The 68,800-nt window shown below is 48.5% G+C and overlaps 4 protein-coding genes and 1 long non-coding RNA gene across 12 annotated transcripts; 3 read left to right on the top strand and 2 right to left on the bottom strand.

Annotated features, from left to right (window-relative positions):
• Positions 1-3,263: 3,263 nt before the first annotated feature.
• Positions 3,264-8,895, bottom strand: LOC131519625 (uncharacterized). The gene is made up of 2 exons (XR_009265723.1): positions 8,570-8,895; positions 3,264-5,040 (listed from the first exon to the last, which is right to left on the bottom strand). It is a non-coding gene; the product is annotated as an uncharacterized LOC131519625 (long non-coding RNA).
• Positions 4,184-9,075, top strand: AQP2 (aquaporin 2). 2 transcript variants are annotated; one of them, XM_058742844.1, is made up of 4 exons: positions 4,184-4,543; positions 7,332-7,496; positions 7,902-7,962; positions 8,690-9,075. In XM_058742844.1, exons 1-4 carry the CDS (start codon positions 4,184-4,186, stop codon positions 9,058-9,060), a joined length of 957 nt encoding a protein of 318 aa, XP_058598827.1. In that variant the 3' UTR covers positions 9,061-9,075. The 2 variants fall into 2 exon arrangements, with proteins under 2 accessions (XP_058598827.1, XP_058598828.1); XM_058742845.1 differs by having other exon boundaries at positions 7,902-7,982; positions 8,690-8,932.
• A 7,081-nt stretch (positions 9,076-16,156) lies between these two features.
• On the top strand, positions 16,157-19,524 carry AQP5 (aquaporin 5). The gene is made up of 4 exons (XM_058742843.1): positions 16,157-16,773; positions 17,842-18,006; positions 18,401-18,484; positions 19,269-19,524. The coding sequence occupies exons 1-4, from the start codon at positions 16,411-16,413 to the stop codon at positions 19,452-19,454; spliced, it is 798 nt and encodes a 265-aa protein (XP_058598826.1). The 5' UTR covers positions 16,157-16,410; the 3' UTR covers positions 19,455-19,524.
• Positions 19,525-22,934: 3,410 nt separating this feature from the next.
• On the top strand, positions 22,935-30,314 carry AQP6 (aquaporin 6). Of its 2 annotated transcripts, XM_058742847.1 has the most exons (6): positions 22,935-24,319; positions 26,039-26,316; positions 26,422-26,960; positions 27,774-27,932; positions 28,191-28,271; positions 28,929-30,314. In XM_058742847.1, the coding sequence occupies exons 3-6, from the start codon at positions 26,598-26,600 to the stop codon at positions 29,139-29,141; spliced, it is 816 nt and encodes a 271-aa protein (XP_058598830.1). In that variant the 5' UTR covers positions 22,935-24,319; positions 26,039-26,316; positions 26,422-26,597; the 3' UTR covers positions 29,142-30,314. The 2 variants fall into 2 exon arrangements, with proteins under 2 accessions (XP_058598830.1, XP_058598829.1); XM_058742846.1 differs by having other exon boundaries at positions 22,935-26,316.
• Positions 30,315-39,831: 9,517 nt separating this feature from the next.
• Positions 39,832-68,421, bottom strand: RACGAP1 (Rac GTPase activating protein 1). 6 transcript variants are annotated; one of them, XM_058742838.1, is made up of 18 exons: positions 64,137-64,153; positions 62,964-63,028; positions 61,350-61,438; positions 53,730-53,932; positions 52,582-52,718; positions 51,562-51,631; positions 49,620-49,673; positions 48,865-48,945; positions 47,885-48,002; positions 47,437-47,567; positions 46,360-46,524; positions 45,013-45,108; positions 44,728-44,926; positions 43,315-43,420; positions 43,006-43,138; positions 42,644-42,779; positions 41,305-41,413; positions 39,832-40,983 (listed from the first exon to the last, which is right to left on the bottom strand). In XM_058742838.1, the coding sequence occupies exons 2-18, from the start codon at positions 62,990-62,992 to the stop codon at positions 40,908-40,910; spliced, it is 1,932 nt and encodes a 643-aa protein (XP_058598821.1). In that variant the 5' UTR covers positions 62,993-63,028; positions 64,137-64,153; the 3' UTR covers positions 39,832-40,907. The 6 variants fall into 6 exon arrangements, with proteins under 6 accessions (XP_058598821.1, XP_058598822.1, XP_058598824.1 ...); XM_058742839.1 differs by lacking the exons at positions 62,964-63,028; positions 64,137-64,153 and adding an exon at positions 68,293-68,421; XM_058742841.1 differs by lacking the exons at positions 62,964-63,028; positions 64,137-64,153 and adding an exon at positions 68,293-68,393 and having other exon boundaries at positions 61,350-61,434.
• Between the last annotated feature and the right edge of the window lie 379 nt (positions 68,422-68,800).

Below are 68,800 nucleotides of genomic sequence, written 5' to 3'. Positions count from 1 at the left end.
CAATGGAATATTATTCAGCTGTAAAAATGAGGAAATCCTGCCATTCGCAACAATATGGATCTCAGTTGAAGACATTATGTTAAGTGAAATAAGTCAGAGAAAGGCAAATATTGTATGATCTCACTTATATGCGGAATCTAAAACAAAAACACAAAACTCATAGAAAAAGAGATCAGAGTTGTGGTTCCCAGTGTGGAGGAGCAGGGGGGAGGAGGAGCAGGAGGGAGGTGGTCAAAGACACAAACTCCCAGTTATAAGATAAGTAAGGGCTAGGGACGGAAGGCACAACGTGATGACTACGGCCGGCACTGACGCACGGTACATAGGAGAGTTGTTGAGTGTAAATCCTGTGAGTTCTCCTTACAAGGAAATACTTTTCCTTCTTCTGTTTCTTTTTACTGTACCTATATGAGAAGTTGGATATTGGCTGAACCTATTGTGGTAATCATTTCACAATATGCATCAATCAAACCATCAAGCTGTGCACCTTAAAACTTCTACAGTGACGTGGGTCAATTAATTCTCAGTAAAACTGGGGAAAGCAAGGTTACACTGTGGTTTAGCAGTTAAACAGAGTTATTGTGTATACAGTCAGACATGGAAACAGAAGAGCACAGCAAGAATTCGACATAAGTGAGGCAAGTGGTTATTACTCAAAGATGACCACCATTCCATATTTTCTTGCAAAACAACAGCCAGGTGTCTTAGGGGGCTCGGGAAAGGAAGAGTCCCAGGGGTAGATGTAACTGTGTTATGTTTGATCACTGAGACTAGGGCCAAGTGATTGCCAGTCACCTGTGAAGCAAGAAAAGGCCTGGACAAAGCTGCCGGAAGGAGTGTCTGAAGCTTGGGAAGAAATTCTGGACACAGTAGTGGACAGTCTTATAAGAAATGGTCCTCCTGATAGCACAGAGGGTGCTGTGTAGGAAAACATCAAGGACTCTGAATCAAAAAAGAAATTTAGGGGAACACCTGGGTGGCTCAGGAGGTTAAGTGTCCGACTCTTGATCTCAGTTCAGGTCTTTATTTTTTTAATAAAATTTTTTTAATGTTTATCTTATTTATTTTTCACACACACACACACACACACACACAGAGTGTGAGTGGGGGAGGGGCAAAGAGAGGGAGACACAGAAGCAGACTCCAGGCTCTGAGCTGTCAGCACAGAGCTGGACATGGGGCTTGAACTCATAAACTGCAAGAGCATGACCTGAGCCAAAGTCGGATGCCTAGCCAACTAAGCCACCCAGGTGCCCCTCAGCTCAGGTCTTGATCTCAGTGTCATGAGTTCAAGCCCCACATTGGGCTCCATGCTGGGCATGAAGCCTACTTTAAAAAAAATCAAAAAGAAATTTAGGAAAGTTGGACTCTGAATGTGAAGACATTTGGGGACTGTTTTAGCCAACTTGTTTTACCTCTCATTTCCTTTTTGATACATGCATAAGAGTGATTTTGACTTTTAAAAAAACTGATATCTAAATAAATCTGAAAGACTTCCTTCATTACGTACAAAACAAAAATTGGTAAGAAAGCATTTGGGGGGGGCAGTTTCCCTCACTGCTTTTTTTGAAAAATATTTTTTAAAGTTTATTTATCTTTTTGATAGACAGCGCAAGAAGGGGAGGGGTGGGGGGGGACAGAGGATAGGAGGTGAGCTCTGAGCTGACAGCAATGAGCCCAACACTGGGCTCGAACTCACAAACCGCAAGATCATAATCTGAGCCGAAGTCAGGTGCTCAATCGACTGAGCCAGCCCGGGACCCCTTCCTTCACTGCTTTTGAAAATTATTTTTAACTGTGGCAAAACACACATAACATAAACCTTCCCATTCCAACCATCTATAAGTGCCAGATAAGTGGTGTTAATACAGACACATTATTGGGCAAAGCATCACCACAATTCATTTCCAAGAAAGCATTTCTCTAATACTCATTAGTGGTGCATCAGACAGCTGATGGCACCTTGGAGCTCATAAGACACGGAATGGTGGTCACTGTAGACAAAATGCAGCCCTCCCCTGGGGGAGGTCCGCTGCCCACCAGGAACCACAGCTTGAACCCCTCCCCCCCCCCCCCCCGGCTTTGACAGGAACACCGTCCCCCTCCCCAGCTCACAAGGAATGCACTGCACAAGTAGCCTAGTCGTGGTTGGCGCCCAGTCTTGGGCCCAGACCAGAACGGGAGCAAGTCTCAGTCTCTCTGGACTTCAGGTTCTAATGTGTAAAGTGAGATCCATAGGCTAGATGACCTCCACGATCCCATTGGTTTCCAAATTTATGACTGTGACTGAATGGCCACACATGCACACACACACACACACACACACACACACAATACCTACATACATGTACACACACGTACATGCATACACACATGCACACATAAATACATACACACACCTACACACGTGTACATATATACACGGATATGCACATGGATATGCATACACACACATATAAACACACACACATGTATACCCACACATACACAAATTTGGTTGGGAATTAATGGGTTTACAGAGAGAAATGCACCTCTTCTGAATTTCTGGGGAGGGAAGAGATTATCACTTGATTAAATGAGGGGAGGTCCTGCCCAGAATCAAGGGTCATCAGGCCACTCCTTCTCTCTGTCCCTCAAGATCATAAACACCTCGACCAAAGAGGAGAGACCAGAAGGGGTGCATGGTCCATCTAAGGGGCTCCAGCCTGCATCTCCAATCCCTCCCAGACTTCTGTTCCTGGGACTGTGACCTGCCTGGGGACCCTCTGGACGGGAAGTAGAGCAGGGTCCGGAGCCAGTCTTCCTAACAGCACTCTGAGCCTGACCCTGCCTTTGGGTCCCCAGCAGAGGGAGCAGGGCCAGAGGGATTAGGGAAGAGCAGGGGAGTGGGCCCTAGGGACGCCCAGACCTAAAAGTCTCCTAGATCCCAGGCCAGAGCAGCAGTGACGGTGGGAGGTGGCATTGCCCAGATGCTGGGTTGAGTGGGCACCGAAGCCGAAGAGTCGCTTATCGATCATTGCAGCCTCCCTGAGCCTGCACAGCTCACTGCCCACAGAAACGTCCTGCCCGTGTGGCTTGGGTGGCTCTGAGCTCCAGGGGGTGCCTACAACCTGTCACAGCTTCTGGGACCCTGCCATGTGAGTTTTGGGAGACCTGTTCTCCTCCTCAGAGTCTAAATAATGCTCTGAATAATAGCTGATATTCACTAACAGCTTACCGTGGGCCAGGGCAGCTCTGAGCACTTCACATTATTTCACTTAATCCAAACCCCAACCCCGTGTAAGTTTATTACCCCTTGTTCACAGAGATGGACAAGAAAGGGTAAATCACAGAGATGGGGCAGGGTGATGCTGGAACGGAAGCCCAAAGCTTCCTCGGTCAACCCCAGGTTGACCCCAGTCCCCAGGGCCAGGGTCCCAATGACACTGAAACCACTCCCTTCCTCTAGGCTATGGGAGCTGCTCTTTGGCTGGGGTTCCGGGGAGCAGGTAAAGCTTAATGACTTACGGGTAATTGACTGCAAGAAAGCGAGCACAGAAGAGACAAAACCTTTATGCCTTGGAAGGTTCATGTCACAAGCCAACCAGTTGTTTTCCATCCCCTTCAAGAGGGAATAATTGGAGGTTAACGACAGGAAGGACTTCCCAATCACGAGAAGGGGTAGCACTGACATCCTCTCTCATGGTCAGTTTTGGGAGAGGCGTTGTCCCTGCCTTGACCAACAGTTTGGGTTAGAGGGAGGGGGTTTGGCACAAGCCCCTGAGAGAATCCCCATTCACAGACCCAGTGGGGGTAGGGGAGGCCCTGGGGCAGGAGCCCTGGGGTAACCAGGGAACAAACACGGAAAAACCAGGGGACGTCAGGCCTTATCTAGAGCTCATTAATGGGGAACATTATTCAGCTGTGAAGGCCAAGATGGGGTGATAGGCATGCGGGTGGGCAGGGGTGGGGAGTGGGGGCAGGAGGCAGCCACAGCAGAGACAAGGTAATGGCCCAAACTCCACCTCTACCTCACGTGTCCGAATCCAGGATGGAAGAACCCTATAAATGCCCACAGCCCAGCCTCCCCAGAGACCCTGAGGGAGCAAGAGAGTGAGCAAGAGAGGGAAAGCACGCGAGAGAGCACTCCACAAGCTTCCTTCCACTCCGACTGCTGGGCCAGCCCCCCGGAAGGCCTCACAGCATGTGGGAACTCCGGTCCATAGCCTTCTCCAGGGCGGTGTTTGCAGAGTTCCTGGCCACACTCCTCTTCGTCTTCTTTGGCCTCGGCTCAGCCCTCAACTGGCCAAAGGCTCTGCCCTCTGTGCTGCAGATCGCCATGGCCTTCGGCCTGGGTATCGGCACCCTGGTGCAGGCTCTGGGCCACGTCAGTGGGGCTCACATCAATCCTGCCGTGACTGTGGCCTGCCTAGTAGGCTGCCACGTCTCCTTTCTCCGAGCTGCCTTCTACGTGGCCGCCCAGCTGCTGGGGGCTGTGGCAGGGGCTGCTCTGCTCCATGAGATTACGCCACCAGACATCCGAGGGGACCTGGCTGTTAATGCAGTGAGTAGCCAGAACTTCACCCCTTCTGTAAGGGGCAGACCCTGGGGAGTCCCTCGTACAGGGTGAGATGGGAGGGACCAGATCTGGGTGAAGGTCTGGGTGGGGATGAGAGAGAGATGGAGGGAGGGAGGGAGAGATGCTGGAGCCAGGAACACTGGTGTCATAAGGGAGTCAGGGTGGAAGGAGCAGTAAGTTCAGAGCAGAGGCAGGATACAGGCAGGGTCTGCCGGCACCTTCTGCCCCGAGCCTCACCGAGGAAGAGAGCATCAGGGTTTCTGTTGACTCGATGCCTGCAATACAGTGAGGGCTGGGCTAGAACTCAGCAGAAGACGAGGTCCCAAAGCGGCTCTGCTTTCTGAACCGGGAGGAACCTCGGAGCGCTAGTCCCAAGGGTCTTCTTGAGGGAAGAAGGACCCAATGTTTCTTCGGCATCTACCGTGCGTGAACTTCACGGCAGGTACTCCTCACAGGCTACATGGTGACACCTCACAACAGCCCTGCAAGGTAGGGATGCGTACATCTGTGGCTTAAAGATGTGGAAACCGAGGTTCAGAAAGGGGGGAGTGCCAGAGCCAGCCTTCAAACCCAGACTGAGCCATCAGCTAAGACTTGTTTAGCAAACAGGGAAACTGAGGCTCAGAGAAGGAAAAGGTGGGCCAAAAGTTTGTCAGTACCAGGGAAAGTACAGAAGTCAAGGGAAGGCTGAAGGGGCAAGGTCTCTCCAGACCCTGGAGGAGGTCCCCAGAGCCCGTGACTAACTGCTGATTACACGAACAGTGGTTATTTGGACACCTTAGGCACTTGGGGAGCTCAGAGGGAAGCCACAATCCCTCCCCCTCCACGTTCCCGCCCTCCACCTCTCCTAGGTCTGTTCAGCGCCCCGGCACCTGAGGCCACAGGTGGGGGGGACATAGTCTATGTCCCCTCAATACACTTGTTGCTCCACGCACCCCCCCCATCCCCAGCCAGGGCAGCAAGTGCCTCTTTCGTGCCTCAATCTCTTGCCTTTCTTGGCCTGCTCTATCCCTGGGCCACTGGATAAAAGCTCTGATGTCTCCGAAGGGTCCTCCACAGTCTCCGTGGCCACCGCCTCCTTTGCACAGGTGGCCCCTTCTCATGCAAGGGGAAGAGGTGTCCCAGTTGGGGAATTTCTTTCTTTTTCAAAATGGAAAATATGATGAGGCTGGGGTCTCAGGGATGAGAAAAGGTCTGGGGAGGATCCCCCAAGTCACCGCTCAGCATTAACATCTTGAGGAACTAGGGCGAACCCTGCCTGGCTGGAATGGGGCAGCAGTGGGGCTGGGTCGGCCTCAGGCTAGAGAGCTAGGTGACCCCCAAGGCTGTTCCAGGTGTCCTCGGAGGTCACTGGAAAGGCCAGCTAGCCACCAGGAAGACATCACTGATGTGAACCTCTCCTGTGCCAGGCCGGATATCACCTACCTCTTGGTACAACGCTGTAAAATGAATTCTGTGATACCTCTACCCCAATTAGTAAGCTGAGGCTCAGCATTCAGTGACTCAAATCACAGAACTAGCTAGTGTCAGCACCTGCAAGTGGACACAGAGCCGTCTGACACCAAATCCACGTCCACACCTCTCCCTCAGAAAAGCCATTTAACAGCGAGAATGGGGCTGGGGCTCTGCCCTTGTCATTTCCAGTCCTCGCACAGTCTTCCAGCATCTGTTTTGTTATCCCATTTGACAGAAGGATGAACTGAGGCTGAAGGAAGTAGAGTCCTATGGCAAGTTACAGGCATCCAAAGTATCTGCCTTTGAAGCTCTTTTCGCTGGCCCCCACTAGAGGCTCTAACATTGGACGACACAGGGGGGACTGAGGTTAGACCCTAGAGACCCAAGGGGGCCGGCCCAATGGCTAGGGCCCAGGGGTGGAGGTTCAGGGCCTGGAGAGGGAGCGTGGGAGCTAAGAGCTGTCACAGTGCCAACAGGTGCAGTGCCCAGTGCTCTAAGGCAGGGTGTAGGACAGGATGACGAAACCAAGGGAGAAATCCAGTGCTGGGTGCGGCCCGGTTATGAAATTGCCTCTTTGCTCAGCCCCAAGTTCTCTCATTACCCAAGGCAGGGTCTACTGGGACCGTGGGCTCCCCACATGGGTGTGGAGGCATCATAGTATAGGGCACCAGCGCCCCCACCCCACCCTCCACAGAATGTGCAGGAAACAAATCCACGGGGCAAAACTGAGGTCTGAAACGCAGTATGAAGCAGGCAAGATCAAGGGGAACAGGCAAGGTTAAAGGAAAGGGTTGTACCCTGGGCTCACGGGGTGAGGGGATGCCCTAGGACCATCCCCAGACCCAAGTCCCAAGACCCTTGCTGGGGGCCCTGTGCAGGAAGAAAGACGACAGGCCTCTTGTTACACCAGTATCTTAATGGCCTAGAGAGCAAGGAAGGCCCTTCTGTTACCTGCCCTAAAGCTTCCCACTGCAGTCAAAACCTCTTCCCTGTTGTTCAGGAAACAAATTCTAGACCTCAGCATCCCTTTCCTCTCACATCAGGCACACGACCACAGCCCCTAAGTCCAATGGGTATGGAGTCAGTTTTCTACCTCTGGCCTGGGGACCACAAGCCTTCCTGGGATCCATCCCCCTGCCTTTGGGCCACAGTCCAGGAAAAAGCCATCATTCATTTGGGCTAAGGTGGCTGATAAGCCCAGGTGTTCCAGCCCCAGCCCAGAAGCCTCTCTGGAGCCTCAACTGCAGATGGGCAGGAGGAGGGGGGAGCCAGAGTGGGGAGCCTGCTCAGCACTCCCTTCCCCCCTCTCTTTCCCCAGCTCAACAACAACACGACAGCTGGCCAGGCCGTTACCGTGGAGCTTTTCCTGACCCTGCAGTTGGTGCTCTGCATCTTTGCTTCCACAGACGAGCGTCGCGGAGACAACCTGGGCACGCCTGCCCTCTCCATCGGTTTCTCTGTGACCCTGGGCCACCTCCTTGGGGTAGGTCATGGCCACTGCTTCCAGCCTCCCTGGAGGGACAGACATATAGACCTTCCCCCAAAGAAGCAGACACACAGACCACTCTGGAGATAGACACACAGAACCCCCCCAAAGTGACAGACACAAAGACCCCCCAGAGGGACTGATACACAGAACTCCCCAGAGGGACGGGCACGTGGCCACATCTCAGAAGCTTTGACTCCCAGACACCCCAAAGGAACAGGTCTCACTCTGGTCTCCAATGAATACGGAGCTCTGTAAATACATGGACTAATTGCCCATCCCGAGGGGGGGGGGGTCCCTTTCGACGGAGGCCAAGTACTGCAGAGGGGCGCAAGGACTCCCCGCACCACCCCCATCCTCTCCCTTTCCTTTCTTCTCTGACCCCCCCCCCTCCCATTCTAGATCTACTATACTGGCTGCTCCATGAATCCTGCCCGCTCCCTGGCTCCTGCTGTTGTCACCGGCAAGTTTGATGACCACTGGGTAATGGCCGAAACCTCCCTCCCTGCCTTCCCTTTCCCGAAGAACCCCATCTCAGCGAGGGCTGGAATAGAGTGGGCTCACAGCTCAGTAAACCCTTGGCACGCCTCCCCTCCTCCCCGGGGAGCAGTGGGTTCCTCCCTCCGGTGTGATGCCCAAGACTTAGTTTCCACATCTGCAGGTGAGGATAGCAGCAGTTGTTAACCTCATAGGCTTTTGGGAAGAGTTAAGCGAAGTTACTTAAGTGAGGTGTGAAACAGCTCCGCACAGGGCACCGCAAGCTCCACAAGTGGTCATACTGATACCAGCTACACATGTGTATTTTTATTATTTAGGCTTACCTAGGGCTATTATGTGCCAGGCCTCGTTCTAGGTGCTTTGCAAATACTAACTGCTCTAGTTTTCACGGCCACCCTAGGAGGTAGGCATTCTTACCATGCATGGAAACTGAGGCACACACAGTCCGCTTGGAATTCGCACCTCGAACCTCCCCCTGAGCCGTCCTCCCCAACAGCTGCAGCTGTCATTACCAAGCCAATCCGCCGATGACTGCATTAATCGCGCGGGAGACACCCCCCCAACACACACACCTTTCAACACGAAGTTAGGGTGGGGAGCGCGTCTCGAGGCTGAAGGGCGCGGCGGAGTCGGGGCTCGGCCCCACCGTGCCCACTGTCCCCCGCGCCGACCGTCCTCTCTGCCCGCCCCAGGTCTTCTGGATCGGACCCCTGGTGGGCGCCATCCTGGGCTCCCTGCTCTACAACTACGTCCTGTTCCCGCCGGCCAAGAGCCTGGCGGAGCGCCTGGCCGTGCTCAAGGGGCTGGAGCCCGACGCCGACTGGGAGGAGCGCGAGGTGCGGCGGCGGCAGTCGGTGGAGCTGCACTCGCCGCAGAGCCTCCCGCGGGGCAGCAAGGCCTGAGCGCGCCGCCCGCCCGGCCCCGAGGCACCCCCGCCCCCGGCTCGGGGGAGCGCCGAATGACTGCCTGCGGACCGCCCGCCCCGCCCCGCCCCTCCTCTCCCCAGGTCCGCAGCCGGCCCCGGTACCGAGCAGCCGCTGCCGGGGCTGCGGGGTGGCGGTGAGCCCGGCAGCCCTTCCTCCCCCTCCCCCCCCCCCCACCCCCCCCCCCCCACCCCCCGCCCGACGCCTGTCCCCAGGCTGCAGGCAGCGAGTAGTCGACCTCTGGCCCCTTGCAGGGAGCTGGACGCTTGGGGACGGAAGGCCGGCAGGCAAAGGGAGGCTGTGGAAGGGCCGACACGGGTACTGCTGGGGAGGCGGGTCTGGGAATGGCGCGTCAGGTCTTGCTAGTGGGCAAGTGTGAGTGCCTCTCTGTCCCCAAGTGCACGGTTGTGCACGCTCCTGAGTGTGAGCGGCTGTGCCTGTGTTGGTGCAAGTGTACTGGGTGGCAACCTCTCACTCCCCTCTGGACCCCTTCCTCCCCCACCCACAATAAATCCACTTCTTCTGCAGTCTGATCACCTGCAGGAGCTCTAAGAGAGTGCTCCCCAGGAGAGGGGAAGGGGAAGGTCCAGAGGCCACTGTAAGAGGGCTGAAGGGAGGGGAGGGCCCTGGTTGCCAACCCCTACCCTGCCTCTCGTGGAAAATTCCCCTGGGCTGCAGCGCTGGGCCCCAAGATTTGCCAACATCCACTGCTAGAGACAGAGAAATATCAACCAGAGAATGGCTCCCCTAGAAGTGGCCTCTGGAAAAAGGCAGGGTTGGGTGGCCAAGGATGGCCCGAGGGAAGACCTCTTCGGAGAAGGAAGCGGGCGTATGTGTGCGCATGCCTGTATGTGTGTGTACATCCCCCACATGCGTGCATGAGACCCCCGTCTCCAGGGGTCTCCAGCCCCGGAGATTAGCCTGTGGCAGAGAAAACAAAAGCCCTCTGTGGGCCCCTGGCCTTTGTCTTGGGGAGAGGAGATTTGCAACCAGACACTTGGTGAAAGGAGACACTGTTTCGCAAGTGAGCCCTCTCTCCCAGCATGCTCTCACTCCTCGATGGCTGGCTGGGCAAGGCATTCAGGCCCCAGATCACAGGCGCCCTCCCCAGGCACTGCTCTTCCTCCCCAGGAACCTCTCTTCTCTTCCCCCGCTTAAGTTTCCACCATAGGACAGTTACTGGGAGGAGAGCAGCCTAGCACTGACAGGACCACGGAAGGGAAATGACCTGTCCAGGCAGAGGTGGGTCTGTGTCTAGAGCCTGGGCTTCTAAATTTCCAGGCCAGTGCAATGGTTCTCAAATGAGATTAACTGGGATTAAGTGAGATGATGCATGTAAAGATGCTGTGTGAACTGTAATTCCTCATACCATTAGCACGCATTATTGAGATTATTTCATTATTTCCGCTTCCTGCGGGGAGAATACGGAAGGGGCCCGATCCTTGGCCTCTTTTACCTTCTTTAGTTGGCGGTCAGTGCCAAGGAAAGCCCTGGGAGCCCAGGCAGAAGGAGGTGGGCTTGGGGCTGGCCCCCTCCCCGTCCAGCCTCTTAACCTCTCCTGACCCTGAGCACCCCCTGCCTGTTCTCCCATTTTCTTCCTTCCACCACTCAGTCCATCCATTCTCTCCCTCCCTCTCCAGCCTGCTGCAAAGCTAAACTAAGAGTCGCATCTTCAGCCCCCTTTTCCATGCACTGTTGCCTCCATGCTTTCAAGGCTTTTATCTGTGTCTGTCCCACAGGGCACCAAGCACCCACTGTGCACCAGAGTCTCCAGCCCCTTCCTGACCTCCACTCCCTTCTGAGATGGACTGGGTATGAGGAACATCTGTGTGACTGTGACCACATCCTCATCTATGCTTTTCTTTCTCTTTTCCTCGACCAAAGCTCCCTTTGGGGTCACAAAAAGGCTGCCCTGGGCCACAGGTGCTATGAAGATGATTGTTCCAAACCCCAGATAGCTGGTGACAGCCACCTGGCTCACTACTCACTACCAGGGGAGGGGTTATATCAGAGACTAAAGAGCTAACCTCCAGGGCTGTACTCGTGGTAGCTGAGTGTCCTTGCTCTGGACATTCAAAGGCAGTAAGGCACTGAGCTGTGAGCCAAGCCTGAACGTGTCTCGGGCACCTCATCCCCACTCTACCTCACCCCAGCAGATCCCCCCGGAAGTTGCCAAGAATTTCTATGTCTATTCCACTTCCTGGATTGCACCTCCCCTAGAGCCAGATGTGACATCCCCACAAATTCCTGTCCTGATTGCTCAGATCGGGGTCACTAAGGTCAGAGGTCAAAGCAGGACTCAAAGTGATGAGGATGGAGGGGACCCGATGCCAACTGACCATCTCCTGTGTCCCAACCAGTTTGTTGGGTGTTTTATATGCACTGGCTCATCTATTCCTCTTAAAACTTCAGGTGGGTTAGAGAAGGACAATGACTTCCAGCTACACGGGCTTTTAACATTTCCGGCACAATCCCTATCATCTCCTGTGATTATCTCCCAACCCTGTGAGACAGGCGGAACAAATATCGTTCTTCCCATTCTATAGATTAAGGAACCGCATTTCAGAGACTGGTCTAAAGTCACACAGCTGAATGTAGTGGAGCCAAGGCTTGAGCTCAGGCCTTCTTATTCAAAAGCCCATGGTCTGTCCCTGCAGAACTCACAGGAGACCAGGTCTGGTCTGAGGCAAGTCCTGGTTCCCTCTTGGGAGCCCCTGAGCCTGTCCAAGCCCAGCCCTCTGTCTTGTGATGGACACGATCTCTTGGGGACGGCCACAGCAGGGTAGGGAGTAAAGGACAAAGAACACCAGGCTGGTTTCTGCCCTTGAAAAGCTCCCAGGCCGGAGGAGGATGGAGGTCAGACACACTCAGAACCAGACAGAGGCAGGGCACCATGGAGGCAGGTGGCTAGGCTTCCAGGTCCTTGAGCTGGGGACAGAGAGGGCTTTGAGCTAAAGGGAAAAGGTGGCTGACCACCAGGTCCCAGAAGCACCCATTCCCACCTCCTCACTTTGTGCCTGCAAAATGTTGCCTTGACGTTGTCTTGTATCTTTAAGCTGTGATTCTGTATATATGCAGTGCCTCCCAGGCAAGACTGTAAGCCCTTTGGGGGCAGGGCTCCTTCCGGCTCTTGGATGGTATTCTCCTATCTATCTTCCTTCCTCTGTCTTGTCTGGCACAGTGCGCTGTAAATAGTAAGCACTCAATAAATGCTCATTTGCCAATAAGTGCTATTTCTTCCACAACTTAGAAATGGTCAATATCGTCCAAAGTGCCAGAAGACAGACTGGCGTCTCTCACGTGTCATGAGCTCCCCAGAGCTGCTGTTAGGCATGGTCCAGAAGGAATTTCAATGCTGAATAAGCAACTCAACTAAGGTAGCCTGTGGTGGCAAATTCCCACAGCCAACCTGGCCAAAATGGGCACCCTGGGCTTTGTGACCCAGGTGGCACCATGGAAAGAGCACCGAGATATGGGCAAACTGTGTATCCTTCAGAGAGAGCAAAGAACGGTCCCCTTTGGTCCCCTCGTGCTGGCTGTAGCACCGTGTCAGAAAGTCAGGACAGGGAGCTCCATGGTCTGGGACAACACCTAATACTCAACATGTCCGAAACTGACCTGCTCTGCTCCCCAGACCTGCTCCTCTCACCATCCTCCCCATCTCAACGGATACATCTCTGTCTTTGAGCTGCACAGGCCAAAAAGCTCCAGTCACCTTGACTCCTTGTTCTCATATGCCACACAGGCTCCATCAGGGGTTCCAGTCAGTGCTGCCTTTTTGAGGGATCCAGAATCCCATCACTTGCCTTCAGTACCTCCACTCAGATCCAGGGCACTGTCACCTCTCCCTGGATAGGAGCCTACCTGCTTTTATTCCTGTCCCTCTGGTCTCTTCTCAACACAACAGCAAAGGAGTTGCTGTTAAAAAAAAAAAAAAAAAAAAAAGTTAAAAAACTTTGTCAGACCACCTGGGTGGCTCAGTCAGCTAGGCGTCCGACTTCAGCTCAGGTCATGATCTCACAGTTCGTGAGTTCGAGCCCCACACGGGACTCTGCACTGACGATGCAAAGCCTGCTTCAGGTCCTTTGTCTCCCTCCCTCTCTCTCTGCCCCTCCCCTGCTCCCTCTCTCTCTCTTAGAAATAAACATTAAAAAAAAAAAAAAAAAAAAAAAACCCACTTTGTCAGACCATACCAGTCCTCAGCTCAGTGACTTCTTCCTTCTCTCCAGTGAAGCCTGCAGGCCTTTTGGTGGTGCACGGGTCTGCCCCCCCTCCGCCATCTCTGTCTTCACCTCCTTATGCTCTTCCGGTGTTCTCTCTGCTCCAGTAACCCTGGCTGTTCCCTCTGCTTGGAATGTTCTTCTCCCAGATATATGCCTGGATCTCCCCCTCTCCTCTTTCAAGTGCTTGCTCAGATGTCAGCCTCTCAATAAGACCTACACTGACACCCCACTGAAAATTTCAAGAAACCTTCACTCCCATCCCAGCCTGCCCAGCCCCCTTACCATATTCTGTGCTTCCATAGCACTTACCAGATTCTATCACACTATCTAATTTACATGTGTCCATTGTTTATCCTCTGTCTCCTTTCACTAGAATGTTCGCTCCCCCAGGCAGTCAGGTAGTCTGCTAGCTCTTGGCTATATCCCCAGTGCTTAGAGCAGTGCCTGGTAAACAGCGACTGCTCAGTAAGCCCTTGTGGAATGAATGAATGATTCTTCTCAACGCTGGGGAGTGGGTGGGGCCCCAGGGGCATATCTGCTGCCAGTTACCTTACCATTTCTACCTGTTCCAGGGAATACAGGGGTCCCTATATAGGGAGAGGAGGGAAGGGGGCTCTCCCTGAGAGATTCTAACTCTCCCTGCCGCACACGGGGAGATCTACTTCCCAGCCCAGAGAGGTCGCGGAAAGCATTCCTCTGGGGCTGGCAAGGCAGGGCCCAAGTTCTCAGGGCAAAGACAATTCCAGGACCTAGTAGCTAGAGTAGTTTCTCGTGACAACCTTGGAACAGAGCAACCCTGATGTTTGGAGAGAGACGGACGGACCTCAGGCACAGGCCTTGGAAACGTGACCAGCTGTGCCCTCTGAGGCCTGGGGTGGGGGTGGGGGGTGGGGGGTCATCAGGGTCATTTTTCCAGTCTGGGACAGGCCTGCCCTCAGCCCCAAACCCAGGTGAAAATCCAGGGCACAGCTGCTATGCTCTTCCAGGGGCAGGGCTCCAGGACCCATGGCAGAAAGGACAGACAGACCTCTGCCTTCAGAGGAGAGAAGTGGAGGAGGAGCTGCTCTGGGAGGAAACACGGAACTGAGGAGGAACAATAGCGGGGTTTCTTTGGTCCCTGTTTTCTTTGGCCTCTTAGCTGCCACGGAGCCCAGAGCCCGCTCCTCCAGGTCTTTGGCTTTCCTCCGGGCCCCTCCCCCTCGTCCCCTCTGGACAGACTACCAGAAGGGTACCTGTTTTCTCCTTCTGCTGCACCCTCTGCATAGCTCCACATGGAGCCCTCGGGGGACTTGGAAGATTATAGTCACATACACACACAACATGAGGAAACTCTACTGAGCCTTACTCAGTACCGGGCACTGGGCTGAGTACTTCCCAAGGACGCCTGGTAGTAGCAGATGGTGGAGTCTTTAGTGGAACTCCTCTCCAGGGATCCTGGGGGTGGGCCCTTGCCCCTCCTCCAAACCCTGGAGGGCCCTCCAGCCTCATTCCCTACGTGCCTAACCCGAGACTGGGAAGAGGGAGGGGCGAGAGGGCCGGTGGAGAGCAGCTGGGAGCTCAGGGAGAAGGGAGAAGGACAGGAGGAGGGGGGTGGGAGCTGGAAGAAAGTGTCACCCAGTCCAGGGATGAGAGGGCTGGAAAAGACCACATGTAACAGAGATGGACATGGAAATTGAGGTAGAGACAGAAACAAAGAAAGTCACAAATTAAAAGGCAAAGGAAAATGAAACAGAAGAGATAGAAACAGAGGTGAAGAGAGACTGAGCCAGAGCCTAAGGCTAAGACTGTAAAAGGAAAGAAGAAGGGGGAAAGAAGGAAAACTGGAAGGAGAAAGACAGAGAGAGAGCCTAAGAGGCAGAGACTCAAACGAGACACAGGGACAAAGAGATCATGAGGCAGACTGAGACACAGACGGAGAGAGGAAGACACTGCCAGAGGGAGAAGGGCAGGTGGAGAGACTGAAGAGACAGACAAGAAGTCTGAAAGAGAGAGACAGGTTTTGGAGGGAGAGACCGAAGGAGAAAAAGAGTGGAGCAGAGATTGCAAGAGGGAGAGGAATCAAGACTGAGTGAGGGTTTGAAGGAAGAGAAGACCAAGAAGACAGAAAGGAGGAGGTGAGCAGCAGAGGAGGAGAGGGAAAACCTGGGATCCAGAGTAGGGGACTCCAGGAGGAAGGCAGGAGAGGCCAAGACCAGGTGCAGGAGGTCGGTGGTGCGCCAGCACCCCCCACCCCTAGTTCCAGGGGCTCGTCTCTGACCCAAAACAAAACCGAAGCCGGTCATGCTCCCTCCCGTCCCGTGGACAAAGTGAACTCCCAGCCGCCACCCTCTTCGGGACTCACTGGAATCCCGAGTTCTGCACCCCCGGAGGGGCTGGCAGGGCTGCCCAGGAGAGGGCGCCTCCTGGGGCTACCGGGCGTCGAGGACTGCCGAGCGCAGGACAGGCTGGCACTGTGCCCGCTTTTCCCAAATCGCCCCAGCTCCAACCCGGGAAGCCAGCCTGGCCTGGCCTGGCCTGGCCAGGGAGAGGCCCACGACGGCCGGACCGCCCCGCACGGCCCAGCCCGGCCACCCGCCCCCGCCATCGCCGGGCAGGGAGCTGAGTGGAGCTGCCCTCTGGGGAATCGCATCATTCCAGCCCTGCCGGGAGTGAGGCCGGGTCAGGATGCCCGGGTCGCAGGAGGAAAAGGAGGAGCTGGACCCAGGACCCGAGGAGAAGAAAAGGGGAAGACCAAGGACGGAGATAGAAGGCCAGCGGAGGTAGACGGCCCGAGAACAGTCGGCCCGGCGAGGCCGGAACCGGAGAAGTCTCACAGGGAGCCGGCACAAGCAGCGCGGAGGAGAGCGCAGGAGCCGCCCGGGGCGCACCATGCGCGGGTCCCCCGCCACCCGGCCGGTCTACACGGCCGCCTGGGTCACGTGGCCCGGGCGGGTCCGCTGCGGCCCCGGCGTGGGGGCGGGCGCCGGGCCGGGGGCTCGCCGGGCCCGGGGCAGCGGCGAGCCGGCGGTGGCCGCCAGGTTCCCTCCTTGCGCGCCGCGCTGCGCCCCGGGCGTGGGAGCCGCCCACTGCTCCCCCGCGCGCGCCCCCCCGCCGCGGGGCGCCCGCCCTCTATATAGCGCGCCCCTGCCGGGTCCGTGCCAGGCCGCTAGCCACGCAGTGGGCGCCGCAGAGCGCGCCGCGTCCGGGAGCCAGCCCCCCGCCCCCTGCGCCGCAGCCCCGACGGGCGTCTCCCGCCGCGGCCGCCGCCGCCAGGCCCCCGCAGCCACCATGAAGAAAGAGGTGTGTTCTGTGGCCTTCCTCAAGGCTGTGTTCGCGGAGTTCCTGGCCACCCTCATCTTCGTCTTCTTCGGCCTTGGCTCGGCCCTCAAGTGGCCGTCGGCGCTGCCCAGCATCCTGCAGATCTCGCTGGCCTTCGGCCTGGCCATAGGCACCCTGGCCCAGGCCCTGGGACCCGTGAGCGGAGGCCACATCAACCCCGCCATCACCCTGGCCCTCCTAGTGGGCAACCAGATCTCCCTGCTCCGGGCTGTCTTCTATGTGGTGGCCCAGCTGGTGGGTGCCATTGCCGGGGCCGGCATCCTCTATGGGCTGGCACCAATCAATGCCCGTGGCAATCTGGCCATCAACGCGGTGAGTGACCACGGGGCTAGGGTGGGGCAGGGACCCCGGGGTGGGCTCCTGACCAGGGCCTTAGAGCCCATCTTGAGGGTGGGTGCCACAGAATGAGCCACTTACACCCTTGCCAGGAAGGGCAGAAAGATGAGTCTCCAGGCTGGTGTGTTTCCCTGTTCAGCCTCCCTGGTTCATGCCCCCCTCCCCTGCCCACTCCCCTCCTGCAGCTCTTCCCGGGAAGCCTCTCCTGTTGCCTGTTGTCCCTCCTTTCTTGCCGGAAACTTCCGGCTTTCTCGTGTCTCAAACCGGAGTTTTGCCTTCCCCTTGGGACCTTCCCTGCTCCTGTCCCGCTCCTTATTGTAGTGGTTTCGTGGAACCATCAGAAAGAGATGGGTTGTAATCCTGGCTTTGGGTGCCCCTGGCTCCTCTGGGTCTCATTTTTCTCAGCCATTACATGGGGGTGGTCATAACCCACCACAGCAGGTGCCAAGGGGATTACATTTAGAATCCATGCTTGGGAAGCCCCTAATGTGGTGTCACTGCGTAGGGTCTGTTGAATATGGGCTCCTGCTCCCGGTCCCTGCCTCCACCCCCTCCCATAGTCCCAGATTCAGTCCCCATGTCCCATGCAAACTGGGTTCATTAATCAAACACAGAGGAGGATTTTCTCGACCATTGTCAAACTGTGAGTCAGCCCCACCGGAGAGACGGGTTTGAGGCTGGCACTGGCAGCGGGTCAGACACGGGCGGGAGGCAGGCAGGGGGTGCAGTCGGCAAACTGGGTAGCTGCCCACAGGAGGGAGGGTAAATGCCAGCTTGTGGGGGTTGGGACTGGGCAGAACCGTTGGCAGGACCTTGTCCAAGAAAGGCTCCCCTCACACTCTGCTCCTCGGCCACAGGCCTGTGCCCTAAGCTTTGCACACCCCGCGAAGTATATAATCTCTTCAGCAAATGACCTCCCCGTGTGCAAGACTTGGCTTCCAGGTGCCCTGGCTGTCCGTGTCCGTGGAGGCGAAAAGTGCCATCCCCCAAGCCGCTGGCCATAGAGCTAGAAGGCAGATGTTCTAACCCACCCTCCCCTTTCAGCTCAACAACAACACAACACAGGGTCAAGCTATGGTGGTGGAGCTGATTCTGACTTTCCAGCTGGCGCTCTGCGTCTTCTCCTCCACGGACTCCCGCCGCACCAGTCCTGTGGGCTCTCCAGCCCTGTCCATCGGCCTGTCTGTCACACTGGGCCACCTCGTGGGGGTGAGCAATGCTGCCACTTGGCTGGAGTTGTGCGGAGCCCCTCAGGCAAATAATAGGGCCCTCGCGCCACATCCCAGCAGTTAAGGCCTAGAGTGGGGCGGCCGTACCCTGTCCCAGGCTGGACGCCCCCAAATCTTCTCTAGCCTGAGGAAAGATGGGAGTAAGTGGGAGTTGGGGTGGAGGCAGGAAATCAAGTCCAAGCACAGGACTTGAGAAGAAAGAGTGGCGCATAGGGAGGGACCTGTGGAGGGAGAGGTCACCAGCCTAGGAACCAGGAGACTTGAGTCAGAGACCTGGTTGAGCCCCTGAACTTCTGGGTGACCCTGGGAGAGACCAGGCCTTTAAGAGTGGACAAGCATGTTGCCCTCCTCACCACCTGCCTCTCTCTGTCCAGATCTACTTCACTGGCTGCTCCATGAACCCAGCCCGCTCTTTCGGCCCTGCAGTGGTCATGAAGCGCTTCAGCCCCGCTCACTGGGTGAGTCTGGGCCCTCCCCTGGCTCCCTGGCAATGAGAGCCTGAAAACCTGGCCAGGAGCTCCCAGGACTGTCTGGATGCTGTGGGCCCAGAGCTTGGGGGTGGCCCTGGGAGGTGTGGCTGGAGAAAGGACAGGATACAGAGGAGGATGGGATGCAGCCAGCACAAGGACCGGGGTACCTTGGGGACTATGTGTGTCTGTCCCTCTAGGGAAGGGAAGTTCTGTTCCTCTGTGTTGATCTCTGAGGATTTTGTGTTTGTCCTTCTGGGGTGGGGCATGGAAGGTGGCATACCTGTGTGTCTGTCCTCTCTGATGTTTTATTTATCTGCTCCTGTTGAGGGGTTGGGAGGGTCTTCCCTCCTGTGGGCCTGTCCCTCTGGACAATCTATCTGAGAATTCACGTTCCCTCTCTTCAGGGTCTCTCTCCCTATGTGGAAGTGAGAGTTCTGTTGTCTCTCCGAGGATCTATAGGTCTGTTTCCTCTGAAGGGTCATTTGTCTCTCTTTAGGGTGAGGTTGCGGGGGGGGGGGGGGCGTGCTGTCCTTCTGGGGATCTGTCTCCTTTGAGGATCTGAGTGTCTGTGGTCCATGTCCCTGTCCCTGGAGAATAGGGTATCAGTGTATCTGTTCCTGAGTCAGGAGACAGTCTCTCGCTCTGGAGGTCTGGAACTCTGTACGTCCATCTTCTCTGAGGGCCCATGGGTCTGTCCTCTGCAGGGGGAGCCGTGGGTCTCTGAGGCCTGAGACTCAGCTCCCTGATGCTGCCCTTCCCCCCCCCCCGCCAGGTTTTCTGGGTGGGGCCCATTGTGGGGGCCATCCTGGCCGCCATCCTCTACTTCTACCTGCTCTTCCCCAACTCCCTGAGCCTGAGCGAGCGCGTGGCCGTCGTCAAGGGCACGTATGAGCCTGAGGAGGACTGGGAGGAACAGCGAGAGGAGCGAAAGAAGACCATGGAGCTGACCGCCCGCTGACCAGTGTCAGGCACGGGCCAGACCCTCAGCCCCTGAACCTCAGGGGAAAAAAAAAAAAAAAAAAAAAAAAAAAATATATATATATATATATATATATATATATATATATATATGACAGCAAAGCTTCCTTCCCCCACCGCTGGGTCCTCTGGGCTGGGTTGGAGGTGCTGGCTCCCCCAGCTTCACAGTTAGGGATGGGAGCAGGAACCCATGATGGGACTCGGGCAGGGGCAGGGGCCAGGGACTGGGGACTGATGGGGAAGGGTCTCTCTGGGACAGGGCAGACTGCTGCCCTGAGGTCAGACCTCAGAGACTGTGAAAGTACCACCAAGCTTACAGGCTGCCCCGGGGCCAGGCCAGGAAGACGGGGGGGGGGGGGGGGGGGGAGGGGGGGGGGGAGGGTGGCCTGCAGTGTGCAAGCCCCCACCCTCCTCCACCCCTCCTCAAGAACCGGAGGGGTCCTAGTCCCTAGGACAGCAAAGGCCGCCCCTCCCCAGATTGCCTTAGGAGGGAGACAGACCGGTTCATTAAATGCTGCCTTATTTATTTCTGCTCAAGAATGCACGGGGCAGGGCTGCTGGTGTTTGGGGTAGGGGCTTCCCAATAAACCACTGATGTTGATGTTCTCCCTCATCTCTCCCCAGAGCCTCTCTTTGGGACACCTCTGTCCCTCTGGACAACCTGTCTCCTCTTCATCATCCCCTACACTCCCCATGATCTCCACAGTTCTCTGTGGATAGACAGGGAAGCAGAGGCCAGGGGAGGCTTAGAGAGTCATAGAGACGAGGTCAGGAAGAGAGAGGGTGAGGGAGAGAGACCAAATATGGAAATAGAGCAAGAGGTCAGGAGCGAGCCGTGAGAGCAGAGGAGGGGTCCTCACCAAGCCACCCGCCTGCTTGCCCCTCCCATCTCAGCTATGTCAAGTCTGGGCCACTTGAGGAGGGCCTGGCACTGGGACCAGGGAGTGCCAGGCCGGGGAGAGGAGAAGGGAACTAGCCAGCAGCCCCTTGAGATGCCAAGGGGGTGATCGACCAGGTCTGTCATCACGGAGGAGGCACAGCCCTGGACTCCCCTCTGTACACCTCACTGTTCCAAAAAGGTGCCATGCTGGGAGCCTGCAGTCAGAGGGAAAAAACCCCTGTCCGCCCCACACACATACCCAGAAGTCACAGCCAGTCCAGCCTTTTCCTGGGCCTCCTCTCTCCTGCCTCTGCCAGCCACTGTTCCCACCATCTTCCCCAGTAGGCCTGTAGCTCTGCTCTTATCTGGCCTGTCCCCTTGTCACTGACACTCTTTAGGCAGCCGCCTTAAATTCACTGAGTCTCCATCTCTTCAGCTATAAAACAAGGTTTAAAAATGCTTCCCTCACAGGGTTGCTGTGGGAATGGTCTAAGATGAAGGGAGTGAGATTCCTGGGACCAGTCGGCTCTCTGTGGGAAAAAATGGTGGAAGTCGTGCAGATGAGCAGCTCGGGACACAGTCCTGCGTCATAGTTAAGGAGTCTGGCTTGGAGCTCAAATCCTGCTTTGCAACTTTGGGTAACACAGGCTGAGTTTTAATTACCTCATCTGTAACATGGGCATACTTGTACCCACCTCATAGATTGTTCTGAGCACTAAATGAGACAGTAGATGGAAGGAAAACGCTGGTGCAAACAGGACCAAGCACCTCAGAGTCAGTGCTCAATAAACTAATGCAAAAAGAAACCAGCGCATACACATCTGGGACCCCAGCCACACTCTGGTTCTGGGCCTCTGCTCTCCTGCAGGTGTTTGAACCCGAGTTCCTGGTTCTCTCTGGAATGGACACCTCTCCCCGTGGTCTTCAGTTTTGCCTCGGAAGAGGAGGGGATAGTAGGGCCAGGAGATGGACTGAGAAGGGGTGGGAGAAGCGATGGACCCTGGCTGGCCAGCGGCAGCCCCAGGGACCGTGGGTGAGGAGGAGCAGACTTCCCAGCCCTCACCTGCCTCATCCGACCCCTGGCCCCTACCATGGAGCCAGGCCGCAAATGCCCGCTCCGACCAGCAGGGGGGGACCTCGTCCACCGAATCCGCTGCTGCTAGGCTTCCTCTAACACAAGTCCTGGGTCCCGGCTCTAGCCACATGGGGGTACGGGCCTGGGTCGCCTAAGCCACCAGGAAGCAGCTGCCCCCAGTCCACTATAGAGGTGGAGGATAGGAGGTGCAGAAGGGAGAGGATCCCTTCCCCTCTAGTCCCCACATGACTCAGGTACAGGCACAGACACGACTGGGAGGCTGGTCTCTCCCTCCAGCGCAGCGACCTGCGTTCCTTTTCTGGATGGGCCCTAGGGGGAGCATAAGGAGGTGAACGGTGGGCCTATGGGAGACAGATCTTCAGGGGTGGGTGGGGCACCCACCTGGCCTGGCCAGAGGACGAGAGGGGTCCAAGGCCTTTGGGCGGACAAGTTGCAGCGGCGGGCTGTTTGGCCAGCAGAGGGCGCTGTGTTCCTTGGTGTGTGATCCGCGCGGCTGGGTCCGGAGCCCACAGAAGCCTGCGCACACATGAACACGCACACAGTAACCCCGCGCGTCTACGCTGACCTTCACTTGTACCCAAGGGGCTGTGTCTTCTCGGCATTGACTGCTCCGTGTGTGTGTGTGTGTGTGTGTGTGTGTGTGTGTGTGTGAGAGAGAGAGAGAGAGAGAGAGAGAGAGAGAAAGAGCCACATCAACCCACTTCCATTCTGTCACAGGGCTGGTGAGGACCAGATCTAGGAGCCTGGCTCCCTGTGTTCTCAGAGGGGCATATGTGTGCATCACACCCAAGCACACACATGCTCAGTCACCCCTGACCCTCTGCTCCACCTAGAAATGGAACCTGGGAAGAGCCTTGATTCCTCCCCCTCTCTGCCCAGGGGCTGCTGGTTTTCACCAGGTAGGAAGGTGGACTTGGGGACACAATGGGGAGACGGAGGAGGGCTGGGCTTAAAGGCAGAGAAAGGACGTAAGGCTGGCTGTCTAGGGGGTGGACAGGACGAGGGGTTGAGGAGAGGGTTGGCTCTCGGAGCCTCAGCTTCCTCGGTCAGGTGTGGATGAAGCCTCCACAATTCGGGAGGATTGGTGAGACGACGCGAGGGAAGCTGCCTTGAACCCTTCCCTTTCTGGAGGGCTTTCGTTCTCCCTGCTCTCCCAGTATGTCCCCTCCCTTTTGCTCCCTCTCCATTCCCCAAGCTGAAAGGACCTCGGTCAGAGCTCACACTGCCCCTTGTGCACATGCACCTATACACACCCCGCTCCCTGACAGACACAGCCACCCCAGCGGGCTGGAGCGCCCAGAGACAGGGCTCTAGGAGGCTAAAAGCACACGGCCACCTGACAGGCATCTGTAGGCAGCCAGGTGTGGGGCCTTGGCAAAAAGCCTCTGAGCATAAGGGACCTCAGAGCTTAGCAGTAGAGCCCAGGACTGGCGGGGTCCGGGGAGGAGCTGGCGTGGGAGCAAGCCCTGGACAAGGCTCACTTGGCCTCAGGGGCTGAAGGACCTTGTTCTGGGCCAGACAGGGCCACAGGAGGCTCAGCTCTAGGCCAGCTGGAGACAAGAGCTGCTCTTGTACTTGATTCTCTCAGCCTCCAGAGCCCAGAGCAGGAGCCACTAGCCTTGGAACTGCCACAGCAGCCAGGGCCCCTCCCAGCCCTGCTCAGTCCTCACACCCCTCTCACTGGAGAGGTGAGGGGAGCGGCAATCCTAACAGCCAAAATTTTCTGGCTCAGAGACACTCTTCTGGTGTCAGCACATTTGCCCCTGATGACACATGGGGAAGTGGGAATTGTCTCCATTTAAAAACGGGGAAACTGAGCTCACAGAAGTTACATATTGGTCAGGGGTGAAGTATACACGGCAGTGTGCAATTGCTTTTGCTTGTATTATCTTATCAAAGGCTCTTAACAGACAGGCATTAGTGCTGCTTGGTGGACAGGTGCAGAAAGCGAAGCTAGGTAAGGTGTCGGGAAGCCCTTTGAGGCCCTGTCTGCAGGAAGGGAGAGAGAGAGATGCCCTTGAGGTTCCCTAGGACAACCCCTAGGCAGAGAACCTACCGAACTAGGGAGGAATGTCACCTACACTACCCCTGTGGCCACATTCCTTCATTTCTCGAGCATTTATTGAAAGCCTCTTTTATACCAGGCAAGCATGGGAGTTTGCACTGGAACAGGGGAGGCACTAAGGAGGTCGAAGCCAGAAGTAGCCACTGGCTGGAGGGGAATATCAGGGCAGGCTTCAGGGTGGAACTAGACCTGAGCAAAGTCTTGAAAGGGAGACAAAGAGGAAAGGCATAAGAAGCCAATGGTCTCTCTACTACGGGATTTTCTAGGCCTGTTATCAAGAAGCATCCAGGAGAGGGAGAAGTGAAAACCCCAGAGGAGACTGGAACCAGCCCTGAAAGGGTGTCTGTCACTCAAAGGGAGCCAGGAGCACAAGGAGGAGCCCCCCGACTGGATGCAAAAGAAGGGCTGCCTCTTCTTCAGGGCCCGAGGGAAGCTGGTGAGGGCACAGGGCAGTGGCAGGTGAGTTTGTGGCTGGCAGGAAGGATGGGAAGAAGTCTTGCCTGCGAGTGTCTCTTTCCAGGTGGGACAGGAGGCAAGCTGATCCTCTGGAAGAAAGCTGGAATGGGGGCACTTGGAGAGCTTGGGCAAGGTTGGAAGTAGGCCTTAGAAGAATGGGGAGAGAACGAGCAGACTGAGGATGGCATAAGGATTGCTGAGCAGATCGGCGGCCCCTGCTGAGGCCAGAGACCATGGACTTGTCATGGCAGCAGTCTGCACGGATGGACAAGTTTCTCCAGCAGTGCTCAGCAGTGCAGATCAAGGCAAAGAGCTGTGGAGGAGAATGAAATGGGAGAGATGCAGGAGGTGGGGCAAAGAGAACAGGGAGCCAGGACGGTGGGGCGCTGACCACCTGGGGATCTGGGGGGTCGGGGGAAGGGTGAGGCCAGGAAGGCTGGAAGCACAGAGAGGGAATGAGGGAGGCATTTTACAGGGACTGAGATGGGAGAGGGTGGATGGACAGAACCTGTAATTAGAGCTGGATGTTCCCCTGGAAGATTTCAGAGGGTTCGATCCCAGGTGAGACAGGTATGAGGCCGTAAGAATAAGCTGGCTGAGATGAAGTAGATATGAAAGTCACCTGCCTCCAGGAGGTCAGGAAGCTTTTATTCGTCCATTCGTTCACTCAACAGATATTTACTGAGCACCAACTATGGCTAATCCCTGTGCACAGCACTGTATGTGGGGATGAGCGAAATTTGGCTCCTGCTCCCTGAGGGACTCACTGCCTCATTAAGGAGGCACATTAACACCATGACAGCACTCTGTGGTGACTGGAGTGTATGAAAATGCCCAGGTGTGGTGGGAGTACGCAGAGGGGTCCTCCCTCACCCAGGAAAGGAGGTGACACTGAAGTTGAGCCTTAGGGATGAGTTAGGAGTTACCCAAGCAAAGGACGTAGGAAGGGCTCTCTGAGAAGAAGACAGGGCATCCGCCAAGGAAAGACCAGCAACGGAGTGTTCCAGAACCACTGGCCCTTTGGTGAGGCCACCGGGTAAAGGACAAAGCAGGGAGCGGGGAGAGGTGAGGTAGGAAGAGCAGGATCCCAGAGGACCTTGTAGGCCAGGCATGAGGGACGCTTTGAAGGGATTTTAGCAGAGGAACAGCAGGATCAGATTTGCATTTTAGAAAGATCACTCAGGCTGCAGTGTGGATAATTGATTGGAGCTGAGTGAGGGAGCAGACGGAGAGAATGGTTAAAGGCCGCAGGGCAGCAGGGGTGGCAAAAAGAGGGCACAGTCGAGAAATATTTAAGATTCAAAATCAGCAGGATTTGATGCCACTATTGGTTGGGGGCAGGAGGGAGAGGAGGGTCAAGGATGCTTCCCAGGTGCCCCCAACAGAGCTGGAGAAAACAGGAATAGTGCATTTGGGGTGGGGGGGGGGCACAGAGAGAGATGAGGGTCTCCTTCTGAGACAGGCTGCATTTGAGGAGCCTAAGGACAACCGGGGGATATCAACTGAGCAGGGAGATTTGGCCAGGGGCAAGGTCAGGGCACACCCGTGTGGTTAAAAGATGAAAACTGTTATCTTAACAGCCACACCGATTCTTCTTAGGGAGAGAAGGAGCACCTTTGTTTGAGAAAATACCTCGACATGCTGCTGGGGTTAAAAGGGAAGAGCCTAGGGCATGGGTGACCTCAGGGCCAGCATTGCCACAAAAAGGGTTCGGCTGCCCTGTGAGAGGCTTGAGCAGAATTGTTCAGGCCCCTGAGAAGGAGGAGAGCAGATAGTGGAGGGGAAAGGGGCTGAAAGGGAGGGGGTGGGCAAGGGAGACAGAAAGGGGCACGGACAATGCAGTGAAGGACCAGTGGAAATTCCCAGCTGGCAGGGGAAATTCTCCACTGCCATGCGTGTCGTCTCATTAGCTGTGGAATAAACCCCTCCTCCCTCTGTCCCCTCTGCACCCACACAGGCCCATGTCCTTAGTAAAGTTGACTCTATTCACATCTGCTTTCTAGAGTAGGGGTTTGGGTGGGAAAGGAAGAAAGAGCTTCATTTCACATCTGGGTTTATGGGGCATAGAATAGTGTGAGCCCATCTGGAGGCAGAGCCTGCAGGCAGAGGGGACCGGGACAACAGGAGCCTCTGAAGCAGGCCTTGGACTTGGGGACCTGGCGAGCTTGCTGCCTCTGAGCTGACATCGGGATGTGACCACCCTGGAATCCCATGCCCACCATGACTCCTGTACCTGCCACCCTTGGGCCAGGCCTGTGCCTGCAGCAGAGTGAGGCCCGTCCAGCTTGGAAACCTGGAGGTTCCAGCTCAGCACCTGGAGGCCGCCCCCCTCCCCCAGCTGTCAGGTGAGCTCAGGGTGGGGCAAGCGTGTGAGCACCACTCCTTATATGAGCCCTGCACCTCCCACCCACCCAGACACACATAATCCTGTGCGCCTGCTCCCTGCACAGTCTGACCAGGTGGGGGCCAGAGGAGCCTCAACACAGTGAGACAGCCAGAGCAGGCCAGAGGCAAGAGACCCCAGGAGACAGCGAAGATCAGAGGCAAGAGGCCCCAGGAGTAGAGGCGGCAGCCAAAGCAGCAGGACCAGGACACCGTGTGGCCTGGAGGGTGAGGCTTGGCCAGGATGCTGCTGGGCCAGCTCTGGAGAGCTATCAGCAAGGAGCTGTTTGCTGAGTTCCTGGCCACAGGGCTGTACGTGTTCTTTGGTGTGGGCTCCAGTCTGCCCTGGCCCTCGGCGCGTCCCACCATGCTACAGACCGCCATCACCTTCAACCTGGTCACGGCCGTGGCTGTGCAGGTCACCTGGAAGGCCAGCGGGGCCCACATCAACCCTGCTGTGACGCTGGCCTTCCTCGTGAGCTCCCAAATCTCCCTGCCCCGTGCCGTGGCCTATGTGGCTGCTCAGCTGACGGGGGCCATTGTGGGGGCCTCAGTGCTTTATGCGGTCATACCAGGAGACATCCAAGACACCCTTGGGATTAACATGGTAGGTGCAGGGAGGGTCACCCGGCAGGGCCAGAAAAGGGATGCCCACACAGGTGGTAAGGGTGGAGGACCAGGCCTGAGGAGAGGGGACAGGGAGGTGATAACTTGACCACGTGCTCCTTACCTGCTCTGGGCTGGGCCCTGGGACCCAGGGGAACCAGACTGTGGCCTTAGTGCAGGCAGAGCAGGAGTGGGGTTATGGTATGAGGAACAGGTAGAACAGAGAGAAGCTGCAACTAAGAAGTAAGAGTCAGGGAAGGACCAGGCATTTAAGAGGCAGGGTAGCGGGGGTTGGGGGGGGGGGGGAGGGCTGTGGGTAATGCAGGAGACCTGGCATGCCCTTCTTCTCTCCAGGTCCGCCCCATGTGCCCTGCTCCTCTGTGTTCCCATGTTCCTCCTTCCTCAGCACCCTGAGGCCTCACTCCTCCAGATTCCCCTAATCATCTATCCTTCCACCTACTTCCCCAAGTCTCCTCCTTCCACTCCTACCCACGGTCTCCTCCCAGGCTGCTTGAAAACATGCACCCCAGCTGCTCTGAGCCTTCCCTTCCCCACCAGTCCTGAGCCTGTCGCCAGCTACTGGCCTCAACAAACCGGTGGGCTAGGAGGGGGTGCCACGCGTTTCTGCAGGCAGCAAATGTCCAGGGCTGACCCGAACTCTACTGCCAGCTGTCCCCGATCCTTCATCTCCTTAAGTCCTGGACTTGGCGGTGGTGAGGCATCACCTCCTCACAGTGAGGCAATGAGGTCCAATGGGGTCGCCAACCCCTGGCAGAGACCCCTTCGCCTCCAGCATAGCCTCCTCCTCACCCAGGTCCAGAGCAACATCTCAACTGGCCAGGCCGTGGCAGTGGAGCTGGTTCTGACCCTGCAGTTGGTGCTCTGTGTTTTTGCTTCCACCAACAACCGTCAAGCATCGGGCTCCCCAGCTATCGTGATTGGGATCTCTGTGGCATTGGGCCATCTCATTGGGGTAAGAGGCAAAGAGGGCACTGTGTGTATGCACACACTGATCCCTCCTTGGGGAGACTGCAGAGGCCCTGAAGGCCAGGAAGTGTCCCTCCCTGAGCCCTTAATGCGTTGGGCCGAGGCTGTGTTCCCACAGTCCGGGCCCAGGATACGGCAGTGCCCAAGGCGGGTGCCGGGGCTCTAAGCCAGGGCAGAGGAGGCTGTCCCCTCCCAGGCCTGCTTTAAGCCTCCTCACACCACAAACCTCCACTTGCCCCTCCAGATCTACTTCACCGGCTGCTCCATGAACCCAGCCCGCTCCTTCGGCCCCGCCATCGTCGTTGGGAAGTTCACGGTCCACTGGGTGAGAGCCTGTACTGGCAGCCATTAGGTGGGGAGAGCCTGAGCAGGGGAGATAGGGATTGTGGCTTTCACCAGCGGTGGGTCCACAGGGACTTGGGGAGACAAGGCCCCCTACCACAGGCCATCTTGACCCCCAAAGGAGGTTTCCCTAAGCTCAGAAGACAAAAGCGAGTATCCTGGCTTGTATTTCCTGTCTATCCAGCTTCAATAGCCCAGAGTACCCAGTGGAATGTCCATAAATGGGCCAGGACAGGAGATGCAGCCTTGGCCCAGGCCTTAAGTCCTGGCTGTTTCCTTATTCACTTTCTCCAGCTGGACCAGTTTCCAAACTTGGATAAAGAAAAAGACAAACAGAAATAGACACACACACCAGCAGAGACAGGAACAGCACTAGCCAGGGCTTCTGGTTGGAACACGGGAGGGGAGAGGAGGGAAACAGAGTGGTGAGGAGACTGGGCCCGCCCTATTGAAGGCAAGGTCACCTCACCTGCAGGGACCTGAAAGGCAGAACACCTGCTTCTCAATTTTGTCAACTTGCAGCAGCTCGAGGGGTCCCGGACGACAGAGCCAACACTAGGGAGGCAGGCAGGGATCCCAAAGCTACCCTATGATCCTCATAGCTCCTGACTGGGGCACCTACTTCTCTCTGCTTTTGCAGATCTTCTGGGTGGGACCCCTGACAGGAGCTGTCCTGGCTTCGCTGATCTATAATTTTATCCTGTTCCCTGACACCAGAACCATGGCCCAGCGACTGGTCATCCTCATGGGCACTGAAGAAGTGGAGAAAATGACAGGGGTGGAGCCCGAGAAGAAAGAATCCCAGTGCAGTTCAGGGGACACTGAAATGGGCAATGCATGTCAGGTGGTATAGAACTTGGCCCCCACCTTCCGGCTTCTGAGAGGCACCCTTTAGGTGGGTAGCATGCCTCGTAGAACTAGACTTCAGGTTTTACAAGGAAAGCGGGGTTGGGGGTGGATGAGGGCAGGAAAGACGGGGAGGCTTGGCCTCTTGTCCTAACAGGGTGGGCAGGGAATGCCACTCCCTATCCCTGGTATTATATTTCTGGATAGAAAGAATCTGGGGAGCAAATCTGTTCAGTTTCCTCCTCCTACATCTCTTAATGGGACAGAGCAGAAGGAGGCAGGGGAATTCATGACTGTCCTCCCCTTCTCTCATCCATCTGGACTCTGGTGGGCATCCTGGGCCTCCAGACCCCCTTGTCTTGAGTATTGGAGCCCAGACAGCCACTCAGCTTAGACACTAAGAGATGTAGAGACCTCGGGGAGCCCCAACTTCTCACCCCACCCTTGGCGGGGAGAGCCAGACTTCCCAGAAGAATCAGGCCCCAGGACAGTCTCTGAGCTCCTCAAAGGTATTATCTCTGCTCTTGGGTATGGTTTGGGGGCTAGGGACCTGCCCTCAGTGTGGGGGCTTCCTGAGGACAGAGACAGCCCTTCCAATAGATCTTCATTCCTCACACCTCCAAATGCTCAGGAGAGGACCCCATCCTTGGGAAGCGCTGACACAAAGAGGAGCCTTTTCTAGGGCTGGCAGAGGGGCAGCATATAGGCAAGGGAGGTTTGGGCCAAACAGGCCTTTTCCAGGTGTTTGCCCACCTTCCATCCCCCATCCCCATTCATGGGAGCAATCCAGAGAGGGAGGATGTCCCTATCCCGGCCCCCAGCCCATGACCTGGGCCACAAGCTGTCTCCAGCCTCATTCTCAGTTCTACCAAGATCCTCAAAATGCTATTAAGTCCGAGGATGGTAAGAACTCAGGAATGACCCAAGAAACCAAGATTTGCCTTCAGTGCCTCTGAAGGACTCCTAGGTCTCAATTGGTTTGCTAATATTTACAAGCTGCTGTAAACATACTCTCCCCATGACTTGGGGTCCTACCTGGATCTCGGCTTCCCCAGCTATAAAATGGGCATAGTCCTCCCCCAGGGCCTGCTGTGAAAACAAGAGATTGGAAAATGTTTTTGGAAGTTAAAATGCTTAAAAAACAAACAATAAATGATGATTATTGTAGCTGTTACTGTAATTATCGGGTTTGAATACAATTGCTTTTGGTAATGGGAGGGAGGAAGAAAGAGAGAGATGGGGGGATGATTGAGAGGGAGGGAAAAGAGAGTACATTTTTCTCCTTTCATCTGTTCCACTTACACGGGGCCCTGCCTCCTTCTCTCCTGGGTCTGCTGACCTGGGAGCTTTGTGTGTGTGTGTGGAGGGGGGGTGAGGGGGGACACCGGAACAAAGAGACAAGCCAATAAAAGTCAGTTCTTCTCATCTCTATGGTGCTCATCACCATGGTACCCTGAGATACAGCAACCAAATCCATAAAAAAGATAGGTCCTTTTCCATGATGTCTCCAAAGGCGCTGGGGATGGGAGGGGCTACCAAAGTCTTTCAAGGGCAGGGTGACAGAACAAGAGCTGAGTCCCCAAGTGCTCGTGGCCACAGCGGCCGTGTTCAGCGTTCTATAATATTGTCAAGTGCAGAATACTATTCACATCTCTCCAAGCCGGGCCCCACTCATCCATCTTCACAATCTCTCAGAGCCCAGAGGCTTCTCGTGCCCTTTCATAAGCAGGGACAGCTGGGTGTGTGTGTGTGTGTGTGTGTGTGTGTGTGCACACGCGCGTATAGAGGATGTAATTGACTTGCTAAAGGTCACCCAGCTCAGTACCACAGCCCCCTAAGGTCTCCCCAGCTCCAGCTTAGAATTCTCCAAAATAGAGCTCCGGGGGGGCTTATCTGAGCTGCAGCCAGAGGAGGGAAGGAAACAAGAACTAGAAGGTTGAAGAGGGCAGGAGGGGTGGAGCTCCTGCAGTGGACTCTGAAGCTCCTAGACAAATTGTCTCCGCGTCCCCAGAGCAGAGCACACACTGGGTGCTCAATAAAAGTTTGATGAATGAATGACTGAGGCCGGGCGACTGGGGAAGGAGGGGAGGCAGTAATTGATCAAGAGGAGAATTCAGGAGTTACAAATTCAGACGAGCCGGGATGAGAACAGCTGAGGATGCCTATGCTCCAAGGGAGGGGCAGCTGGACGAGAGTGCACACCCACACTTGAGCCCCCCACCCCCCAACCCAACTACTCCAGAGCAGACTGTGTAACCTCTGTCTCAGGAACTTCCAGGCCAAAAACGTAAGGGGATCTGCTTGGAGAGAGAGCTGGGGGCTAATTTCACAACTAGATCTTTAGAGTTGTGCTCTGTCAGAACAGACTAGAGCAAGAAGACACAAGCTTCATGAAAAGTGAGGAAATAGGTTAGAATCTGAAAAGCATCCAAAGTTAGACACAGGAATGAGTAACCAAAGGTTAGTTTCTCCTTCTCTGGAGCCCTTTAATAGGACAGCCAGCCATCTGTTTGGATGAGGGAAGGGCTGGTCCTCAGGGAGCCAAATTCAGAGGTTCCAGCCAGGGGCAATGAAGCTTCACAGTCCCGGCCCCTAGGTCTGGATGGGGGGCAGGACCATGGGGAGGACGGAGACCCAACCAGGCAGACCCTTGGTGCGCCAGCCCTTCCTCCTGTTTGTCAGGGGAAGTTTTTAATTAATGGTGTGTAATCTGATCTGGCCCTTCTCCCTGCTGAGCACTGCCTTCAATCAGTGGAGCCATCTGCAATTGCAATTCATAATTCTCCCAAAAGGGAGGGGGTGCCTTGGTGATTAATACAATTAGCCTTTTATGTTGATGATTGTCTTAGCAGGAGCAGATGATGTGAGCACAGAGCCTGGGCTGTCGCTTCCCCATTGGCTGGCAGGAAGCCCCTCTCCACTTCCCGCCCCCACTGCTACCTCAGGGCTGTAAAGAGGACACACTGGGACCACACTGTGCAAGGCTGAAGGGAGAGCCCAGGAAGGGGCCAAGCTCTGGAACACATTTAGGCTCCTCGGACTTTGGACTGAGGGGAGAGGAGGAGAAGGCTGGAGAATTATCCAGAGACTTCCACCTTCCAAACAAAATCACTTTGACTTAAAGGTTTCTGTGGACCATGGTTTAAATTAAAAAAACAAAACAAAACAAAACAAAACAAAACAAAACAAAACTACATGAAGGTATAATATGGGTTGAAAGGGTTGAAAACATTTAAATATAGGCTCAGGCAGTTATGTAGCTGTGTGAACTTGAGCAAGTTTCTTAAGGATCCTGCCTCACTTTCCTCATCTGGAGAATGGGGTCTATGTGATAAGAGGGCTGGAACCACATGGGATGTATGTGTTTAGCAAGGCACCTGACACAGATCTCAGTGGCTGGTAGGGCTGTCCCCATCTCTGCGGTAGACTGCAGTTCCCTCTGCCAATGGCTCAGCAGCCTCCCCGGCAGTTTCAAATGCAGCCCAGTCGCAGCCCAGCCGGCTAGTACTAAAGAAGGAAACACTTCCTCCCCATTCCCCAGCCTTAGTTAGCTTAAGCAAAGGAGTGTGTGTGTATGAGTCTGTTGGGGGGAGGAGGATCCCAGAGGAAAGGAGTCAAGAATCAAACCCAAAGGGCTCCTGGCTGACTCAGAAGAACATGCAACCAGATCTTGGGGTTGTGAGTTCAAGCCCCACATTGGCTTTTATTACTAAAAATAAGTAAACTTAAAAAAAAAAAAAAAAAAAAAAAAAAGAATCAAACCCAAGAAAGAAAGAAATACCTCCCCAGAACAGAGAACTGGAGCACTGGAGTGATCATGGCTGAGAGCTGGTTTGTGGAAAGACTGAGGGAATGAGAGTAAGGAGTCTGGGCAGATATAAGGGGGTAAAAAGATGCAGGGCTTTGAACATCTGGAATTTTATATGAAAGCTAAGAAAACATAAGGGGAGCAGCCGTCGTTGCTGAGGGTTTAAAAGGTAGCACAGGGGCGCCTGGGTGGCTCAGTCAGTTAAGCGTCCGACTTCGGCTCAGGTCATGATCTTGCGGTTTGTGAGTTCAAGCCCCGAGTCGGGCTCTGTGCTGACAGCTCAGAGCCTGGAGCCTGTTTCAGATTCTGTGTCTCCCTCTCTCTCTCTGACCCTCCCGCATTCATGCTCTGTCTCAAAAATAAATAAACGTTAAAAAAAACAATTAAAAAAAATAAAAATAAAAGGTAGCACATATCAAAGTCTGTGATCTCTGATCTATAATAAGGTCAAATGATCTGTAACAAGCTGATTGGGGTCTTGATGGGAGAGTGCACTGGGTCAGGAGAAGCGATGGGCTCAGTCCCTCCGGGCCCACAGCACTGCACTTCACGACCTGAAGCAGCGCGAGAAGAGAGCTCCCGATTGAGAGGGATGTTAACCCCAAGCCAGTGCCAGGCCCCAGCAATGTCAGGTGGAAGACAGGGAGTAAGGAAGGGAAGGGAGAAGTTAAGAGCTAATCAAGAAGCATCTGGCCAAATAGTGGCCGCTTGGGTAGCTGGGGCGGGGGGTCTGCACAGCCAAGATGTGCAATCACCTCTCAGGGAGGGGCAGCTACACTGAGGAGCAGTGCATAGTTAGCAAAAGCTGGAGGGGAGCTCGGTTAGTGAAGGTGGTTTATGGGAGTGTGGTGTCCGACAGCACTAATTAATAGACTGCAGTTAATGCGTAGAAAAGGAGGAAGTGAAAACTGTGTCAGAGCTCTGATTAAGTCAGCTAAAGGGGCAGTTATTGCTAGAGCTGGGTTCCTGGTGGCAGGGACCAACAACTCCACTCCAGCCCCACGGACATATGGAACGAGGCCCAGCCAGGCCAGGGCCCGGGCCGAGATCAGAGGAGAGGCCAGGACAGTCGCTGGGGATGTCCAGTTATGAGGCACCAGGCTGGAGGTGCCTCTCCGCCCAGAACGTGCTTCCCGGCCCTCTCTAGCTGCCCTGTTCATCCTGAGACGCAGCTATAATGTCATCACCTCTGAGGCTCTTATGCCTCCAGCCGCCCACTCCTGAGCTCCCACAGCACTCTGCACACACCTCCATCCTGGCACTGAACACCCCTCTGGAGTTGTTTGAACACCTCTATTGGAACATGAAGACCTTCTTAAACAAAATTATGTTTTTATTCTACTTCTTGTCTCAGGGCAACAGTTTCCTTAACTTGACTGTCTTTTTTTTTTTTTTATGGGTCCCCGAACCATGGCCTTCCAGTTTCAAGGGAGGAAAGACCTCTGATATTCTGGATTTGGTGAGCAAATTAGACAAAGGATTGCAAGAAATACTCCCAGCTCCCTGCCCAAACAGACCTCTAGTCTCTTTTACGTGTTAAAGCACCCCAACGTTTCAGTACTATGTACTGATTTCAGAACTCCACCAGGAAGTACTATTATTTTGGTCATAGCCTCACTGATTCACAATGGCTTTTCGCTACCTTTCCCCAACTCGGGGGTCACATGAAATGGCTCCAGGATGGGTCACGACTGGGACAGATTTTGATCCTATCCTACACATTGCCTGCCTGCCTCTTTGCGCTAGATGTCCCAAGGCTGAGCTCTGCTTTTCCTATCCTGCAGCCTCCTTCAGATGCAGAGAACTCCCTGTTTTAAAGTTCTTCAACCACAGCTAAGTAGCAGGTTCCCTGGTCTCCACATCTGGTCTAGCCAACAGCCTACCTCCCAGGAACAGCTAACGCTTCTAGCCCAAATAACATGGTTAATAAGATGCACCACTATTTTATGAGCTACTAAAAAAGAAAAACACTGCATTGTATTTGTAAGATGTCATTGATTATAAGATATCCCAATCCTCAGATATATTTAAAAAATATATTTTAAGTGCGTCTTATGACCAAGAAAATGGTCATTTCTCCTCTGGATCTTGGCTCTTTACATCAGATTTTATTTACTTATTTTTTTAACGTTTATTTATTTTTGAGACAGAGACAGAGCATGAACGGGGGACGGGCAGAGAGAGAGGAAACAGAATCGGAAGCAGGCTCCAGGCTCTGAGCCATCAGCCCAGAGCCCGACACGGGGCTCGAACTCACGGACCACAAGATCGTGACCCGGGCTGAAGTCGGATGCTTAACTGACTGAGCCACCCAGGCGCCCCTCTTTACGTCAGATTTTAAAGCGAAGGGGAATGGAAGGCCAAAGTGGGAACCACATGAGAGGGTCTCAAGTCTTCTTCCTCTAAGGGGGACGGGCACCATTGTCCTCATATGCTCTCAACTCTATTCCAGCTTTTAAATACCCAGGCCACCCAACATGGTAAACATCTCCTCTCCCTCAGTGCCAGGGAGGCCAGTGAAGAAAACCCCATGTTTTTTTATGGAGACAAAATAAAACACAAACCATGTCAAGCAGGGACCACCATTTTTGAGGGGATAATCGCCTAGCACTCCAACACCATTTATCCAACCACTTCCCACCCTACCGGGTTATCTTCCCCAGAGCCTCCAGGCCAGTGCCATGAGAAGATGCCGAGATTAGTCATTTCCTCCTAATCGGGCTAAACAGCTCCGTTAAGCTGCCGACTGCAGGCAGTTCCTGTTAAAGCAAAGCAGCTGGAAAGGGCTTAGCCCTTTAATGCCAGCAGCTGTATCTCCCCAGTGCGGCTGCTCTGCTGAGGGGCTGGACTCTGTCCAGAAGCATCAGGCGTTTAGCCCCAGTCAACGTATATTAACCTAAGAGGAGAAAGCAGCCAGCTCCCTGGGAGGAGGAGAGGTGGTTCATTTACACAGCCCACCTGAGGCCTTGCTTTCCAGTGAGGAAGAAAAACCCCAGCCCCTTCGTATGTCTTGCTCTCCTAAAATCTGCACAAACTGTACTATCTCACAGGCAGGAAGAGCTTTCTCTGTGGCAGGAGCAACTCCATTTTATTTTATTATTTTTTAATGCTTATTTAGTTTTTTGAGAGAGAGACAGAGTGGGAACAGGGGAGGGGCAGAGAGAGAGAGGGACACAGAATCAGAAGCAGGCTCCAGGCTCTGAGCTGTCAGCACAGAGCCACACTCGGGGCTTGAACTCATGAGCTGTGAGATCATGACCTAAGCTGAAGTCGGATGCTTAACCGACTGAGCCACCCAAGCGCCCCAGCAACTCCATTTTAAAAACTTACCTAAAGACAAATCCACTTGTTTTGACAACAAAAGACTTTAGGCCACTGACCACACAGACTCATTCTCCTTTGAGCTGATTTTGTTCCCTCTGAGGCCTGAAGTATTCTTCTGATGCCAGGTGTGCATATGTGTGGACACAACAGACTACTTCTTGGAGAGAAACGGGTCCTGGGGTTGATGAGGAAGAAAGCTGAACAGCCCTCAGAAAGCCCTGGCACAGAGCAGGCTGCTCAAGAGAGATCACTTGAAGACTTCTTACTCAAAGCCAGATGGTGAACATGAGATGGGGTGAGAGCTAATGCCACTCAGGGGGAAAGCCAATAAGCTAATCCGCTGACACGTTTCTAGAAGCAGGCTGATGACTTTGGCTCAGAGACTTGCCTATTCTTGGCTCTGAGCTTCAGAGCACACAAGATGCACATGGGTGACCCGAGAACTGACTCCCACAAGGAGGAACGGCCAACATTCACACCAACACATCCTCCTCCTTCCACACAGAAAACAGCCCTGGAGGGGTGCCTGGGTGGCTCAGTCGGTTAAGCGTCCAACTTCGGCTCAGGTCATGATCTTGTGGTTTGTGGCTTTGAGCCCCACATCAGGCTCTGTGCTGACAGCTCAGAGCCTGGAGCCTGCTTCAGATTCTGTGTCGCCCTCTCTCTCTCAGAAGAAGAAAATAGCCCTGGATCACCATGCCCAGGACTTCCACCTCTATAAGACAATAAGCCCAACCATTAAGAAAGACATTCCATTCTCCTGTCCCAAATGCTTTTCCCGGCAGTCTAGGCCACCCTGCTCCTTCTGGGTCATCTATACATAAGCACATCCACATATAGCCCTGAGTGGAATCATTTACATACCTAATAATATTCCAACAGACCCCACAATGCTGATTTAAATAGCAAGCACCACAGCTGAACTCCGGTGGGAGCTCTAATCCCCAGGTTCTTATCCTAGCTAAACTAGAGATTAGTTTGTGGAAATTTATGCCAAATCACCCCTCTGAATTTACCAATTGGGATAAGATCACCTGCCCACCCCACATGGGTGTTGTGACATCAAGTAAGATGATGAATGAAAGCACTTGATATATTGTCGATCACCGTATCGCATTTCCTAGAGGAATCAGTTCATTCCATCTTTACTGATGGCCGGAGAGGATATTAACTGGCAAGTGCTTTATTAGAAATCTAAATATCCACTTACACGTGTCTGAGCCTAGCACGCAGATGGTGTCCAACTGTGTGAGATGTGAGAGCAATCTGTATAAAAACAATGCAACTAAATGAAACTGGCAAGAGTTACAAAGGGAGAAGGTAGACAAAAGGAAAATTCCTGCTTCCAACTCTGAGTCCCTGAAAAGTGGCCTCCTTTCCCATCCCACACAACTGCGGAGGACAAGGCTCCCACACACTACAAGGTTATTCCTGGTGACGTCAAACTGCCTTCTGCCTGACTTCGTGAATAGAAACCATCAACAAATACAGACTCTGAGAACCAGAGTCTAATAAATTACACAAGGTAAGGACCCCCTGGCTCGGGGCCTTCACTTATTTACAAAATAGACCACCTACAGGGAGACTTTTTTTTTTTTTTTAATCACTAAATTCCTAGGTTAAGTGACCAGTCTCCAAATCCTGTTTACACTAAAAGCACAATGACTAACATGCCCCGACTCTGCATGCTTAACAGCTTTTCACACCAGTGGCTGAAACCGGAGTCGTGATCAAGGAAATCATCAAAGCACATGGATCAAGACACCCTACTGTATGCACTGTATCGACTTGAACCCTGAGCTCTGTGCCTCCCTTCCTTCCCAGATCGGGACTCCATAACAGCTCCTTCCCTGCTCACAGCTGAGCCTAAGAAAAGGTGACACGTGATTAAGCAAACCGCTGCTCAGTATGCCAGGCTTGCCACAGTGGGTCTCCCAGATGCTTTTCCAACGGGAAATCACATACCATATGTATATGAGGTGTGTGTCTGTCTGTCTGAAGCTTGAGGTGGGCAGGGAGGCCCTGCTGTAACAAAACAAACCCAGCAAGGCTGATAGCTTTGCTCCCTGCACTCACTCAGCATTCGTCACTTTGTGCTGCCCAGTAATTTAGGCATGAATTTAAGAATTCAAGACCCCTTTCAATGCCACAGGTGCAGTTCGTAGCCAAAACTGACCATTTTTGTCACCGTAAATCACTTGAACACTCTTGTCCTGTGATGGAAACTCAGGTGCCTTCTATTTCTGCAAGCAATGAATTTGCCTTCTTAAGGAAGGAGAAATCATTACACACCCAGTAATAAATGCAAATTGTTGCTGATGAATCAAACCATGTAATGCTTGCCCAGTTAAATAAACATCAAACTTAGCAGTCTTACCTAGACTGATGGAGAACGGATTTAAAGATTTAGATTCTGGTTATTAGCAAGTAAGAGAGGAAAGCTGCATTAACTGCATTACAGGCAGAGCAAGAGGCAGCATCAGAACGGGTGAGGAGCAGGAGCCAGTGTGACGGCTACTCCAAAGCACCAGACCCTTTCCTTAAATCTCACATCAAGGCGACACAACTGAATTAAGAAAGCCCTCGAAAGTCGAGCTGTTCCACATGAAGTACTATTAAAGAAGTTGAAGGTGGGTACATATTTCCCTTTGCTAATATCAGAATTATTTTCACGGCTGAAGTCTCTTGGCCTAGCCCAAAACTGAGCAACTGGCTGCCAACATCTGACACACAGGACCATTTCCTTTTTCGTTAATGGGCCATCAGTTCCTGCATAGGGTAGTCTTGCCTTCACTAACATTCTACAATCCATTTGCTTCCTCCACATTAGTGACTTAAAATGCACCGAGGGGAGATACTACAGAACAGCAAATATGGAACCGGGCCAACACCAGGCTTGCACAGACGTAAGAAAAGAGATGGCATCTAGGACAAAGTTAAAACAATTAAAAATAAAACTTAACAGGCGTGTGTGTGTAAAGGGGGTGGGGGGAAGAGGAGAGAGGACCCATCCTCTTTCAATTTGCTGAGGCAAAATCTCCCTGCTGTGAGAGCTGCCACCTCCCGGGAAAAGAGCCAGTAGGTTGCCTCCTCTCTCAGCGGTTACATATTAAGCCTGCAACTGTTTACGCTCAATCTCAGATACATTCTGTTCACCAGCTTCAGAGTTCCAAGTGCAGGTGCCCTCAGTTAATCATCCCAGCTCACTCCAGAGGCACTTCCAGCAGTGAAGGATGTTCCAGGCAGCCAGCCAGCGTCGGTTTTTTTTTTTTTTTTTTTTTTTAAACTGCACCATTCTGGTCCCTAAAGACTTGTTTAAGAAGTTTGGTTTTTGTTTAAAGTGGTTTCCTCAGATGAGAGGTAACAGTCAAAGGACAAATCTAGGACTTCAATTTGGACGATGAAAGACAATGAGGAATGAAGAAACAAACTCCTGGTGGTGACAGCATTGGGGAAGGGAAGGGAATGGAAATGAATAATAGACCTAAACGCTGAGGAAAAATATTTTCTTAAAAAAAGGTGTTGAAGGTTACCTTCCAAGACAAGAAAATCAACCTCAGAGTCATTTTGAAAAACTATTTACTTTTTTCCAAATATGTGTTTTACAGAAAAGGGTCGCTATGGGTCAAAAACATTCTACAGAAAAAAAGCATTTTTATAGATATTGGAAATAATTTTAATAAAAGAACAAATTCATATTTATCTAGCTGTGGCTGTGTTCCATAGGAAGAGTTTAGCAACCAAAGTGCAAAGACAAAATGAGTGTGGCATTTCTTGCCACACAAAATATTGACAATCTCCCTTATAGCCTACTCTTAATTGCAAACTGGGACGCCAAATAGATGACATATGACCTTTAGAAGTAGGGCTCCAATGGACAAGGGGACAGGAGGGTCAAGCATCAGAATGAATTCAACCGAAGTGCAAACTGGCTTTGACCCCAGCCAAACCCAAAGTCCAGCCAGAGGCCCATTAGAGATAAATACAAGTAGGAATATCACTTTTACAAGGTTGTGCCACTTAACACTATTAAACCTAATCGATCCAAATCAAAGCTAAGCACACCCCCATTACTAGTTCTGTCCTCGTCCTATCCCATTTTTATGAAAGCTCCACATGATAGCTTAGTTCATGCCGGGGGAAGATCTTCCAAGTTCTCAGAAGGAGCCCTCCCAAATCCTCTGTCCAAAGTTTTTTCACCCTGCCCTCCCACCTCCCACCCTGAGACAAGTCAGTCTTAACAAAGAGGTGGGGATTCTGTCATTGTCTCAGGGAAATTAGTTCTAAATAACACCAGAGAAGGATCACGTCCATGAGCAGCATTTGGCTTTAAGCCAAGGGGATGCACCTTCTTCCAGCCTCCCCGCAAAATCACAACGAATTCTGTATCATCCTTTCTACCACAGTAGAGATCTCCCAAGTTCCCAACAAAGACTGCACAAGGTGTTGATATTACATTACTTGAGGAGAAAGAGAGGGAGATATATATAGTTTTAATAAAACCCCCATGCACAATTAAACTTGATTAAAAGCCTGGAGAATGCTAAAAGTAGTAATGAGTCCAGGAGGCTGCAGAGCAGAGAGTACAGGTGCAGCCTTCCTGCAGTCAGGAAATGCTGGCAAGTAACAGGAGACATGACTTCACTTGAGCATTGGAGAAGCAAAAAAGTTGCCTTGTCGTCCTAAGTTGGTGGCAGATTTGCTTTTGCTCCCAAATCTAAAGGAAAAGAAAATGAACTGAAAAAGGAGTCTATAAAAAAAGGTAAACTGTAACATTATTTAATATTATCATCTAAAAATAGGAAGCCCTCCACAACTACTCTGTAAATGACTCTTTGTCACCTGAGATGAGAGAGGGGAAACAAAACCTTTAGACCCTTTTAAAAAGGGGGTTGTTATGGCTCCAGATTACCTTTTAATGCCTACTTGCTAGCTCAGGTCTCATTCAATTTTTCTTTCAATAAGCTTCGGTGTGATAGGAAAAGAGGCCTAAGGAAGCAGCCCTATTTAACTTCCAAAGCCAGCCAGTTCCACATACCTGGGCGTGTTCTTGGTGAGGGTGGAGCGGACTCTCTGCGACAGGGAACTAGATGAAGGAGTCTTGAGAAGCTGATGCTCAGGAGTGGTCACGGGCCCCAGTAAACTCACTTTAATCAAAGTTAAGACATATTTTTAAAGGAGGCACAAAAAGGAAAGCACCCTTGTCAGTGGCCAGTTTTGAGTATGCCATGAAGCACTGAAGAGCTAAGGTTAGAGGCCCAAAGTCCCAGAGATCATTTCTGTCATTGTCTTGTAACACAGCAGTATATCTTCTGAACTGTGTGGGCAACTGCTCAATGAATAGCTGACTTTCACTTCCTGATTGAGGCCATTCTCAAACTCCAGCTTTCACAAATCTAACGTCTGATCATTTGGTTCTTAACCTGTATTAGAAAAAACAGTATGCTTTCTTAAAAAGGATCTTGGGGCACCTGGGTGGCTCAGTCAGTGAAATGCCCGACTCTTGATTTAGGCTCAGGTCATGACCTCATGGTCATGGAATTGAGTCCTGCATCGGGCTCCACGCTCTGTGTGTGTGGAGCCTGCTTGAGATTCTCTCTCTGTCCCCATCTCTTTCTGCCCCACCCCTGTTCGTGCTCTCTCAAAATAAATAAATAAACGTTTAAAAAAAAAAAGGGATCTTGCAAAAATAAAGAATAGGTCTCCAATGCCAGTAAAAGTTGGAAGAAACCAGCCTCGTGCATTTTTGGTGGCAATACAAATTGGCAAAAGCCTTTAAGAAATCAAGTTGGTTATCAACAATAGCCAATGTATGGAAAGAGCCCAAATGTCCATCGATGGATGAATGGATAAAGAAGACGTGGCATATATGTTATAAATAACACCAATTCTTAACAGAACATGTAACTAAATTATAGTTTACAACCATAAAAGTGATACATAGTAACAGGAAAAGTTCTCACAATATGCTACGTGAAATAAGATCAAACTATATCTGAATTGTTATATTTTTAAAATATCTGTATGTATATAAAGAAAAGGAGAACCATGTTTCATGAATATAGAAAAAAATAAGGATAGTAGAACTGTACTAATTTTCTTTAATGTTAGAATCCTCATAATGAATTTAAAATTTTTTATTGAAGAATATGAATTCCAAATAGCTCTAGCAAAGGCAGGAAGAGAGTAAATAGAACTAGAGAAGAAGTCAGGTCCCTTAAGAAGCATAACTTGGGGGGCACCTGGGTGGCTCAGTTGGTTAAGCATCTGACTATGATCTCAGCTCAGGTCTCAAACTCAGGGTAGTGAGTTCAAGCCCTACTTTGGCCTACTATTAAAAAAAAAAAAAAAAAAAAAAGGCACAACTCAGGCCTTACCTTTAATATCTGGGGTCTGTGGTGTTGAAAAGGCATTTGAATTTTCAATGACATGCATGGGGTCAACGTTCTCTTGTTCTACCATCATGAACCGACTCCAATATTCCAGGGGCAGTGAAAGCAGGCACTCTACCACCTAAAAAGCCACCAAACATGTTAGCACACCCCCAAACCTCAGGGCTTACCTCTCAGCACTCTCTCATTTTATCATGTTATACAAGTTTTTATATATATATGAAACGTTACACAAGTTTTTGTGTATTTATGAAATACATTAAAACTCGCATAACATTAACACACATACGTGTTACACACACACACACACACACACACACACACACTCACAAAATGCACTTGTCTACCTTGGGCTGACGTTTGATGTCCTGCAACATTACCACTGGATCTGGATTAGGCACTGCATGGGCAACTATGGTAGGCCCAAAGACTTTAGCCAGATTAGCCACATCCATTTTAGTATTTGGGCTCTGAGCCACTCTAAACAAGAGAACATTCAATTAGAAGACTTTGTCCATCCACTTAAATGCAGACCAAAATACAAGATCTACCAGAAAACAATTCATCCCTCACGTTCCCTCCCTAACACCCAACCCACATTATGCTCCCAGTGGCAAATTCCCAACCTCTCAGAAACAAGTTTCTGCTGTACTCACCTCTGCAAGTGAATCATAAGGAAAGCTAATGTGTCTCTGTTGGCCTGGGGCAGGTCACCAATAGCCTGGTACATGGCAGCTTTGCTGTTGTCCTCATCTGGGATTTCTGTAAATGAAAGGAAAGCACCAAGAGGCCTAGACTTCTTTCTCTTGACAGCGGGCTTCCAAGTGATCGACCACAAAGTGTCATCTATACAGTAAGCTTCTGAAACTTCTGATTAGGTTCATGACTGAAACGAACTCCAGTTTCATTAACAAGCAGGACACTAGCCAACAGCTCAATATTAGAAATCGGAACCTTCACAAAAATCGGCCCCTGCAGTTAGGGAAAGCAGCTAGCAAGCCTTGTGCTGGGAAGGCAGGCCTACAGCTGCAGCGACTACAATTACCAAGAAGGTTTTCATCTATAAAACATGTTCAAGGGCCCACTATGTACCAGGTACTATTCTAAGTGCTCAGGTAAAGTGGAATTAAGCAAAGACTTTGCCTCATGGAACTTACATTCTATTAGAGGAGTCAGTCAAAAAGCAGGTATCTATCAGGTAGTGATACACAGGGGAAGCTAGAAAGTAATGGGAGCGGTTATTTTGGACAAGGTGGTCAGGAAAGGTGTTTTTGAGGACAAGACACCCAAGAAGAAACCCAAAAGAAAGAAAGGGAGGAAGGAAGGGCAAATCATGCAAATACATTCCAGGCTGAAATAATAACAAATGCGAGGGCCTCCAGATGGGAGTGAGCTTGTCAAGTGCTAAGAGTCGCAAGAACCCCAACAAGTGGAGAAGAAGAAAGAAGGGAAGGGCATGGAGAGAAATGATGCTAGAGACGTAAGGAGCCGGCTCATACAGGTGGGGTCTCTGGGGCCATGTTAAGGGCTGTGGATCTTATTCCGAGAGTGATGGGAAGCCACTGGAGATACTAAAGACAGAAGGGCTATCATCTAATATAAATTTTAAAAGGACCCCTCTGGATACTATATGAGGATCACACTGTCGAGGGCCAGAGTAGAAAAGGGAAAACACTAGGTTCTTCTGTCACTCCAGGATGAGAGATGTCAAGAGGGGTAGTAGTAGGAGTGGCAAATTTCAATTTTAAGATAAATTTTACAAGACCTCTGCTGACAAGATTTGCCAATGGATTAAATGTGGTGTGGGGGAAAAGAAACCAAAGATGGCTCCAAGTTCAAAATGACAATCTCAAACTCTACCAAAAATAACAACAACAACAAACCCTGTTAGCGCCCTGTATAGTTTAGACAGGAAGAGGACAGGCACCAGGAACATGGATACAGGCATTCTTCATCAAAGTATTTGAGCATCTACTATATGGCAGGCACTGTACTGGGCAGTAAACAGAAGAGTCAAAAATTCCTGCCCCTGGGGCACTCACATTCTAGAATTAAAGATCTACTCTTACCTGCTGCTTCCATGAAAGTCTTGTTTAGCCGAAAGGTCAGAAGGGGTTCTTTGAGATTTCGAAGGAAGTCCTTCAGGAGGCTACAGATAGCATGGATATCATCCACTTTGCTGAGGAGGGGTACAGTTTTCACTCTGAGGAATTTCTCTTTCAGCTCTTTTACTGTCCGGTCACAGCCAGAGATCCGATACAGGCCTGTCTATTATCAAGGTGACACTTTCAGAAAGAACCTCCTAATCATTAACACAAATAACAGATTCACACTCTCTGAAGGTTGACTCTTACCTCTGTCAGCCCTCTCTGCTCAATCTCATTTACGCAATGGACAACAATGGAGGGAATCATTGGAGAAGTCTGGGACACATAATCTGCCAGGATTCCCTGAAAAGGGAGAGTTTTAAGTTATTATTTATTACCACTTAGACCAGCAAATGAAGATGAATAGGAAAAACGTCTCCAAACTCATGCTCAGGTTGGGACGTCATGTTTACTTTTAAATTCCTGTTCCCAAAGCATACATTAGAACAGAGACTCTCCGTTTGTTGTTTTGTTTTTTTTTTCCTACCTCCACACCAGGACTGGTTTCTGGTCACGTACCACATTCTTGCATGAACAAGTAATATGACCACTATCTACAACTCTACTCCTGCTTCTCTTCTACTCAAGGGCCTCAGAAAACAAGCAATGACAAGATTAGAGGTATAGCCTTTAATATAAACTAATTTATTATTCTAAAAAAGAAAACCTTTTTACACTTTTATTACTCTTAGTAAGAAAAATTATTTAACACAAATCACAGTTGCTCGGGACACAAACATATCTGTAGGGGAGAAATCCATGGTTCTATATCAGAGTACAGAAAATTTGTAACCAATTACATGCACAAATAAGAACTCCTAAGATTAAAAAAAGTAACAGTTGATTTGCTGGGGGCTGGATAGCAGCATAATCATTTTGTTTTGAATCTTAACACTGGTCATACAATAAATAATTTATTAACAGATTGAATCAATGTTTAGAAATAAGCAATCTAATCTTAATAGCCTAGTATAGAATATCTCTAACATAAGAGAAAGTACATTCACAGATGAAATTACAGGATGGCTGGGATTTGTTTCAACACAATTCACTACACAGGGCCAGGAGGACATGGGGGTATTAATAAATCAAAATTGGACATGAAGTAGTAATCACAGAAGTTGAGTGACAGGGACCAGGGATTAGTTATTCTAATCTCTCTACTTCTGTATATGTTTGAAATTTTACAAAATAGGAATAGAGTGTGGAGGGGAAGGAAGAGAAGAGGAAAGGAAGGGAAAGGAATAAGGAAGGAAAGGAGGAAAGGGAAGGAAAGGAAAGAGTATGAGTAGGGAAGAGGGGACAGGGTGGGAGAAAGGGAGGGAGGGAGAGAAGGGAAGGAAAGAGGAGTTTGGTGTAGAAAAGTTACTAAATAGACAAACCCAAGCAGGACTCTCCTGCAAATTACATTTTATAATTTCTCTTCAACATTCATGGAAAAATATATGCTTTGTATCACTTATCTTAGGATAAAAACGGACAGTAAGCTTTGGAAAAGCTAAAGAAGCCATAACACAAGGACAGCTCCCACAGCTGTCATACATGTGGTCATACCTCTCCAATCTTGACAGGTGTTCCTATCAGGGTAGGAATGCAGGGAAGGGGACAGCGGTCCCGACATTCTGGATGAGAGACCACACGACAATCTCGACACTTCAGAGACAGCTTGCCAAACTTTATCCGCTTTCCACATGGAACACAAGATTCAGGTTTAATAACCTGAGAACAAAAGAGGGCAGAAAGAACAGAACGGTCTGAATTAGAAAATTATCATCATCAACAACCAACAACCTAATTCCTTTACAGTTATTTGTGTAATTCTTGCAATAATCCTACAATATAGGTTTTGTTTTCTTTGTTTTAAGATAAGGGAATAGAAGCAAAAACAGCCTGTGTAACTTGCATAAGGTCATCCACCTGGAAGTGGGCAGTGTAGAGTAGTGGAAAGAATCTGCTGACAAGGAGTCACAGAACCTCCGTGTTAACTCTGCCACTTACTGTCCTGTGGCTCAACAACGCAATTGATTCTTCTGAGCCTCAGTCAGTTTGCTTGGGTTTTTATGAGGAAATCCAATGGGACAAATGTAATACATGCTATTTTTAAGAATACAATGTAAATATGTATCACCAAAAAGCATAAACAATTGTTTCTGAAAAATTGGCTTTGTTTTAATTTAACATTACTCACAGAATGGAAAGATACACACCTTCTGTAACCAGCAGTTAGCCCTGATAAGTGGAAACGAAAGAAGGAGACGTGACATTTAACTTTCTAACACTAAGTTATTTAAATCTGCTCCTGGTATATATTAATTTCACAATCAAAAAACTAAGTGTGCCCTAAGGTGCCTGGGTGGCTCAGTTAAGCATCCAACTTCAGGTCAGGTCGTGATCTCATGAATTGTAAGTTTGAGCCCCACATCGGGCTCTCTGCTCAGTGCAGAGCCCGCTTTGGAAACTCTGTCCCCCTCTCTCTCTGCACCCCCCCACTCACGCATGCTCTCATGCTCCCTCTCTTTCGAAAAAAACCCAAAAACTAAATTAAAATTTTCCATTAAAAAGATAAATAAACAAACATTAAAAGAGAAAAAAAATTAAGTGTGCCCAAAAGAAGGAGAATCACGGATCTACCGTCTTAGAGACAAAGTCATGTAGGCGCATCCCTCCGTTATTCTGTGGAGTGCCGGAACTGTCTGTCTCCGTTCTTGGCTCCAGCTGCCTGCTGCTCAAGGTAGAGTCGCTGTTCCAAGGTTGTAAGGTACCTAGAAAACAACCAACTTTAAGCCTTTGTGTCTTAATATTTTGTCCCTTATGAATTTTAACCCTGATTCTAAAATAACTGGTAGACAACCAGTAATTTGTAACCATAATCAGAAGTGACTGCAACAGCTATGCAGAAAAATCAGTTCAAGAATAACAAGTTATACACAAGCGGCCTAGGCCAGGCTAGCAACCCAAAGGCAGAGTATGATACTGTGCAGAAATGTGCAAGAAACGAAGGAAGGATTCTAAAAAACCAAGTCTCCCCAAATTTTACCAGTTGCTTTACACAGGCAATTTAACCAAAAACCCAGTGGACCTGTTTTCCTTCGGCTTCTCGTCCAATATGGCACAGTCTCAATTGTAGACACAGCTTCAATGGGCCCGCCATCATTGGGAACAGTCACTGTAGTTTTTGCAACTATGGATTCATTCCCCTGAAACAAAAACAGAAATGAGCGAAGAATAAACATGTGAATCTAATTTCCCCTCCGCTAAACACCCCTCCATAGGGTGTTTTGGAGTGGTTGAAAAGTTCCTGAATCTTGGTCAGAACTTAAGGACCCAGCTCAAAACACTCTTAAGTTGAAACCTCATACTTCAGAACAAAAAAACAGGGGCACCTGGGTGGCTTCATCAGTTAAGTGCCCGACTCTTGATTTCGGTTCAGGTCATGATCTCATGGTTGTGAGATGGAGCTCCCCCTCGGGCTCTGTGCTGGGCTGGAGCCGACTTAAGATTCTCTCTCCCTCTGTCCCTCTCCTGCTCACACACACACACACACACTCTCTCTCTCAAAAACTAAAAACTAAATACACAAATAAAAAGAATATTGAAAAAAATATATACAGGGGCGCCTGGGTAGCTCAGTTGGTTGAGCCTCCGACTTTGGCTCAGGTCATGATCTCACGGTTCGTGGGGTTTGAGCCACGCGTCGGGCTCTGTGCTGACAGCTCAGAGCCTGGAGCCTGCTGCTTGGATTCTGGGTCTCGTCTCTCTGCCCTTCCCCCGCTCATGCTCTCTTTCTCTCTCAAAAGTAAAAAAACTGAAAAAATATATATATGTGTGTGTGTCACAGAGGCACACATACAAGCAATGAAGAATCAAATATAAAGCTGAGAGTTGTTTATTCAGAGTAATTCCATTCATAAGGATGATAAGGATCCTATTACATTGAAAAACTCACCAAATCTCTCTCTCAAAATAACACTGCAATGTTGACTCAGGATTTTTAATGCTTGGGGCCACTAATCTCTGATGTGTTCACAACCACAATTCTCTTGGCCTGAATCTTCTTACCTGGTCTACTGTGGAGCCAATGGAACGAGTCTTCTTTACAGGTCCAGGGGGACCATCAATGAATTGTCGGCTACTAGAACGCTAGAAAGGAAACAAAGACCAGTAAGTTCAGTGCCAAATAGAAGATCTGAAGCACAGAAGACAAAATTATTCCATGAGACAACCTGGTGCAAGTCCTAGCTACCAGGGCTATGGTAAATGACAATGTGCTCTCTCCCATTCTATTTCCATTTCTTAAAGCTTACATTGTACCAATACAAAAATGCCCTCAGTGCCCTAGAAGAAACAAGCAAGCTTTGGAAAAATCTAGATGACAGCACCAGAAAGAGTACAGCTGTAATCCTATCTAAGTACATGAAGACTCTGGAAACATATGAAGTACCCTGAACAACTGCACACAGACAGATCTCCGCATATCCCATTATACACACATTTCATCTGAAAATTTTATTAGAGTACAAAAGTACTGCGTAAAAATACATATGACAACTCAAAACAAACTTAAGTATATCCTTTTCCACCCCATGAATGAACTGAAGCAGCCAGAACAGTGAAATAGGACAAGATTCTGTCCTGAGTTCCTACCTTAAGGAACATCAATGCTGCACCCCAGCATAAATTCATTTTGTAGTCAGTGTTTAACAATGACTAGAGCAACAGGTCAGGAATGCTGTATCTAGGCAAAAATTCTAGAGAAAATCCTTTATTGCTATTTTGTAAAAACGGCAACAAAAATTAAATAAAACCATACCTACCCTCTTTTCTCTCTTCTTCAGTTTGAAAGTCTTTACCAAAGAAGAATCCCAATCCTGTTGACAATTACAGTGTATCAATTCTTTCCTGTGGTTAGGCCTCCCCTAAACCCTGTGCAAATAAACTTACAGAGAACTTTAAAGGCTTTCTGACTCAGGCTACCTAACTTACAATTTGAGGAGAGGGGGAAGGGAGGGTCTCAAGTGTAGCTACAGAGCGATAGTATGTTAACATGCTTTCTTTCCAAAATTGAAGCTATTATAATAGAATCAGGAATCAATACCTCAGAGGCAGAAAAGGTTAAAGAATCAACTTCTGTCATGATTATCTCCAGTGCCTGGTCCTTTATTTCTGATTATTTTTGTAATTAGTTTTAGAACTTACAGAATCTTAGGCACTATACTGATCGTGTTAGATGTGATTCTTGCTCTTAAGGGATTATTATTACTTAATCAGATGTTCTGCACAATATATACCCACTTTAGTTCCAGTTTAGGTTTTGTTTCTCAAACATCCCTCTTCCTTGGGCCCCAACAAAGACATTCACCACTAAAGAATTATTTTTTACTGTAGTCTAGTTTCACTTCACTTATTTTAACCATTTACATTCAGTTTTAGTAGCTACCTGTGACTTCCTTACTCCTCATAATCCCTGAAAACACAAACCCCAAAAACAGTAGTACATAGCAAATAGTAGCTTAGCTAAATAAATTTAATCTCTCCAATTCACAGTCAAGTAATTTAGCTACTGATGGTTTGATTCAGTTTCGGTTACAACAGATATACCATAAATAGGTCTAGCTCCAAAATCAGCTATGAATATGTTCTACTTTTTTTTTTTTTTAAGTTTTTACTTATTTATTTTGTGAGAAAGAAAGAGCCAGAGAGAGGGAGAGGGACAATCAAAAGTAGGCCCACACCACCAGTGCGGAGCCTTATGTGGGGCTCGAACTCAAGGAACCATAAGATCATGCATGACCTGAGCTGAAACTAAAAGTTGGACACTTAACCAACTGAGCCACCCAGGCGCCCCATTCTAGTTTTATTATATATTCCAGACCTATTCATATCATTCCTTATTTCAAAAAGGGGTACTTAGTACTTCTATCTATAAAATGGCAATGATTTCCTCAAACACTGATTTGGGACACAACGCTCCTAGCCCATGTAACAAGTAGCTGTCACTTATTTCGCTATCAGAAAACCAACCACGGATAACCTCCTGATTTATTGATTTGCTATCTTTCAGCCAGCAAAACAGGAAAGATACACAAACCAATAAACCACCAGCTTCTGAACATCAAACAAAGACTGAAATCTCAGGAGATGACCTTTTATGCAGAAATACCACCTTACGTTAAGAAAAAGGTGCTGCCCCACAAAAGCAAGGTAACAAAGAGTTTAGATACATTAACCATTGTTGAGCAAAGCATTATAGAGTGTCTGGAAACTCTGTCAGTCTTCCGGCAAAAGTTCCAGAGCATTGGTTTCTTTCTAATTGTGAAGTTAGTTTTCCTCAAGAATCAAACTAATTCTGAAATAAGGCACAAGCCTATTGTTTCCAAGAGCAGAAAATAAACCCTGACTGGGTAGAGTCTTGGTAACTTTTTTTTTTTTATTTATTATTTTTTTTTTATTGCTAGCTGGGCTTTTTAATAAGCCAAGATATAGTCAATTAGTACGAGTAGTTCACAGATCCGTTAAAGAAATTTAACCTCATGCCAAACCCTGAATTCTATATTCTCGCTTCCAGAAACTAAATGTATAAGCCAGTCTCTTACAGCTCGTGTAGACTTTTATCTTAAAACGCTAGCTCAGTATCTATAACACATCAACTATTAAAACAGTAATAAAGGAACTTCAGAGGACAGGAGATATTCCTAAGGGAGCAGGGGTTGAAAAAAAAAAAAAAGACAATTCTCAGAGATCAAATATATTCATTACCAGCGATTCGTCAGTCTTGTCAAAGCTGATATCTGATAAAATGGAACCAGATTCGTCAATAGTTGACAATCTAGATGAGGCAAACAATACAGTATTAGAGAAGACTGTGAATACAAAATCCATGAACACCCAGAACGAGTCACAGTGGTCATGTAACACCAGCAATTTCACAGCAGTACTTTCCTATGGAGACAACTACAAGCTCAAAGCCTAGTTTGTGGTGGTTGCTTGCTATGGTTTCCATGGGAGAGCGCAGCTGCACGTGCATGAGTACAAACGCAGTAGGCTGCTTTTTCAGCAAAGACTTCACAGCAGCAGTTGAAAGTTACAGTTGGGAGCATGGGTGCTACTCCCTGCGGAATAGGCTACTAAAAATTCACAGGCAGAAGAATGAAGTTTAATCTGATCCTAATTGTGGTTGCTTTCTACAAGAAAGAGTATTACCCAGCATTAGCTTTTGAAGAAATTAAGCCCATATATCTTCTCAGTTATAAAGATTCCCCATAAAACAACCAAGCAGCAAAATAAATAGCTTTAAGAGTGCTGACCTTTCCCTACGTATTGTATTGGGGGTGTTAAATTCAAAGCCTGGTTGAGACTATTTAAATAGTGATGCAGTGGAACCAAAATTATGGTCTGGTCTTGTCTCACAGAAGGCCTTCTAAACCCGAAGAGCTACAAGAGATCCCTGGAGAGTAAACACTGAAAGTATTGCTGAACTGCCACTTTCACCTTTAGGTTTCTTAGCAATGAGTAGGATTAGTTATTGATGTGCAATTTAGTGCCAACATCAAAATTTTACCCAGGGTGAAACCACATCCTAAGGAAAGATCAAAAACAAAACAAGATAAAAGAAATAGGGAGGCCCTTGTGCCTTTATTTCCCACCCACCCTTCCTCCAAAGTCTTTTTCTGCTTTATTCAGCACACATTCCAGAAGCTGTATATTTAAGAGTTCAGATAACAAGAACTTCTGACAGCTGCATTGCTTGTGATCAGATAACAGATGCAGTTTCCCCACCTTTTGTTCCCAGCATTGCCGCTGGATGGTTGGCCCCTGTTGAGAAAAGCCAGAGCTGATTTTTGCTCCTCACTTAGTTGAATGCTGCCAGATGTGTCACACATGAGCATCTCTCGAATCAGCTGAATCTGTCTTTCCTGCAGACCAAAGCAGAGTAGAACATCCTAGCTAACCAGGGGAGAAAGCTTCACCTCAAATTTATGGGACAGACAGACCAGAAGACATTAAAATACAGCATTATGCAAATGAGCCTCCAGGAAGTCTGCTACACCAACAGCATATTAATTCACATCAAGCCCAGATTGTGTTTCTGATTTCTGACTGGTAAAATCAACTCCATATAGAATAGTGGGGTTTCTGCTACTAGACTTTTGGGTCAACCTGCTAATCCAAGACAGTATTGCAAAATCAGAGTCCTAAAATAGATTTCACATAGCAAAAACAATTTAGTGTCATTTTATCAGGACAATTATTGGCCTCTTTTACGGATCAAAGCAGCCACCCACCTTTCTAAACGGTGGAACAAAATGCATTAAAATGGATACAAAGCTGTGACGCACTGGAACCAGTCAATTTGAGCTTACTGAGGCATTTAACACTGTACCAAGATGGATTAGTGCCTCCTCGTAAAGGCTTTCCTTTGTATCATGACCCACCCTGGTACATCAAAATGATAGTGTTCCCCGTTGGTCACATTGCTCAACTGGCTGAATACGCCCAGCCCCTGACCCTGAATCAGGAGCGGTAATGAAGGAAAAACCTAAGAGTTGTCTTGCCTGTATCAATAACAAAGTACCAGCTACCAACAAAAGGATGAGGACATTCTGGGTAGCAGAAGAGAGAGCCAACATCTTGTGACAGATCAAGCATACTAGGAATTCCCTAGTTTTCTCTAAATTCTCATTTGAAATGTATTAAGTCAGAGTTTCAAGTGTAAAAGAGAAAAAAAATTTCAATTTCAACCTATGAAGAACAGGATTTCCTACACTGCAATTTCAGCTCCCATCAAGGCCAAGTTGTCATTGGACAGGTTGCTTTTAGTTCTATAATGTGGAAGAAAGGGAGCATAACCGGCGGGTGGAAACGTTACCAGATGACGCTGCCCCCTCCCCCCACCGCACGGTTCTGGCATAGAGAACAATACACACCAGCTTCTCACAGTCAGCCTCAGCTCGCTGTCTCCGTTTGATCTCGACATCCACCTGATTGCGTGCGTGCTTCAGCTTAACATCCAGCGCACTACGCTCAGTCTCTGCTTTCATCAAAAGATCCTTGTACTTCCCCAGCTCATGGTCTGTTCTCTGCCACTTTTTACGGAAATCTTCAAAGTCCTTTGCCAACTGGATGAATTCTAAGGAAAGGGGGAAACTTCAGTCATTCAAGCACCAACCAGGGTACAATGCTCTAACGAATGAGTCCTCTAGTTAGTTTTCCTCCAAATTTTTAACTAAGGGATCAGCTAGACTCTGGGCAAATCTACCTGAAAATAACCAGGAGCAGGTCTGGATATATGTTCATCACCCGACATGTCAGCTTTGTGGAAAGCAATTCCTATTTCGATAGGCTACTTACTTTGGCTTAGCCAGTGGCATCTGCTATGGAATAAGGAAATCATTAGTCACCTGGCTCCAGATGTAATAACAACACTGAAAGCTCCTGAACAGAAGGCAATCAAAGGGGGATACCTTTGGGGCAGCTGTCACGCACCAGGACAGTTACAGCTATAAAACAAAAACAGCCTCCTTTAGAGTCACGCATTGTTGCGCCAGAGAGACGTTAAATAGCAAATTCAAATATAGCTGCTGTAATATGCTCCAGTAGATGTAGATTAATATTATAGATGTCTAGGCCTGCAATTCCATTCAACTATATAATTATACAAATATTGATTTGAAAGTAAAGAGCCAATTTGCTTGTGCTGTTTAACACTGCCCTGAAGGGTATGCAAACATTTATGTGGGAAAGACACAGTAAGAACAGATCATAGTAACTTAGGGTGAGTCACTGATGGCAGAATGTGGACTCTCCTCAAATGTCTGCAGAGAGAGCATCACTTCCAAGGCAGTGCCTCAAAGCAGGATAACCCTGGTGCATTCACACTTGCCACCTGCTATTTGGCAAAGACTATTCAACACTGCCTTCCTATTTTCCAGTTAGTTACCTTCAATCTATCTCTAGGCATCACTCCCCACCACAGTCATGGAGGAAGTTCCCAAGGTGTACATCTGCTGCTGGTCAAACTAACCCAGTTTACAGTCGAAACTAGGCCACAGGCACACAAAGCTAGCAGATTCTTGAGTAGTAAGGGCACTTTTCCTATTTGAATTTAACCTAAGAGCACAGAAACATGAATATAGTGCCCTTTTAAAGCAGTTTTAATAATTTGACTAAATTTCATACCTACAAACTAGGATGCCAATTCAATCTAGAAAAAGCAAGTCTTACACATAAGGACACTTCAGTTTATAACAGGTTTTAGCAGAACAGGGTATTATGACCTAGTTATCTTAGACAATGCAAATATCAAAGATACACACACACACAAATATGTATCTACATATAGCTTTAAATGGTATGCTGGTTTTGTTAACAGTTTAGAACACATCACTATGTTTTTTCCTCCTAATTTAAAGAAAAAGAGGGGCACCTAGGTGGCTCCATCAGTTAAGCACCCAACTCTTAATTTCAGCTCCGGTCATGATCTCATGGTCCTGTGAGATTGAGCTTCACGTTGGGCTCTGTACACTCTCCCTCTCTCTCTCAAAATAAATAAACATTTAAAAAAATAATAAAAGAAGGGGCACCTGGGTGGCTTAGTCAATTGAGCGTCTTACTTCAGCCTGGGTCATAATCTCACGGTTTGTGGGCTGGAGCCCCACATCGGGCTCTCTACTATCAGCTTGGAGCATCCCCCGCTTCAGATCCTATCTCCCTCTCTGCCCCTCCCCCGCTTGTGCTCTCTCTCACAAAAATGAACATTAAAAAAATAAAGAAAAAGAAAGAAAAAGAAAAACAATATTTCCTTTTGCATATTTATTTCAACAATGTAGACTCACAAAACTTTTTTAAAGAGCTCGTTCTTAGCCACATTCACTCTGGCAATTCATCAAGTGGTACACTTTACGATTTGTGTACTTTTCTGATGTAATAGCACTTCAATATCAAGAAATAAAGAACAAGAAACACACTTTTCAACTATACATCCAAAATCTTTCTAGCTCCACATTGAGGTCAATTAAATATTTCTAAATACAGTGCTGCACACACACTCAAATATTTAGTGAATTGAAAAACAATTTTGAGGAAAGATTTCCATTGGACCTAATTGTGCTGGTTTGTTTGTTCTTTTTTTTTTTTTTAATTTTTAACATTTATTTATTTTTGAGACAGAGAGAGACAGAGCATGAATGGGGGAGGGTCACAGAGAGAGGGAGACACAGAATCTGAAACAGGCTCCAGGCTCTGAGCTGTCAGCACAGAGCCCGACGCGGGGCTCAAACTCACGGACCGCGAGATCATGACCTGAGCCGAAGTCGGATGCTTAACCAACCGAGCCACCCAGGCGCCCGGTTTGTTTGTTCTTTAGGATACTCCTCCTTGGTAAGTCTTGTTAAATTTGAGTTTTAATCCCTATTCATTGTTAATTGGCATATATTATAGGTCCAACCAAATTGGACAAAGGAACTCAAACCAAATAAAGTATAAGTACATTTCAAGGGAAGACTTCCTATATTAATCGTACAAATGACTAAATCATTAGTGCAACTTGATTTATGTTAGACCAAAATCATAACATCTGTGTACCTACGATACTACTTACATACAATTCTGTTATGAATGAACTAAGTTTGCTAGAATGGGTCAAAATGGCATGTTAGGGACATGGGTGGCACTGAGCCACTGGGTGGCTCAGTCAGGTGAGCATCTGACTCTTGATTTTGGCTCAGGGTCGTGGGATCGAGCCCTACACCAGGCTCCACTCAGTGTGGAACCTATTTAAGATTCTTGCTCTTTCTCTCTCTCTCTCTCTCCCTCTGCCCCTCTCCCCTGCTCACACCGTCTTTCTAAAATTAAAAAAAAAGAGGGGGGGAGCACCTGGGTAGCTCAGTCAGTTAAGCATCCAACTGTGGCTCGGGTCAAGATCGCAGAGTTTGTGAGTTCGAGCCCTGCATCAGGCTCTGTGCTAACAGCTCAGAGCCTGGAGCCTGCTTCGGATTCTGTGTCTCCCTCTCTCTCTGTCCCTCCCCTGCTCACACTCTGTCTCTCTCTCTCTCTCTCTCTCTCTCAAAAGTAAGTAAACTTAAAAAAAAAAAAAAAAGGCACTTTACATCACAGATCAGGAAAAATTTTGATGTTGGAGATCAACAAACATGGAATTTTGGGGACGCCTGGATGGCTCAGTCGGTTAAGTGTCTGACATAGCTCAGGCCATGATCTCACGGTTTGTGAGTTCAAACACCGCATCAGGATATCTGTAGTCAGCACAGAGCCTGCCTTGGATCCTGTCCGCCCTCTCTCTCTGCCCCTCCCTGGCTCACACACGTGCAATCTCTCTCTAAATAAGTAACAAACATTTTTTTAAAATGGCATTTTTTGGTCAGTTTGTGAATCACAATGCAAATTAATGTTAGCCCCCGTCATGAACTACATGTACAAAAGATTAAACTCAAATTAGCTCCTCTAAAAAGTTATGTATATATTAAACTATGAAATGCATCTATCAGAAAGGTGGTAAGAGAAAGGAGAATTCCTTAAAACAAATTGAGGATTGGGGTGATTGGGTGGCTCAGTAGGTTAAGCATCTGATTTTGGCTCAGGTCATGATCTCACGAGTTCAAGCCCCACATTGGGCTCCATGCCTGTGATGCGGAGCCTGCTTGGGATTCTCTCTCTCTCCCTCTCTGCTCCCCTCTCTCAAAATAAACAAACTTAAAAAAAAAATTGAGGATAATCTTTGATTCATTAAACACACACACACACACACACACACACACACACACACAAACAGAATTTGGTTCATAGTTTAACAAACAGATTAAAACAGTCCCACAGATCTCGTTTTCTCAGCTGACTCCTCCTGGCGCCTTGCACAGCCTCTTCCCTTTGCTTTTCCCCCTACTCTGAGCTTCTGAAGGGCAAGGGCCCTGTGTCTCTTTTATTTCCAATGCCTTATAGTGCACAGTAGGCACTTTATTCATTGAACAGATAAATGAAGAATTGCTGCTCAGATCAAATTTATTTATTTATTTGTGAAATGTTTATTTATTTTGAGAGAGAAAGAGAGTGCAAGCAGGGAAGGGGACAGAGAGAGAGGGAGGGAGAGAGAGAGGGAGGGAGAGAGAGAATCACAAGCAGGCTCCGCACTGTCAGCACAGAGCCCAATGCGGGCTCAACCTCAAGAGTCAAACGCTTAACTGACTGAGCCACTGCTTAACTGACTGAGCCACCGAGGAGGTGACCCCAGACCAAATTTAAACTCCAGGCATCCAAGCCCACCTCACCATCTATTCAAACTTACCTCCCACCGTTACACATTACTCTTTCTTGTCCCTGCTCCCAGAACAGACCCATGCTCATTTCTGCCTTCTCTCATGATCAAGCTATGTACTCCAAACAGAATGCCCTACCTACACTCTTCTTTATGTATCCATTCTTCTAGTCCCATCTGTTCTATGAATCCTTTCCTAATCTGTTTGCTCCACATTACTTTTTTCTTTTTTTTTTTTTTTAATTTTTTTTTTTTCAACATTTTTTATTTATTTTTGGGACAGAGAGAGACAGAGCATGAACGGGGGAGGGGCAGAGAGAGAGGGAGACACAGAATCGGAAACAGGCTCCAGGCTCCGAGCCATCAGCCCAGAGCCCGACGCGGGGCTCGAACTCACGGACCGTGAGATCGTGACCTGGCTGAAGTCGGACGCTTAACCGACTGCGCCACCCAGGCGCCCCAACACATTACTTTTTTCTATACTTCCCAGAAGCATATATTTTAATACTTGTTTTATCTTCTGTTTCATAAGAAACCTGTCTCTGAAACTTAAATACCATAATCTTCTTGAAGACAGGTCATGTCATACACACTGTAATATCACCTAATATATAGCATAGCACAAACCCAGCATTGTGTTAGCACACAACAGGCACCTGATAAATATTAATTATATTTATTCCTAATTTACACACCAATGAACTCAAAAAATTTCAGGCAGCTCATGATAAAATAAAAATCATGTAGACTAGGGAAAACAAAGATAACAAAATACCTAGGCTATTAAAGTCATTTTATGTGAATATTAACCTTCACTCTGATATTTCAGGAATCTAGGACTTAGCTTTAAAAAAAAAAAACAAACCATACAAAAAGGAGAGAGAAGAATGAAGTTACTATGATGAAAGACAAGAATAAGGAGTCTGGATACTTAGTCATAGGAGGAATTCCTAGGATCAAAGAAGAGGACAGACTTAGGTGGTTGCAGAAAGGAGATTCTAAGGGAAACATGGGTAGCTCAGATGGTTAAGCATCCAACTCTTGATTTCATCTGACTCCGTATTGGGCTCTGTGCTGACAGCGCGGAGCCTGCTTGGAACTCTCTCTCTCCCCTCTCCCTGCTTGCAAATGTGTGTGTACCCTCTCTCAAAATAAATAAACATTAAAAAAAAAAAAAAAAAAAAAGAAAAAGAAAGAAAGAAAGGAGATTCTAGAGTCTAGAAAACACGAAACCACTCTATTTCCTCAAAAGCCAACGTTCTGAGTTAAGGATCTGGAGAGGGAGGAAAAACATACCTCTATTCTATAACAGTAATCAATGGGAAGATAAAAATGTGTTTATAAAACAAAGATACCTGTAAAAATAAATATCTTTTTTTTTTTTTGGCATAATTACTTCCAAAGTATTTTCACAACTGGTATCTCGTTTTATCCCCCAAATGCTCATAGCACTCCCACAAAGAAGATAAAGACATTTGAATTCCTATTTTACAGATGGAGAAACAGACACAAAAATAAGTTAAAAGCCAGCACTAGTTATTGAGATTCTAAACCTCAGATTCCTCCCTCTGCCCCCACATCCTATTAGCTACCTCCTCCTAGAGATCTTATTACCACAGTCTCTTCTACCCCTTTCCCCTTATTTCCATCTTTACGTCACAAACACCATTCCAGGGGGTCACAAACACCATTCCAGGGGCGACTGGGTGGCTTAGTCAGTTGAGCGTCCGGCTTCGGCTCAGGTCATGATCTCACGGTTTGTGAGTTCGAGCCCTGCATCGGGCTCTGTGCTGACAGCTCAGAGCCTGGAGCCTGCTTCTGATTCTGTGTCTCCCTCTCTCTCTGCTCCTCCCCCACTAGTGCTCTCTCTCTCTCAAAAATAAATAAACATTTAAAAAACAAACAAACAAACAAACACCATTCCAGTTAGGGCTTCTCCTGCCTCTTTCCTGAGCTATGGCAACTGTGCCCTCATCGGTCTCCCAGCCTCCACCTCTGCTTGGGTAATCTTCCAAAAGTTCCGCTGGGATCATCCCATTCCCCTACTCCTACTCCCCTCAAACCCTGCACCCACTTGCCTCCACATAAATACCCTCTTTCATCTGTCTGCTGGGATCTCACCCTACATCTAAGGTTCCACTCAAACCCTACTTTTGTCCATGAAGCCACTCAGCCAGTCATCCCTTTTCCTCAACTCAACATGTACTAAAAGCTGTTTTAGGTTTTCACTAAATATTTGAATGAGCCTGAATTTGAAGATCTCTTATTCAATACTCTTCCCCACTAGACTCCAAAGTAATCCATCTTCTGAGATGATATAACCTCAAAGAGAAGCCTAATTAGTATGCCATCATGGTTACTGAGCTGGTATCAGATGATAGAGCTATGGAACAGCTATTAAGAGAGAAAAAATAGAATATTGTCTTAAAAGGCCTGTAAGTGGATAAGAGCTATTAAAAACATCAAATTAAAGAAAATGCTGAATGGCATAAGCAAGACACCATACTAAGCACTGTGAAGATTAAAAAAAAAAAAAAAAAAGTTGAAGACACAGTTCTTACATTACTTTTATACCAGTGAGGCTGACTTAAGAGCAACACTTACTAAATTAGGTATTAATGAAAATCTGAAACAGGAGAGGATGGCAACCCAAAGAAAAGCTGATAAAAATAATTCCCTTAGATCACTTTAGTCAGGGCCATCAGCCCTACCTCCTTTCTCACTAATCTACTTCCCAGCCCACTATTCTATCACCACCTCCTTTTTCTCCCCAGCTCTCTACCCAATTTCAATCCTTTATTACTAAGAATCAAATACATGAAATAGGTGAAAGCAAATGAACAGTCTCATCTTCAAAAAGAAATTATGACATTTTTCTCCTCTTCAATTGAAAATGTTTTACATCACACAGGGGAAAAAAGCCCAGGATAAAAAATAAAGACAACTACTAAAAAAAAAAAAACATCCTTGGACCTTCAGATTCTGCCCAGTTCTTGGTATGAAAATGAAATTGGCAACTAATGCCAACTATTCAATGGAAAGAGAATCTTGATAATGAAAGAAGTCTGCGTGAACACATTTAAGAACAACTATCAGAAAAAAGTGACCAGTTAGAATGAGTGTCCATTAAGCTTTGACCATGGATAAGTGACCATCACTTTCTTTTTAGGAAACCCAAATGAAAAACAATTTTAAGACTGGAACACACTTCAGTTTTGCAGAAGACTCAGATTTGAAATCTGCTTTTCCTCTCCACACAGGCCAACTCAGAATGACTTACGGAGTTCATTTCCTTCACTGAGAATCTCCACCCGGCGTACAAGCTGCTCAAACAGATTCCGCAAATTCAGCATCGTCGTATCCATCTTTCTGCCAAGAAATCAAATATACATTAGGGGTCCTGCCTTCTCCCCCAGACAAAAGATTCAGTAGCAATGCAACAGTCATCAGGGACTAACATCTGGACTCTTCCATTTGTAGCGATCATTATAAGGATCTCAAGCCAACAATTGGTATTTTGTACAATCTTTATTATAAAAACAAAGCTGGAATGTTTTTAACACTCATTTGAAAATCAGAAAAGCATTTCAGACCTCCGAATATAACACCTCCCTTCCTGCCTACTTCTTTCCCCCCACTCTGCAATCATTCTGGAGCTCTGAGGAAAGCAGTTAGGGACAAGCATGTCAGCTGATTACTAGGTGACCAACTATAAAATGTGGTTCTCAGTCTACTGATTAATATAATGTTTTTGCTACTTTAATCCTTCTGGACTGTGAAGACCTTCAATGTAACTTAAAAGGTTTATTTTTAATTTCACTTTTAGCTAGTACCCCTGTTGCAACTGCCTTTTAAAATGCAGGACATGGTCAGCACATTTCCTACCAACGGCACAGATGACGTCACACGAGTGATTAAGTGAGGAAATTGCCAGCTCAGCAGCACAAGAATTATTTCTGTAATGCAGGGCTCTCTGGACTGTGTGCAGGGACTATGTCTAATAAATTTATACTAAGTATAGGCAAAGGATTATGTTGTACCACGTTCTGGCATCAAGGAGACAATACACCACCTTCACAGTTAGAAGGGCAAAGGAAAAAAATCATTTGCTACTGTATTCTGTACAGCGAATTTCAGGCTTCGTATTTCCCCCCCAAAGACCTGCTGATATTACATTAAAAAGGAGTGTCCTTACAGGCAGTTCTGTTCTGAATAGACTTTAACTGGAAACACTTTGAGGAAATAAGATCTTCATTTAACAGTCAAGAAAAAAAAAAAAGACAGCAACTGGATGTCACAAAAATTATCAAGGAAATGAAATAAAAAATAAATTTCATTTGAAAATTGAATTCCTCAGAAATACCATTAAAGGATTCTTATGTTTCTCCCAATCACCCCTTCTACATTCTAGTACAGGTCTTTATTTGATGCATCTAAATAAAATTTTAAGAACTCTTTTATGAAGGTTTAGTGATTTTACAATGTATATAAGATTGTACTGTAAGCTAGGAGGGTCGAACAGGGTGTAAAAAAAAAATCCACAAAGGATAAAGGAATAGATAAACATAAAGATATTTTCTATTAAATGTTAATTATTCATTTGTACTCATAGGATGATTGTTCTAGTAGCCAAAAAGCTTTCAGTTCAGTTCTAAGCTTAGAGGCAACATATACCTGAATCAGGGCTGGAAACCAAGATTTTCAAATGGCAACGTGTCTGTTCCAAGCTACATAATCACAGCAAGCTGCTAAGCAACCAGACTAACAAATTTATTACAAAAATCTCTCTAAACTAAGAACAAAACTAAAAGAATAGCATTAAAACTGACAGGAAGAGTCTGGAAGTCCTGAAGATGCCCATGACTTAACAATATGACAAAACAGGCACATATACCCAAATGCTACAGGGCAGGAGCAGGGCATTCGGTAGCTTATTCAAATGATGATTTCCTTTGGCCCCTGTAAAAATGGGAAGACACTGATCAGTTTTAACGTAGGGCATTGATTTCCGTCATCTCAGCACTTATCTATGTATTCTGAGACCTTAAGACCGTGAATTCGGTACATAGGAAAACTATCTGCCCAAGAACGCAGAAAAGGAAAATTTCACAATGCAACTAGAGTATTAAAAACTGGTTTAAAAAAAAAATCAGAAGGTTTGATGTTTTAAATGACAATACAATAACCTGATCCTTTCTTCCCTTTAAAAGAAATCCTCACACTTTCTCAGGTTCCTCTAGCCCACTATTCTTGCCTATGTTCTTTATGAATACCACTCACTAGAATGAGTGAGGGTTGTGGAGGTACTCTCTTGAAAACACAACCCGATTCCTAAAAAGACTAAAGACACAAACAACCTACCGGGGACATCTCCTGATCACAGTAAGTGTTACCTCCTGCAACTACCTGGACCTACATTATTCTCCACACATGCTGCCTGGTACCCAGGAGATTACTGTTTAACTGAACTCCCAGTGCTCTGCTATAAAACAAAGAGGTAACCCTTAACTGCCAGACTGTCAGAGTCTCCAGATTTAGAGTTTTATGAAGAACTTATGAATTGTTTTCTGTTCTTCCCTCTCAACACCAGACATTCCCTAAAATTCAATCCTCCAGTCTCTAGAACTTCTCAAGCTATCCCATGTTTGTCACTATAGCTCTCCAGACGATCACCTGCTCCTGAACACAGCCTCTCTCCTAACTCCAGTGCTGTAACTCTCAATTTGTTTGGGATGCCCTGGAGGTGTAGCCTGATTCTGAGACTTTGTTCTATCTTTCCCCCCATACATATTATTAGCAACTACTCTATCCACTCAACTACCCTACCGACTCCCAATTTTGATTTCCTTATTTTTATCATTCACTCAGTTCCAAACCCCAGAATCACCCTTGTTACTCCCCTCTAACATCTGTGGACTCTTCTCTCATGTGTTTTATACCCATCCCCTCATCACTGGCAGGCCATCATCACTCATTTCAACTGACCTATCCCCCACTGCTGTGTGTTGGCATTCAGACACACACACACACACACACACACACCCCTTGCGCTCTAATTTAACTTTACCATGTTTTGGGGCACCTGGGTGGCTCAGTTGGTTAAGCATCATTTGAGCCCCATGTTGGGCTCTGAGCTGACAGCTCAGAGCCTGGAACCTGCTTCAGATTCTATGTTGTCCTCTCTCTCTCTCTCTCTCTGCCCCTCCCCCACTCACGCTTGGTCTCTCTCTCTCTCTCTAAGAAAAACAAAAAACTTTACCATGTTTCTACCCTATGTCCTGGGTAGACTGTACATGTGAGAGAAGAAACCTTACCTTTGGCACTACTGTACTACACACACTCAATATTTAAAAATAAATATTTGATAAGGGCGCCTGGCTGTATTAGTCAGTAGAGTTGTGACTCTTGGATCTCGAGATTATGAGTGTGAGCCCCACATTGGAAATAGAGTTCAATCAATCAATCAATATTTGCTAAATGAAAATCAGAGAACACACACACACACACACACACCCTTGATTCTACTGTCAAAAGAATTTCCATTCTACCTCAACATCAATGTGTAATATAGATGAAAACTGAAAGAACGGTTTAAAAAAGGGGTTGTTTGTACAGAAGCCCTGGGATCAAGTTTTAGTTCTTCTATTTACTAGTATTACCTTGGGTTAAGTCAAATTCTGAGATTCATCTATAATTGAGAACAATAGTGCCCCATTTACCTCACAAAATATCACCAATTCATGCAGGTAGAAGTTTTATAGTGTATAAACTGAACCTTACTATTAAAATATAGGATATTAGAAGGGTGCCTGGGTGACTCAGTCAGTTAAGCATCCCACTCTGGATTTCAGCTCAAGTCATGATCTCAAGGTTTGTGAGTTCAAGCCCCATGTATGGCTCTGCCCTGACAGCACAGAACCTGCTTGGGATGCTCTCTCTCTCCCTCACTCCCTCCCTCTGCCCCTCCCCTGTTCACTCTCACTCTCTTTTAAAATAAATAAATAAACTTAAAATAAAATAAGATATACGGTATTATAGTGAGTATGACATTTTTTGGTTTTTTGTTTTGGTCTGATAGTTGTCATTTACATCCTACCACAGTGATTACCAAATCATAGCTGGAACCCAGACCAAGAAGAATGGAGAAGATAGCAAAAATCTGACCAGGTCTAGGCTCTTTAGCAAGCTGTTTTACATGAGGCTTGTAGCATATGAGAATAGTTTTTCCTCTAACACAGGTTTACTTAGGGTAATCCAAAAACAGCACTAGCAAAATATAATCCTCTTCTCTTTATATGCTAGGGGACTATGCATTTTTATTAACGTTCTATAGAAGTGACACTCAGGAGTTATTTATAGATGACAAAAATATCTTTCTGCATCAGTACTAACTCTGATATCTCAGCCAAATTGTAACTCAAAAAGCTAAAATTCACTCATCCTATTCAATGTCAATTAAAAATGGTCTTAATTTTCCTGCCGGGTCACATTTTCACCCATATGAATACTCCTTTATTTCTCTCCCTTTATTATTTAGCTCCATAGCTAGGAGATACACTAATGTGAAAGGAAACAAAAACAAAGTCATATTGTACTACATTGCTTTGCAGCTGTAAAACAGCTGTCACTTTTCACTACAGAGGCAGCTGCCTTTTGGGAAAGCTGAAATGATCCCTGTGTGTAGCAAGGAAATCAGTTTGTGGAGCACTTTAAACAAAAAGGTGCTAGAGAATCTCAGCTGTTATTGATGAGAAGCCCCAGAGGTGGAGAAGTCACTATGTTACAGATTCCCAATCTGTGAGTATCCCTAAGGGAGCAATTTCACATCACCAGAAAAGAGTCTCAGCTTGATGTGATTGCTTTGAGTCCCCAATTTAATTTCAATCACCCAGCCAAGAGACAGACATCGTCCTTCAGAATAACAGACTATTATAGATCTTAACTGCAGAGTATCCCGGGAAAAGTCTCTATCCTCTCCTTCCTCCTAGAAACAACATTATTAAGAGACCTATACATCACATTTTAGATGCATCAAGGGTGTTAAATATTGTAAGACAAAACAATAGAAGGTTGTCTGAGTTTTCCAGGAAAGAGTTTTAATGAAAAACATCTCAGGAACATTACTAAACCTGGAAATTCTCAAGAATTCAGCAATACAGGTTCTCCCCTGCCAAAGAAAACCATTCCCTAAGACAGTCTCAATACTGTAAGATTCTTTCATATGAAAGCATTTCAGAGCAATTCCTCTTCCCAAATGTCCAGCTTCTGCTTCACTATATCAGAAGCCTCTACACAACTGCCAGGCAGAAGGAATATCTTGAAAACAAATGTTCTTAAGAGCAAATCAATTGCAGAAAGAGTAAACAGAATGTTCTCAGTCCAACATGAATGAAGACTAAAATAAAGAGATGAGTTGAATTATTTCTTAGAAAATTATTACCAGTTTAAGATACTAAGTTTTCTTTTTTTTTTTTTTTTTCTGATTCTGTAGATTCTTCCCATTCTGCAGTTTCATTCTTCAAGGTCTAGTGTAAGTCTTACCAATTTCACTAAAGCATTCCCTAACAATTTCAGTCCAAAATTGTCTCTTTATTATCTCTAACACTCATTTGGCAGATATAAAACACTGCATCATACTGTAAATTTTCTAAGTTCAAAACAATGTTTTTTTAATAATGAAACTAAAACCTCATCACCCTAAACAATTACAAGCATCTCCTTATCTAATCTTTGTCCATTATATACTCATATTTCATAATATTGCAATCATAGATTGATAGAATTTTGTGTTTTGCTCTCCTCTTTCATGTTTCCATTAAGTTACAAAAAGTTGATTAGCAATTATTTAACCATTCTCTTCTTTGGGTATTCATGTAATTTCCAGTTTTTCTGTTACATCTACCTGTAATCCCTTGCATGGTTACACCCTCACCTCCTGCAGGGATTTATTCAAATGCCATTTTCTCAGTGAGGTCTTTACTAACTACCCAATTTTCAACTGTAACCTATCCCTCCAACACTTCTCTGCTTTGTTTTCCTCCAAAGCACTTATCTCCATCTAACATATGTATATATTAACTTATTTAATTGTTTGTCTCCCCAGTAGTTTAAGTTCAAGGAAGGCACAGATTTTTGTCTGTTTTGTTCATTGCTGAGTCCCTGGTGCCCAGAATAGTGCCTGACAGTTGGCAAATAACTAATATATATTCACTGAATGAATGAACATTGCTGTGAACATTTTTTTTTCTTCAGGTGGCTATATTCCTTAGAATAGTTTCCAAGGCTGGGATGACTATATCGCAGGGTAAAAAACCTCTTATAGCTCTTGATAAATATTGCCAAAATATCTTCTAAAACGGCTATACTAATGTAAAGTATAGTGTAGAGGCCTACTAGATTCACCACAGTTTATCTTTTTAAGTTCTATCGCCCCAAATAAAGTGCAAGCTCCTTTAAGACTAAATAAGATTGTCTTGTACTTATATTATGCACTGAATAAATACGTGAATGATTAAGCTATAGGAAAAGCGCCTTCTCAACACTTTCACGAAGTCGAAAAGCTCACCCCACACACTCAAGAGAATAAGGACACTTCTTTTAAAAAAGGGGAAAAAAAAAAAAAAAAAAAAGGCTTATCTTCTCACCCACCCCGCGTCGCTTAAACACTCCTTCTGCCTACGAACGAGTTCCAGCGAAGAGAAATGTACGTGAAATTGCAAAAGTAAGGCCTCGTTGTTCCTAATTAGGATGGGACGGGCAAGATGTCATTGCCTCCGCCAACCTACCTAGATTACACGCAGCCCACAAGGAAGAGGGGCTCCGCTTCAAGCCACCCCAGCCTCTCAAATACCAGGGCTTCTCCCTTCCAAAACCCCATGCTCCTCCGAAGAGAATGGGAGTATTACCTCACCCACTCCCAAATTCTGTATTTAAGTGAAAGTCACTTCTTTGGGGGGTGGTTCCTGCCCAGTTCAAGCCATCACCTCAAAAAGACGTCCCCGGCTTTCCTCAAAACACAGCGCCGAGAAAGAAACCCTCCACTCCCAGCCACCGCCCCTTCGGGCCACTGCCTCCCCCGGCCAGTGGAGACCCCCAGAGGAGGGGCCGTAGGTGCCGGCCTTCTCCCCCACCCCCGCGGTGGCCACGGCTCACCACCTCGGACGCTCTCCTACCACAAACCCAGAGAGTCAGACGCACTTGCTCTCGCAGCCCCTAGCGCCCACCTGGCCGGTTCCGCCTGGCCCCCACCTGGGCCGCCTTCCACTTCCCTCCGCACCTTATCCAACGGCAGAGCAGCAACGCGCCTCCGGCTCGGGTTTGAAATCCTGCACCAACCAATCACAGAGAAATTTATTCCTCTACGCTGCGACGCACGCCTCAGCGCCACGGGGTGGGGGAGGGGCCAGGACTGAGCATGCGCATGCTGCCAGGACGACGCCAAAGGCAGCCATTTTTACTAAGGTCAACAGGGGGCGGGGGCGTTGATTGGTTTTAGGGATTTTTTTTTTCCTTCGGAGCCGATTCTTGAAGCCATTCTGGAGACCGTGTTGACTAAAGGCAAGTGACACAGAGTATGGTTAGCCTGTCTGTTTTCCCCAAGCAGGGAAATAGAGCTTTGGGAAATTATCAATTGAGCAGTGTCACGTCTCGCAGTTGAATTGGAAGAATTCCGGAAGAAGGTAGAACAGTCATTTGTAACCATATTTATTGAGCTATGTAATGCCTTCATTC

This window comes from Neofelis nebulosa, chromosome 8 (assembly GCF_028018385.1).
Source record: "Neofelis nebulosa isolate mNeoNeb1 chromosome 8, mNeoNeb1.pri, whole genome shotgun sequence".
Classification (NCBI taxonomy): domain Eukaryota; kingdom Metazoa; phylum Chordata; class Mammalia; order Carnivora; family Felidae; genus Neofelis; species Neofelis nebulosa.
Note: the sequence above shows the minus strand (reverse complement) of the source record. Positions and strands in the feature narration are given on the sequence as shown.

Excerpts from the sequence above, each read along its gene's own strand:
- AQP6 (XM_058742847.1), top strand. The coding sequence starts at position 26,598 with ATGCTGCTGGGCCAGCTCTGGAGAGCTATCAGCAAGGAGCTGTTTGCT. Across the intron at positions 27,933-28,190 it reads CATTGGGCCATCTCATTGGG|ATCTACTTCACCGGCTGCTC; the intron begins GTAAGAGGCAAA and ends TTGCCCCTCCAG. Across the intron at positions 28,272-28,928 it reads GGAAGTTCACGGTCCACTGG|ATCTTCTGGGTGGGACCCCT; the intron begins GTGAGAGCCTGT and ends CTGCTTTTGCAG.
- AQP2 (XM_058742844.1), top strand. The coding sequence starts at position 4,184 with ATGTGGGAACTCCGGTCCATAGCCTTCTCCAGGGCGGTGTTTGCAGAG. Across the intron at positions 4,544-7,331 it reads GGGACCTGGCTGTTAATGCA|CTCAACAACAACACGACAGC; the intron begins GTGAGTAGCCAG and ends CTCTTTCCCCAG. Across the intron at positions 7,497-7,901 it reads CCCTGGGCCACCTCCTTGGG|ATCTACTATACTGGCTGCTC; the intron begins GTAGGTCATGGC and ends CTCCCATTCTAG.
- AQP5 (XM_058742843.1), top strand. The coding sequence starts at position 16,411 with ATGAAGAAAGAGGTGTGTTCTGTGGCCTTCCTCAAGGCTGTGTTCGCG. Across the intron at positions 18,007-18,400 it reads CACTGGGCCACCTCGTGGGG|ATCTACTTCACTGGCTGCTC; the intron begins GTGAGCAATGCT and ends CTCTCTGTCCAG. Across the intron at positions 18,485-19,268 it reads GCTTCAGCCCCGCTCACTGG|GTTTTCTGGGTGGGGCCCAT; the intron begins GTGAGTCTGGGC and ends CCCCCCCGCCAG.
- RACGAP1 (XM_058742838.1), bottom strand. The coding sequence starts at position 62,992 with ATGCCCTGCTCCTGCCCTGTAGCATTTGG. Across the intron at positions 52,719-53,729 it reads AGGCTGACTGTGAGAAGCTG|GAAAGACAGATTCAGCTGAT; the intron begins GTGTGTATTGTT and ends TTTGGTCTGCAG. Across the intron at positions 46,525-47,436 it reads ATGACTTTGTCTCTAAGACG|GTTATTAAACCTGAATCTTG; the intron begins GTAGATCCGTGA and ends TTTTGTTCTCAG.